Source organism: Eucalyptus grandis, chromosome 5, assembly GCF_016545825.1.
Source record: "Eucalyptus grandis isolate ANBG69807.140 chromosome 5, ASM1654582v1, whole genome shotgun sequence".
Lineage (NCBI taxonomy): Eukaryota > Viridiplantae > Streptophyta > Magnoliopsida > Myrtales > Myrtaceae > Eucalyptus > Eucalyptus grandis.
This window is the reverse complement of record NC_052616.1, coordinates 55,873,191-55,945,279: the sequence shown is the minus strand read 5'-3', so window position 1 is coordinate 55,945,279 and position 72,089 is coordinate 55,873,191. Positions and strand designations below refer to the sequence as shown.

Here is a 72,089-nt window from a genome sequence, read left to right as displayed (position 1 = left end):
ATAAGGAATTAAATGAAGACACAAAATCATTTAGGGTAGACTTCCTAGTGGACAACAAATTGCAATGAAGAGGCTATCTTAAATCTCAACATAGAAACCTTGTTCAACTACTCTAATCTTGCTTGGAGGGAAATGAAAACTACTTGCCTACGAGTTTGTGCCAAATATAAGCTTCGATTACTTCTTATTTGGTATGTTGCAGTTTAACCTTCTTATGTGCTTAATGTACAATTTGCTTGAAATAAAACGTTCAAAATTTCACTAGCTACAAAAAACCTTGAAATTTTTTGTTTTTGTTCTTTCAACTGATTATCGATTTTTCTTGAGCTACATTTGATGAATGAGAGTAAGGGTGTGTTTGGAAGTGCCATTTATAAGGCACTTTGGACACTCGAAGCTCTTTGGGCCAAGTATTGAGTGTTTAGGAACAAATTTGAAATCTCTATTAGGCCAAAGTTGGCCTTCTAAAGGTTGAAAGCCCAAGGTAAGTTTGATGGTGCCTTAGGCTTTCAGCTTTGTCGGCATACAAGTAGAGGTATTTTGTTTTTTTTTTTTTTTTTTTTTTTTTGGTAAAATCCAAGTAGGGGTATTGTTCATATTTTTATTTTCTTCCAAAATATCCTCACTCACTCTCTATTTTTCCATTTTTGCCCTAGTCATTGGATTGTTAATCTTCTTCTTCATTGAGGTCGGTTGACGTGTTGCGCGGGGCTGTGAGTGACAAGCGACGGCTAGAAAGAGGTCGGCATGGTCGTAGTGCAAGCAACCGTCGCCAAGGGGTGGTGTGACCACTGCACCATCTGGATTGCAGTGAGGTCTAGGTTGCTGACCTCACCGCGACCTAGATCTAGGTTGTGGGAGGTCCGGCGACCTCACCGCCCCAGATTTGGGTCGCACGACCTTCGAGGACCTAGTCGTGGCTAGGTTGCCAAAGGTTGCACAACCCCGCTGCCTTAGATCTAGGTCGCGGTGGGGTTGCTAAAGGTCACGCAACCTCGCTGCCCCAAATCTGGGTTGACCAACTTCCGGCGACTTCATCGGGGGTCGCCCGACCCCGAGTGGCCCAACCCAGTTATCTTTGAGGCAGCTTGAGTTAGATGTCGGCCACTAATGATAGATTTTGATCGTCGGCCAATTTTTTTATTTTTCGTTTGATGAATTTTTTTTTTAAATAAAAAGTCCGTTGTAAATATAATCTTTCCAAACACTATTTTGCTCAAAGGTATTTCACAATGGACTTTCAAATTATAATTTAATAAATACAATCTACATTCTGAAAAGCCCATTCAACTTAAAGTCCTTTGCATTTTTCCCAATGGCTTTTCTTAAAAGTCCAACCAAAAATATATTTTTGTGTGATGAGGTTCACCTTGAGTTTTTGAATAGGTGCCACATTCTAAAACATTAACGAATTTTGGTGAACGATGCAAATATATAAAAAGGGGGACAATTGGATTGGTCATTACATTATAAAATATTATATGGGATTGTTCCATAAATACTCTATCTACATGAAGATTCTCATCTCTAGATCATCCATCATAACCTAAAATATAGCAATATCTTGTTAGACAGTGAAAAGAACCTGAAGATTTCATATTTTGGTATGGCATAGAATTTTTGGAGTTGATTAAACTCAAACTAACACATATAAAATTGTAGTGACTGTATAAATTTGACTTTGTGGTTGGATGCTGGACTTGCTCATTTGATCTATTTAAGGATGCTACACGATCTGAATCTAAATCCTAATTTACATGTGACTAATGTTCGTTTTTGCAGTTTTTACATGTCTCCAAAATATGCAATGCATTGAGAGTTCTCAACGAAATCCGATGTGTATAGCTTCGGAATACTACTAGAGATCATCGACAAGAGGAGTAACTTCAACCACCAATTGGACGGGGATGAATATCTTGCTAGTTATGTGAGTTTTACAATGCTACTGTGACAAATATTGGCACCTCACTCTTTGTAATTTTGGTAAAGTGAAATTGAAGTTCTTATGTAAAAACTTAGTCATTTTAGCCTATAAAAATACTTATGGCTTTTGTTATGTTCCTTGTTCATATGTGATTTTCTACAAAATTCAGATGTCTTGCATGATTAGTCATTGAATCAGTGCGACAATCCTGTGACGATTTTCTGAACTTATTCTTGCAGGTGTGGAATCAATGGAGGGAGGGCACACCCTTGCAAGTGTTGGGCGTAGCTATCATAGTTCCATATTCAAGCGCTTCGATGCTTGCACATTTTCTTATTATGCATTCAAGGAGATCTTACTATTAAACCCACCATGGCCACAGTAATTCTCATGCTCAGCAGTAATTCCATTACCCCGCCATTGCCTCAACATCCAGCTTTCTTCATCCAAAGTAAGCTTGCCCCAATGAACAAGCTTGAATAGAAGGAATCCACAAGTAGCATGTCAATTATTGAATTGTACCCCTAGTGAATGGTGGTGTGACTCAAATCCTTCTTCAAGGATTGTCTCGTAGTGAAATTGCTTGGTGTTTCGTCGTGATTTTTCATTAACCATAAGCAAAAATCTATGTATTTGGATAATACGTTCTTAATTGCTCAAATGGGGTCGTGTGCACTTAAAAGAAGACTCTGCACATATTATCCATCATAATTATTACAATTCTTCTTAATTCTGTTACTAATTGAGGCTAAATCATACACCGATCCACTATAATTCGATGCATTTGTACATTATGGTGCTTCTATAAGGCTCACTACTACTTCTCTTGTCTATAATCAAATTGAATTGTTTGTTAACTAACCCACTAGATTGTACATTTCTTCACTTGTAAAACTAGTTGGGCTTCAATGTTGTTAAACTATACCTGTAGGTTGTAGGATCTAATGGGTTTTCTTTGGGGCTTTAAATCAACATAGGTGGGATTTGTCGACTATCAAGACGTACATTTTCCGTTCGAAGGGAAAATGACATGAGTTTAGGGTTATTACTTAAAAGGTGGGTCTACAACCCTTGATTAGGCAAGAGCTATCCCAACCCATATCTCACATAGTGTTGGGGTATTCAATTTTAGCTTAAATTGACACTATAAGAATGTTCTAATGATGAGTTGTCACTAGCCTATAAGGATTGGCTAGAAACCAAGTGAAATACAGGAATATACCTCACTTTCTACGCAACCAAAAAATCTAAGGTTGGTGCCTTAATTATACTAATTGATCAACTAGCGCTCTTTTAGTTCCTAATATCGTTTATTTCATAAAAATGTTTGTTAGGCAATCTTTTTTTTTTTTTGAACATATCCACTAACGTTTGAAATGATCATGTGGGTGCGTAATCATTAAAATAACAATTGGCAATGAAAATGGTATTAAATAAATTGCAAGGAAAAGAAATGATATAACGTTAAGAAATAAGAAAAATGTTATTTCTATCTATGCTTGGGAAACCACGATCAACATATTGAAAGCACGCAATCAATTGATAATTTAGATAGGAATGTGCAAATGACGACTTAGCATTTGTCTCTAAGAACACCTAAATCATATGGTAAAGCACTAAAAGCTTGTTTAATTTTGAGTACCATTGTTTTTATCAAAGATTTTCAAACATATTAAGAGAAAACTACTCAAAAACTAATTTTGTTAGCTTTTCCCTAGTTTTTAGAAAACAAATATTTTTTCCAATTTTTTAAATTTAATTAATTTTTAATATGAAAATAGTGACCCGGGCCGAGTCCTAATGCCAAGTTCAAATACGGGCCAAATTCAGGCTCCGCCAGAAGACTCGAGCCTAATTTTGTTGGCTCATGTATAACAATGTGGGTCAAATTTCCAGGTCCCGTCCACATGAAAATTGCCAAGTTCGGGCCACACAAAGGTCACACAACAAGTGGGCTTATCAATCAAGCCCACGTAGACTAAAACTCTCAAGCTCCTTTTTAAATATAACCCATAATTTAGTCCAAGCCCATCTTAGTCAAAACCCAACATATTAAAGATGGAATAAGCCCAAATCACTATGAACAACCTAGCCCACTAGACTAAACCGGGCCTAACCTAACTAAACCAATTAAACTCATTTAGCTATCTCTTTTAACCATTTATGGTGCGCATGATAATTATTTTTATCTTTGTTTCAAAACTATTTTATTATTTTAGAAACAAGCGTTCAACAAAAATCTGTTTGATAACGCAATATCATTTTTCTATTTTCGAAACAAATTTGTAGTTCAAAATAGGCTTGAAACAAAAATGAAAAGTAAAAATTTTCTACACAGAAATGAGAATAATTTTTTTCTACTTTTCTATGTCTAAAATAAAATTGAGAAATAAAAATTCTTCTTATCGCATTTCCTCTGTATAAGGCGGCTGCCTAACAACTATTGTCCATTGTTGTGGTCAACCACCATACCTTGTTACTAATCATAGCCGCCATTCGCCGATCACTGCCCACCGATCGTTGCTTGCTACCATCCGTTGCTGCTCGAAATGAAAAAATTTCGTGTTATTATCAAATGAATTTCTAATCCGAAAATAAAAAAATTTCATTGTTATCAAACACACATTTTTATTCAGAGACTCGTCTAGAAATAGAAATGAATTTATTTTTGTTCCAAAAATCAATCTCTCGCCATAATAGTTATCATTCATGTTCTTATGTCTCATAATATCATCTCCTCCAGGCCAGCCATCCACCTTTGGACATATTGGGACAGCCAAAGAACGGGAACGAACAGCTCTGTAACAGCTCATGTCCAACCATCTCCGGTCGTCGCACCAACGTCGCTGCCACCAAATTTGAACACCACCGTCCACCCAAGACTTATGCTCGCAGCCACACCACAAACGCCCCCTCGGCCAGATCTTTGCCGCCATCGCCAGCCACTACTTCGCAGATTCAAGGAAGAACAAGCGCAAAAGAAAAACAATGTGATAACAAACAGGACGCGGACATCACTGAACATCTAAACTCGTACGGTATTGAGTGATCACAAATAATTTACGTCAACAACTCTTCGGATTGGAACAAAATGGGCACTGCTCTCTCAGACTTGTCTGGGAGGCATTTTAACAAACATGTAGGGGTGCGTGATAACCATTCTATTCCATAAATAGTTTCTGGAACAGAAATATATTTTTCTATTGCTATTTTTATAAGAGTTTCCAACAAAAAATAACCGCTTGATAACGACACAAAATTTCTACTATAAAAATAGAAATTCATTTGATAACGATACAAAATTTCTTCCTTTTGGACAGTGGTGAACGGCGATCGGCGGCAGGATGGACGGCTGGTGGCTGGCGGAGGCGGCGGGCGATCGGCAACTAGTGGCGACGGCGGCGGGGCTGGTGGCCCGCAATCGGCGACCGGTGGTGGCGGGGCCAATGGCAAGCGGCGGTGGCGATCGACGGCAAGCAACAACGGCGAGCGATGGACGGACGGTGGTCAATGGCAACGAATGAAGGACTGATTGACGAATGATGAGAATGATTTTTATTTCTTATTTCTATTTCAGAAATAGAGAAGTAGAAAATTTTAGTTTTTGATTTCTCTTCCAAATCTATTTATGGAATATAAATCTATTCTAGAAATAGAAAAGCTGATAGGTTTATCAAACAGTTTCTCTCCGAAATATGTGGGAACAGAAATTTTGGTTATCATGCACTCCCTTAGTGAACGTCTATGGAAATAAGATATTCAACGCTTTGAGGATCGGGACTAAGGCCTAGACCCAAACAATAGTCAGGAAATGTTCGACACCAGCGACTTCAACTTAGTTGAACTCAAGAACACTCTGGATCCGGAGAAAATGAGATCGTGAACTCAAGAACTCAAAGAACACACCCCCGGCCTTGTCTCCTGTACCTTGTACCCTCGTCCTTTCTTTCCTTCTTCCTCGCGCGCGAGGAAGAAGGAAAGAAAGAGGGGAGGAAGGCTGGGCCGGAAAGAGGGAAAGAGGTGGGCTGGGCTGGCCCAAATGAAAAAGGAAAAGAGGAGAAGAAAGAGCCTGGGTTGCAAAGGAGAAGAAGGGGCCGGGTTTTTGAAAAACAAAAACTTAATTTGTTAATTTTTCTTTTTCCTTTTTCCTTTTAAAAAAATATTTTTCTAATGAATTCTACAAATGTTAATGCAAATGCTCTAACATCTATATTCTATGCAATTTAATGATGATTATTTTTGCTAGGGGTTAAAAATTAATCTTTAATTTTCTATACAATTAATGGATGATGAAATAGTTAGCCAAAATTTAAGTGTCAATACCGGCTGTTATTGCAGAATGCAAATCTTGTTTATCCCATCTCTAGGAAATCCAAGTTGTCCATTGTTATCGTGAGGCTAATCAATTAATAGACTAGGTCGTTAGGGCCAAAGAATTGAAGCCCTCCCTTTGTAATTGGTTGTCTAACCCACCTCAACCCTTTTGAGCCATCCTTCATTCAAAAGCACTTCTTTGTCGTTTGGAGATCATTAGTTGAAGAAATGAAATTGATTTATTCGACAAAAAAAAAGGTCTTTGTATTCTATGAGAGTATTTGTAACTCAAGATAGAGGTTATCTATTTGCTTTGTGAATGCACTTCCTCTTGTAAAAATTAGGAATAAATTTATTGCAGTTGTGTCGTCTTAGTTCTTTGATTGATTGATGTATCTTTTTAGTTAGTTGTCCTGGTATTTAATTAGATTACCTCCATCAATCTTTTGATCGTGAAGTTGACGGGATGAGCACGTAATTGATATCCTCTGGGAATAGGAAGTCAAACTGTCTTTGTCGATTTTGGTGATAGGGTTTGCAAAACCCTCACCAAGGACAGTCGATGATCTACGAGCTATCTATAATGAGATTTTAGGACCGATTTTGACATTTGGTACTGTATTTTCTAGTAGCTTTAGCTCGATTAGGGAACTAATCTTTAACTTCATTGAGCTTTTCTTGGGTAACTCTAATCATTATTGTAAAGAAGAATTTATACAGTAGACACCATCCTATATTTAACCAAGTGTGTGTGCGCATGAGAGAGAGAAGAAGAGCTATATGGCTTTGAACATAATACTTGAGATGGTAAAAGTTAGAGTAACATAATACATTTAAAAAAAAAAAAAAAAAAATCCACCAATCAATTATGATGAAGGTTTTTTTTTTTTCTTGTCTATTTTTATTTCTTTTTGGGAAGATAGAGATTTTTTTTTCCTTGTAAGGAATTATTGAACTTGCGTCATCCACCTCTTCATACACATGTCCACTCCATAACTGCTAAACCAAAATATACCCATTCAATTAGAAAACAAAACATTAAGCGGAGATCTTTTTAATGGAAGATAATAAAATGAAATTCATACTTTAATAATTGATTTGGTAAATCCTCCTAATTTACCCAAAAGTCTCCCCAGGACTTTGAAGCACGATTTTCATTTTTTATGTTACAAGTGCACAATCATTCTGGAATCTTTGACGAGCTTCCCTTGTCTAGTGGACTCCTCTCGTTCATGATATTATCTATACGGCTTTCGTATTTTCTTTTTTAAGTACGAAAAGATCCATTTTAATAATGTGAATCAATAGCCGCTGCAAGGAATCGAGTTTGCTCTATACATCTAATCCATAAGCACAACCTAGATATTAAATTGCAAAGCCAATGTCATGGGGGTTTGATTTACGAAAATAATAGATTTATTAAGACTATTTCATACAATTAATTTATTAAATCATTTGTCAGGCTAGTGATGATTTTTTTTATATGACCATTTCTTAAGTTAATTGCTCTTAATCTCACGCATCTCTCAATAAATCTAGCTCCATTGTTTTGGGTTTTAACTGTCAACATATGCTACTTTTCATTGTGTACTCATAAAAAATGACCAAAGATTATGTCAAAATGTGTAGCACACAACTTGTCAATCGCAAAAGTCATCACGCTTTTATAGTATGTGTAGTCATGTGGTAAAACCCTCTTAATAGTATGTGTTGAGAAAACATTCCCTAAGTGATTTTGATGATTGACAAATTTTAGAGACTTTGATTCTGATATAAATTATCTTCAATGGAAAGTCTGATGAGATATGATCAGATATCATTCAGGATTTGAGTCAAGGCTCATTTTTCCTTCCTTACATAATTTGTCCAATGGCTAGGAAAGAGTCAAATACTCGTGTAACAACTAGTGGGAATTGGTTAGATTCCCTATCATATTTATAATGAATTCCAAAAGAAAAGTCTTCCTAATACCCATTGAAGATTCAACTTTCCTGGAATATCTTTTAAGAGGTGAAACATTCTTTCCAATTCTAAACACTCAACTTTTGGAAACTTGAAATGCCATATAGGCAACAGAACATACGGGAAGCTTCACCCTCATTAATTATGAAGCAGTCAAATCTTCATGACTAGATTCAGTCCAAGGGGTAGATTGGCTAGTTAATCCTCTTGGAGATATGTCCAACGGACAACTTGGACTAAAATGAGTATAAGAAGATGTTTCGAAACTGACATGATTAAGAATTTGTATTTATTAGAATTGAAGCTTTTAATTCCAAAGTTTGAAGAGTGTTTTGAGATCTTATACTTTTGTTTCTATGAGTGAAATTGTATAACTTATTAGCGGTTGAGACTGTGTGAGAAGTGGGTCACATAAACTTGAGTGTTCTTGGCTTAGTTCTTGTAACCTCTGATAAGTTCTTATTAGTGGATTCTAGCCAATAGGTTGTAGTGTGAGAGAGTGGATATAGGCTTACAAAAGCCAAATCACTATAATATTCCGTGTACAATTCTCTATGCCTCATTTCTTTTATTTATTTTGATAGAATTGTACACTCGTAAAATCTAATCACTTCATCAGAAGTTGTCTTACTCCAATATTTGTTTAATTTTTCTTTTTGATTTCCACACAATCACCTATTCACCCCTCTAGGAGATATTCACATTCTTTCCTTCCATAGATAACTTTATTATATTCATTTATTAATTATGTTGCATAATCTTGTGTTTCGTGATGACGGATTTTTTTATATTCATCTCTTAATATTATTATCTGTCAAATAGCCAGTAAAAAGCATCGGAAAATTACTTGCAAGCGACGGGCTTCGGCGGGCCCGCGAGGTGGTGGCGCGTGTGGCGGATTCAAGCGTTCTTTTGCTGTGAAAGTTTAGGATCTGATACTTCTGAGGGCAATGAGTCCGGTGGTGGTGTTTGTTGCCCAAAACAAATAGCGAAAGATTCTCGATTGGCAACTAAATTTGTGAGCTTGGCGGAGAAACGGAGGCGACATGCCCTATGTAGCTGGTGTCGTGATAACGACAAGGAGCAACGCAATGTATGCGATTGGCGGGCTCCATCGTGTGACACCGCGGCGGAGAAACATGGCCTATCCACATTGTTAGAAATAGACTCGATGGTTACACTTCTCAGATTATGATGACTTTGATATCAAGTTGAAAAGCGTGTATAGTAGAAAAATGTAATGAACTGGTCCATAATAAATGAAAAGTACACGAGCCTATTAATAGACTTTATAAGACAACTATCTAACGTAGTTAAATATTAATTAGAATCAATTAAGGGAAATACACGAAACCTCCTACATATATCCTAAATATATTTATATCTCTAACATCATTAATAATTTTTCTAGTAATGTATACATTACCAATGCTATGTATTATATGTAGAACAATTAAGAACCTAAAAAATCTCTATTTTGCAGAGTTAATCAAACGTATGTTGTTAAGTTAGGAGAGGTGCTTCAGTATAATAAGTCGAATCACTTGAGGACCTCTTTGTCTGTATGAGGATTCATGTGCTAGGATCATTCACCATGATTTGAAGCGCGACAATATTCTTCTGGATGAGAACATGAATCCTAAGATATCTGTTGGGATTAACGGATCCTCAAAATCGGATTCGACACTAAATCGAACTCCTAAAACAAATGTGGAAGACAAGCTCGGGAAAATCATGTATCATCGATCCTAAAGCACACCACGGATTCGAGCGTACCTTGTTAGCCACATATTAGACATCGACGCCGATAAGAGGAAGATAATTTGTCCTTGTTCGATCCGATGACGCCAAATTGCCGGCTTGAAGGGAAGAAAAACGTTACTGTTTTTTCTACTTTTGTTGGAGAGAGAGAGAGCAAGGGAGAGGGACGTACGTACTTTGAAATGCCAAAATGTGCGTTCTCTCTCTCTCTCCTCCCTTTTATACGACCCTCCATCCACAGGCTCTATTCCTGTGGGCCGGGCTTTTAGGCCCAACATGGGCGGACGGGCCTTAAGCCCATCATTAATAAAACCATCATCTCCCACTCGCACATGGTGGGCTGAACAGAATTCTCTTTACCTCTCTTCAACATTCATATCGGTGAATAATCCGTGCGACCAGCATACTTTGAGAGCTCGTTGCTATGTATCTGTTAGGAATATATAGTAGCTCATAATGGGCATCTCACTCTGAGTAGATTTAGTATGCTACCCTAAATCGGTCGATCACATTTATATCTATCTTGATCTCTTTTAAACAATGATACATATATTGTATCACAATTATAATTATCACAAAGACAGTCATAATTGGTCGACTAGTGAATACAAAACTATAATGTGATTCTCCAAAATCGATCTTCCTCTTTCCTTTAAACTTTAAATTTCAGTTCAGTTTGCTTTTCTAGAATTGTCCCATTAGATCGAATCAACTCATGACTATTGGCAACATCCTAAGATAGCAAACACTAAATAGAAATCTCGAGAATAAGTAAAAGTCATGAGGGCACTAAAATTAAGGAACTCTTTTCCTCAAAAGTCTCACACGTCATAAAAGTTGAGATCAAACTTTTTGCCACTCTTATTGGTCGGCTCATGCATACGTAGTATGAAGTACGTATTACGGTATTAACTCATTTCCCATGGAGCGTATGTCTACACCTTTCAATACCGTACAGATGATAGTTCAGACATACACAATGTCTAACTTGAGTTCACGTATCTACTCATTTACAAAATTCCTCAGAACTCACATCTGGTATCTTAGACAGATAAAGTAAAATATGTGGGGTATTTTACTTTCGGACATAGTAAGTATTACGTCCTCATCTTAACACTCAATTAAGGCGACATACGTATTTTAAGCTTGAGCTCTCGATTATCACCTAGATAATAAGCTTAAAAACAGTCTCATCTCTATTTATCATACAGTAAATAGAGGCGATTACTCGTGTGAGTGGGCTAATCTTTTATCTGTCCGACATACTTTCTCAACTTAAAGTAATGCACTGAGCATTAAGATGCATAAAGATCAAACAAAGATTCATAGGCATTAACAATGAAAAAACAAAAGTTCATAAATGTGAACAACTCAGGGAAATTACAATCTAGTACATCAGACTCTACGCAATCCTAGAGATTTTATATGACCACAAAACACATCTCTAGGTATTGGCTTTGTCATAGGATCTGCTACCATTCTATGCGTAGATATGTACTGTAAGTTCACATCCTTTCGTGTAACCATATCTTTGACAAAGTTATACTTGGTATCTATATGTTTGGTCTTGCCATGATATTTTGGATATTTGGTGTATGCTATACCTGCTTGGCTATCACAGTTAACCAATAATGGATTTGCAGCTTTCTTAATAACACCTAAATGATCCAAAAATCTCTTAAGCCAAACTCCTTCTTGTACTGCTGCTGATAATGCCACGAACTCAGCTTCCATCATGGATAAGGATATACACGTTTGCTTCTTACTATTCCATGATATGGCGCCATTGTTCAGTAAGAAAGCAAATCCAGAGGTAGATTTTCTTTCATCTAAATCTCCTCCCCAATCAGCATCTGAATAGCCTTCAAGTCACAGATCCTTTCCTTGGTAATTCAACTTGTAATCAACAGTTCCCTTCAGATACCTTAGTATTCTCTTTACGGCTTTCCAATGTGCTGGACCTGGATTGGATTGGTATCTACTCACCATTCCAACTGTAAAACATATGTCGGGTTTTGTACACATCATAGCGTACATCAAGCTCCCAACAGCACTAGCATAAGGAAGATGTTTCATTTGTTCCTTCTCTTGTGGAGTCCTTGGACACAGTCTATGGCTCAATCCTTCACCTTTTGCAATAGGAGTGTCTATGGGTTTACAATCTTGCATACGAAATAGTTCAAGAACCTTGTTTATATATGTTTCTTGCGAAAGAGATAACGATATCTTCGAATGATCTCTTGAAATCTTAACTCCAAGAATGTATGCAGCCTCACCCATATCTTTCATCTTAAAATTGGAAGACAACTAACTTTTGACAGTACTAACAAACTACATATTGCTTCCAGCAATTAGTATATCATCAACATATAATGATATGATCACAAATTGATCATTGGATCTTTTGATATATATACAATGATCCTCATCAATCATTGTAAAATCATATGCCATTATGGCATTATGAAAACATATATACCATTGTCTCGATGACTGCTTAAGGCCATATATCGATCTCAAAAGTCGACATACATTTTCTTCTTGGCCTTTCACTATGAAACCAGCAGGTTGTTCCATATATATTTATTCCTCTAATTCTCCATTGAGAAAAGTAGTCTTTACATCCATATGATGTAACTCAAGATCCATACCAGCCACTATTGCCAGAATAATGCGAATCGAGGTAAATCTCACTATAAGAGAAAAAGTATATTCATAATCAATTCATTCCTGTTGATTATACCCCTTCGCCACAAGACGAGCCTTATGCCTTTCTATCAAGCCATCAGCCTTTCGCTTTATTTTGAGAACCCACTTGTTCCTAATAGCTCTGCGTCATTTTGAAAGATCAACCAGTTCCTAGACTTGGTTTGATTTCATTGACTCAATTTCTTCTTCCATTGCATGAATCTATTTTTCCTTACTAAGGTAATTCAGAGCCTCATTAATATTTCTTGGCTCATCCTCATCTTGCTGAGCAACCATAAAAGTTTCCCCTTCAATGTCAAAATGTCAACGGCGAATACTTTGGCGACTTGTTCGCCGTATAGGAGATTGTACACTTTGCACATCATTCCCCATCATGCTCCCACTTGGATTAGGTAATGATGATGTCGTCTCATCATGTGGTTGTAATTGAGAATGAGTTGAATTCAATTCATCACTTCTCATATTACTCCCACTTGGATGAACTCCACTAACATCATTATCCCGATCCAAGGTCTCAAATAAGGAGTAATCTTCCCCTATTTTGCCATTCTTAGGAAATTCATCCTCTAAGAACGTGACATCTCGTGATTCAAATGCAGTTATGCTTCCACTTTTCTGCTCACCTATGAACACATATCATTTCGAGTGTTCTGAATACCTTATGAAAATACTCTTCTTTCCTCTGGGACTCAATTTCACAAACTTGTGAGAGGACTCAAGTGTATAGGCAGCACAACCCCATGGCTTAAGAAAACTTAAGTCCGGTTTTCTACCTGTCCATAACTCATATGGAGTGGAAGTAACTGATTTGGAAGGCACCCGGTTAAGTATATAGGCAACAGTTAATAGCGCATCACTCCAAAAAGTGATAGGCAAGTTAGCATGCGCCATCATGGACCTAACTATTTCCAGTAGGGTTCTGTTTCTTCTCTCCGCAACACCATTTTGTTGAGGAGTATATGGAATAGACAACTGTCTTTCTATTCCTTTTTCATCACATAATTTTCTGAACTCATCAGATAAATATTCTCGACTTCGATCGGATCTCAATGTTTTTATTTTCTTGTCTAATTGATTCTCTACCAGGTTCATAAACCTTTTGAAACAATTTATTGCTTCAAATTTATGAGAAATCAAATAGACATATCTGAATCGAGTATAATCATCTATAAAAGTGATGAAATAAACAACCCCATGCCTTCCTCTCACATTCATTGGACCACAGACATTAGAATTGATTAAATGCAGAGGAAATTAAGCTCTTTTGCCTTTTCCAAATGGTTTCCTTGTCATTTTCCCTTCTAGACAATGCTTACATATGGGCAAATCGACTTTTTCAATGTTGCCCAACAAGCCCTCTTTGGCTAGTCTATTCATACGCTCTTGGCCAATGTGACCAAGTCTAGCATGCCACACATTCACATCATTATCATATGTATTAGGAGATGTGAGAAGGGAATAACAAACATTTGCATTAACATAATCAATATCTAATACAACGAAACCATCAAGAAAATAACCACAACCATAGTAATTTGTATTCAAAAACAAATTCACACCTCTATTATAGAAGTTCATATTAAAACCTAATTTAACCAACACTAAAATAGATACTAAATTCCGACGAATCTCCAGAGCATACAACACATCATGTAGGAACAAAGTGTGTCCACCACGCATATTCAGTTGGCATGTGCCAATTCCTTTCACTTCAGCTCGGAGTTGTTTCCCACATAGATCCACTTAGTCCCGGTTGGTACTCGTCGAATTCCACGAAGGATCCTCTATCCTTCGCTACATGGTCTGTTGCTCCTGAATCCACAGTCCACAAAGGATTAGACTCAATTAAGAACACATAACTCGACATAAAAGCAAAGTTCTGAAAAGTACAAGGGGTGCATACCTTCTTTGGCTCATGACAGTCACGAGCATAGTGACCATTTTTGTCACAGTTGTAGCATTTCACCCTTGCAAGTTTCTTCATGCGAGGACGCTTTCCTGTTTCATGTTGGTTAAAATTGGGTTTCTTCCCTGAAGGACTTGCTTCCTTGCATTTCCCTTTATCAAACCAATTAGGGCGTTTGCGCTTGGAGCTTGAAGCTCCATGTGAGCTAGAACTAGCATGATAGAGTTCAACATCTGGCTTAGCCGCCAAGAGGCGGTCCTCTTCCAGCTCAAGATGGCGCATTGCATCCTCAAAAGTTTTGATATTTTCATTATGGGTCAGGTGCACCTTCATATGCTCCTAACTCTGAGGCAATGAACGAATTACTGCTTGCACTTGCTGCTCATATGTGAGGACATGACCAGCATCTTTAAGCTCATTTATCATGTTTGACATCTTTCTAAGATGTTGCTTCATGGTCTGACCATGAGGCTTCTTATATGAGTCAAACCTAATAGTGAGCTGTCTCAGTCTAGTCACTGAAGTATGACCAAATCTAGCTGCCAATGCCTCCCACATTTCCTTGGCATTGTCAAAATGCCTAAACTCTCGCATGACATCATTTTCCATGCTGCTCAGCAACGTGATGCGAGCAAGAGAGTTCTTTCTTTTCCATGCAGGAAATGCTTCCTTATCTCTTTTGTGCTACGCAGTGTTTCCTTTTTTAGGTTCTACCATGGTTAGGTTAAGAGCTTCAAGTGCCTCTTGCTCTTCCAGCACATATTGGATTTTCATGTGCCATATCTCATAGTTGTCACCATTGAGCTTTTCACCTTTGTTCAGCTTGGCAACTATGCTCTTCGTGGCTGAAGCCATTGATCTGAACACATCAGACATATATGCACGAATTATTAATGCCTATCATTTATGCATCTCTTTTGCCTGAGACCCATCATATTAATGAACAATTTTAAGCAATGTTTCAGAATTAAAAGGTCACTACATTTCCAATCATCTTCCAAAAATCCTAACTTAAAACTATCATTAATATGATTGTCATATGCAAAATAAATTCTATGAAGTTACAAAAACTTCTATAACTACCCATAGCTAACTACCCACAGCAACCAGCAATAACAGAAAGCAACGGATAATTGACACCCAATAAAATAATAATGCTTTAATCTAATACAATCAAGATATTGGTTGCTACATCAACAATAATCAGGTAGTAAACATTACATAAGATGTCCACAAATCACACTTAACTAACATCAGCCAATACATCTAACACCAAGTCAGCACACGAACTGGGAAAGATAATCTTTTGTTCAATTTCTTGATCTTTTCCCTTGTAATAATCCAGTAATATTCATTTACAAAATCCATCACAATTTTCTTATAAGAATCAGCTCTGTTGACATCCCATATGCGATTCAACACTCATTGCCATTCAGGTGGAAGGGTGTTCATGAAAAATCGCACCATCTCTGATTGTGGCATAGGACGACCATTCCATATGACCTTTTGAACTTTCCCGTTGACTTCAAGGACGTGATCAATTAAGTCACCACTCTCTCATCGATGATCCGTTAGCTCAGCTATCAACTTAGAAAGCCTTTCATTTTGTTCATCGGTAATTGCGCGAATAGGTGTGCGCAACCTTAGGGAGGCATTTTCCCTGCAACAAATGCAGAACCGTCCCCGCAACAAATGAAGAACAAATAAGGGATCACAAATAATCCACATAGACTTAATTGAAAAAGAAACACATTCTTTTCCTTCTTCTTTTTTTGGGGTCAACGGTCAACGGGTCAACGGTCAGGTCGTCGGTCGTCGGACCGAACGGACCGGTCGGGTCGGACGAACCGACCGCACGTGCCACGCGCGTGCCAGGCGTCCGCGGGTCGGGTCGCCGGCCGGTGACCGCCCGGCCAACTGTTGTCGGCGCTGACGTCATCGATGATGTCATCCCAGCGGTTATTGACCATTGGGTGACGTCATGCTGACGTCAGCACGCGTCGGTTCGCTGACCGGCGCGTGCCGGTTCACCGCCAGCGTCGCACACGTGCCGGTTCACCGACTGGCGCATGGTGACCACGCGCAGCGGATTTTGGTCGCGCGTGTGGGCTCGTGCGGCGTCTCCCGGCGCACGACATGTTGCCGGACTCATCTCGACGAGCCCTTTCACCCTATCTTTTCAGAAATTGATTTCGAGTTACGAAACTCGAAAAAAACGGACGAACAGTGCTCGGGTATCGGGATTTTGCGCCCGATCCGTGTCGGCCGAAAATTTTCACAAAAATTCAATAAAAAAACATGAAAGGGGTCGGAAAACATGAACTAGGGCTCGATACCAATGTTGGGATTAATGGATCCCTAAAATCGGATTCGACACTAAATCGAACCCCTAAAACGAATGCGGAAGACAAGCCCGAGAAAATCACGTATCACCGATCCTAAAGCACACCATGGATTCGAGCGTACCTTGTTAGCCACAGATTAGACACCGGCGCCGATAAGAGGAAGAGAATTTGTCCCTGTTCGATCCTATGACACCAAATCGCCGGCTTGAAGGGAAGAAAAATGTTGCTGTTTTTCTACTTTTGTTGGAGAGAGAGAGCAAGGGAGAGGGACGTACGTACGTTGAAATGCCAAAAGGTGCGTTCTCTCTCTCTCTCCTCCCTTTTATACGACCCTCCATCCACGGGCTCTATTCTTGTGGGCCGGGCTTTTAGGCCCAACATGGGCGGACGGGCCTTAAGCCCATCATTAATAAAACCATCAATATCCAAGCAAGGCTATTTGATATGGACCAAAGCAGAGAAAATACTACACGGATCACAGGAACTTTGTGATAATTAATTTAAATATTAAATCAACATCCATCTAATGGCTTAAACTTTTAGAACAGTGAGCTGTAGTCCCATAAAATATCACATGGCATCTGAGCAGGAGGTCTTGAGTTTGAATCTTTTTGGACACCATTTGCCTCCCCAATCAATTATGTTCATGCTTAATACTACGCAAAAATACTATATTAAGCATGAGGAAGAGTGATAGAATATTTAAACATCAAACCACACTTTCATTTAATAGCTTAAATTTTTTAGAATAGTCGGTCGTAATATTATAAAGTCTCACACTTTGTTAGTTTCAAATAGACTTATGTAAATCTCCTTTATCTGTTTCAACCTTTCCAGGAAAGGGCACTTCTAAATCTCCTTTATCTATTTCAACCTTTCTAAGAAAGTATACAATGAAATCGTACACCAATTTCAATTTCCCAATTGATGATTCTTGGATCTATTTGTTTTATGTGTTGCAGTGGCTATATGGCTCCCAAATATGTGAAGCCTGGAGAGATTTCTACGAAGACTGATGTGCTTAGTTCCGGCATAGTGGTATTAGAGATAAGGAGTGGCAAGAAGAATTCATACTTCAGCACTTCGGGAATTTGCAGCACCCACTTGGCTATGTGAGTACACAGTTGCGAAGTTCATCCAACAAAATTTATTTTAATTGTTCATCCAACAATTTAGTAAAACAAAATCTCTAATACTACTCTGTGCGCATGTGATATTACAAAAAAATGTTCGCTTGCTCTTGTGAATGTGCGCTGCAGGCATAGAAAAAATTGGAGATAGGGAACACTTTTTCGCCTTATAGATGTGATGTTAAATGGCAGCTTGAGAAGCGAAATGTTTAAGATGTATTCACGTTGCATTGTTATGTGTTCAAGAGAACGTAGTGAGACGACCTACTGTGGCATCAATGGTCTTAATGCTCCGAAGCCATAGCATGACCCTCCCAATAATAACATGACCTGCATATTTAACAAATGCCAGTGGTAGGAAAATGTCACATGTATCTATTTATGGGGAAAAGAGTATCACAAGTACCATAACTTTTATATGCCGTTCACTTAAGTGGCATAGTTGTTTTTATTTTTTATTTTTAAATCACTTGAGTACTATAGCCTATGTACTCACTTGAGTGCCATAATTTTTTTTCCTAATCACTTGAGTTAGATTGATCATTTGAGTGACAAATTTTTTAAAATGTTCACCACATGTGCCATACCACCTTGAATTTTTGGCACTTAAATAAACGTTTTTAAAAAAATTATGGCATTCAAATTATTCATTGAAAGTTATCTTACTTAAGTGAACATTGTTTAGAAATAATGATACTCATGTGATTATATATATATTATGATACTTAAATGAGCGTTATATAAAGGTTATAATACTTGTAATGTCCCCATCTCTCTATTTCATGGGTCATCACTGACATCAATAAAGGAAGCTTCCACGGTGGATCCACACCCTAGGTGATAGTATTACCAAAGGATGGAAGTTGAATTCGGAAGCAAGACGATACGAAATTCTGTTCAGATAAGTTTTTTTCTTTTTAAAGGTCGAAACTCTCTGTAAGTTCATCAGACATCTAAGTGGGAATATGCCCACGTGGAAAATAAAATGAATGCACCATCTTTTTTTTTTTTTTTAATCATATGAACTCATGAATCCAGCTACTTAAAAGTTCATAGGATGCCTTACAAGCCATACAAAACCATTAAATTCAAGCTTTTGATCTATCCAGGCAGCTCTAAAAGACTCAAGTATTTGAAGAAAACATTTCAGGATTCGTGGGTATTACTTTATAATCTAACACAATGTACCAATCGGGCTATTCAAATAATTCATTAGCTTCTCTTTCCTCTAAATAAAGCACTTCAATATATATTGAATAAAATTTAGTACTTGATTGTACCTTATGAAAAACTTAAGACTTGATTGAGCATTTCCAATAGGGTCAAAATGTTATGACAGCCCTTGTTTTATTAGGATTAACTGTATAATTTCTTTTTATACCTTAGCAAATTGAAGGTGTCAAAAAGTTTTTTGCAAATATTTTTTTCTGGATTCTTCGCGTGTTGGATTTGTTGAAGATGATTAATCAACGTAAAAATATCTACGGTCAAAAAAAGCATACGCACTTCATATTAAGAAAACGAAGTCCTGATAGCAAATAGTTGAAATCACTTTCCCAAGCATGACAAGTCTCTTACGACTGACGTGCTGTAGCTTTTCACCTACTACGCCTCAATGTTTCTAGTCACACTTTCTAGCATATCACCAAATAACTGAAAATGATTTCCACAATAAGTATTTTCCTTTGTCATGAAGTTTTTCATGAAGTAAACACATCCTTAGAGATTGCTTCTTGTATTATCCTCCATTTGACAATCAAATTAAAATTAGCTTGTCTTCTTGAAATTAAAGGAGTGATTGACATAGAGAATCAACGAGGAGAAGAAAAGATCGATTTAGCCAAGGTTGGGAAAACAAAAATATTTGAAAGAAATTTTAAGTATAACAAATTCATTCCATCATATTCTTTGTGCAACTGTATTTTATATTTTATATGTAAAACCGGATCGGATATGTTAACGTCTCTTCATTTGTTATATCCATTATTAGTAGGTATATGTAACATTGGCCGATATGTGTAAACAACGGAACAAAATGCCACCTGGGACGAAGTGTTACACTATGGGGGCCTCTTCTTGAACTGTGAGGGCCACCTCAAGAATCATACTCGTGCGACCATCTAGATATATCGATGAGAGAAACTATATGATGTACATCATCTGATAGTATGTGTATGATATATTATTATTAACATTTATGGTTTCTAGAAGAAGCATTGGATATCTTGCGCAGTCAATGATGTATTTACTCAACGTTGTTGAAAATGATTCACCAACAGGATATGCGAGTTCATCTAGATTAGGGAGAACAGAAATTCGAAGTTCGGAATAGCTCAACGGAAACTAAGTGGAATTTGGGATGTTATATTTGTCACGTCCTTATCCTACAATAGAGGAAATAACATGACAATATGTGAAGAAAGCTGTCTCAAACAGAAACCAACTTAAACCTGCTATTAAAAAGTATATATCAATCTAAATATATGATAAAAAAAAAAGTTGGTTACAGTATAAGAGTTTCTACAATCCCCAAAAAGAATGTATACATCTCAGAAATCAGCTAAATCCAACAACTATTCAGCAACTATCAACACACACACACACACCCAAAAGTCATCGTCAATAACGCACTCATCCTAATGTAAGAAGAATAAAATAAGCAATCGCATATCAGTGAATGGTACATGTTGCTTATAAACAAATTGAGCATCTAATGTGCACATTTGCAAAAGATTACCATAACTCTTATCTCATATCTAGTATGTAATACACATACAAGATCAAAATGAGATATATCAATTTAACTTGATCATTTACATATAAGAAATATTTCTTTAATTAACAAATATCAGAACCATACGTCAATAGTCTAGTTCATTGATCAACCTCATGCTCATTATCCATCCACTATGGTGACATAACATTTGATGACAATGCAGCTAAGATTCCTCCTTTGGCAAAGTCCTCACCTATTATCCTTCTTGAAACCAATTTACATACCCATAAACACCAACGGTATGGGTATCAAACCACCAACCTCCAATAATCCACAAATTAAATCTAGAATCCATTTCATAACTCAAAATACATTTCACAAACTATTTCAAAATTTATTGTATAAAATAGAATACATTTCACAGCCTATTTCATAAACCAAGTTCACAAATAATAAATGTACATATTTACATATATATATATATATATATATATATATATATATATGTGTGTGTGTGTGTGTGTGTGTGCGCGCGCGCGCGCGAGCGCATAATATTTCACAACACTTTTTCCTAAAAACTTCTCAAACCATTCACAAATATCAAAATGCAATAAATATCCAATCCAGATTTTGTGTAACAAACATGCTTTCAATAATCATAATACATCAAGAATCAATCATTTTCAAGACATGATTTCATAATATAGAGAAAAGACATGCACCACTCACTTGGAAAAGTCTAAGCCAAACCTTAAAATTTATTTCAAGCCCATGAACTCGAAATCCTATCAATTTAGTGGAAAATAATATCAAAACCAAGTAAAACCTATCATAATTGTCAATCAACTAAGTCAAGCTTATTCACTAACAAAACAATGTCTACGCGCTAACAAAATGTCTGCTATGCAGAACTTAAGTGCAAAATTTCAAAAATTCATTCTGATCATATTGCATTACGGAATTGATTATTTTAACCATTGTAATTCCCCACAACCTTAAACTATTATTTCTATATAATTTCATAGTTTAACAACTCCTAAATCAGGCTTTGCTGTTCAAAATTCACATAACTTCTAATATATCACTTTAACTCCGAAAGTTACTTTAATTATATGAACTGAGGGCTTGAATCCCTTGAACGAATTTTTCTCTGTCATTCGTTTTTTATATTGCTTTCCTTTAGACGTTATGAGCCCTCCCTTTCGTTTAGCCTCGGTCATGCGCTGCGCTTTCTTGTTTATAAGGCGGTGACTTTTTGTTTTTCTGTCCACCTTTTTGACTGGTCAACACCGCTTCTATTACAATATTAAAACTGTCGGTGCACTTATACCAAGATATCATATACTTTTTAATCTGCAGGGTTATTTTATGTTGAATTATTGCTTGAGAGACTTTATAATCGGCCTTGGTTTGCCATATTATATTATCCCATGCCAGCAAGCCCTGCCCGCTAGTCTTCTTTGCGCTTGGTCAATCTCTCTTAATTCAGAAATATTTACCACCTTTTTTTTTTTTTTATCTCAGCAATAATGATTAATAATTCCAATGTAGTCTATCCAGAAGAATAAATTTACTAGATGATAAGAAAGATATTATCCATCCTAAAGATCATACTCGGACGGAGTTTTTTATTAATTAAAAAGCATTTTTCACTGTCCCAAAAATTTGATATATTTTTTAAATTTGAGAAATAAAAAAAAATTATATAAAACGCAGCACACAGTTCGGGCTAGTCACGCAAAGGCACTTTGACCGATTTTCCTTGCCTACTTCATTACCCTATCATCCTCTATAAGCTTATGCTATATGATATACTCCGAACCTATGCACCAATTTATTGTGTCTAAAACTACTTTGGGGACGGCTTATCCTGCCCATATACTTTCTTAATTACATGGGCATGATATCATGAAGAGTTAGATGTATAATAAATTATTTCAAGCGGTTGTGATAGAATAAGCCTATTTAAATAATTTGATGTTAATATTAAATGTTGATGTTAACTCAAATCTATACTTCGCTTCTGGAAAACCGCTTTGATTTGTTCAAACACAAGTTTTTCAACCTAATGATAAAATCTATAAAGATAAGGGTAATGATAAAATCTCTAAAGATGCTTTCAAATTGTTGTTAGTTGACTAGTTGGAAGGTTCTCTAAACTCATTACACTTTTAAAGTTAATCTTGGACAAGGAATAGCGTTATTATATACTAATATATATTAGTAAAGCTGGCTTTTGTACATTGAATACATTCTAAGCAACGACCATCGTTGAGAAAATTATTTTGTTCTCCACATAGAAAATAATTTAGAGAGAGCTACTCTTAAAACATGTCATTCCACTACATCTGCGTGATTTATCATTGCTATCGATCTTTTACTTATAATTATACCACGCGGTCGGAGAGGACGACTCATACGTCTCATCTTCAACAATGAAGCTGAAGCATTCTGCCACCACCGTGTCTGCACAACCTCCTTCTATCCCTCCACTTCTTTGTCGTCTACCTTCTGTACTTTTCTGTCTTCACATCCTAACGTTCGACCTCTCCGAAGCTTATTACTGCAACAACACGGGCAACTTCACGACAGCCAGCGACTATGCCAAGAATCGTGAGCTCGTCCTCTCTTCTCTGCCCAGCAACATGGCTTCGAACGGTGGGTTCTACTCTGGGAACGTCGGGACAGGCTCAGAGATCATTTACGTGCTCAGTTTCTGCAGAGGTGACTCTTCGAACGACACTTGCTTCAAGTGCATAATCTCTGCTGCTGAAGAATTGATGGTCAACTGTCCGAACCAGAAAGCTGCGTACTCATGGGGGACAGGAGATCCTCCGTGCTTCATTCGTTACTCTGATGCTCCGATGTATGGCGTGAAGCAGACAATTCCGACTTTAAAGCTTTATCGCGATGGCAACATCCAGATGGATCTGGATCAGTTCGATCGCATATGGAGGAACTTGACAGAAGCGCTGGCGGTGAGGGCTTCGATGGGGACGTGGGAACTCAAGTTCGCAGCAGGGAGCACAACGTTGCCAAATCTGCAGACTGTGTTCGCATTATTGCAGTGCAGCCCTGATTTGTCTCAGTTTGATTGCGATAGTTGCTTGGGGAATGCATTAATGATTTTCAAGAATGTTGTGACGGAAGACTAGGTGGGACTATTGAGAAGCCGAGCTGCATTTTCCGATGGGACTTGTAATCATTTCTCGAGTCCAATACCAGCAATTTGCCGCCACCGATTGCAGCCGCCACGATCGATCCTCCTTTTCTTCCTCCTCCAAATGCCCAAGTCATAAATGGTTGGCTCAATTTTACACGAACTGGTGATTTAGAATTCATGAATTACAATTTTCATACAGGGTCAATGCCTACCTCATCTGATATACATGAATTTGCCAGTTTGCATGTATCAATTGGGATTAGCCGAGCCAAATTTCTGATGTCCGTGCTATAAGAAGAATCGTTTGAATCTGAAATGTTAGCAATGATTGGTTTCCATTTCAAATTAGATGAAATGCGTTGTTTGGTTTTGGCAGGTAATATGTCGAAGTACCTGCGCATTGTCATTGCTGCAGTAGGTTCGACAGTTCTCTTCGTGGTGGTTATCGTCTGTGTGTTTTGCTTTATTAGAAGGAGAAGAAGTAATCCATGGGAGGTCTCATCTGGTTAGTGAATTTATCAGTTGTTCTATGTTCTGTAATTGAGTTGTCATTGAATGACTTCTTATCCAGCTTAGCACAAGGATTAAATAGTGTGGGAGGGACAATGGCGCGATTTTGGTCTATATTCCCTTTGTGAGAGACGGTTGGGAATCTAAAACCAATCCTAAATGTTTGTTAAAGTGGAGAAAGTCCAAATGACATGTTAAGAACAAGAAAATATTCACTTTTTTCTGATCGGATCCTGGAGATCTCATGGTGATTGCTGCACATTTTCTTCAGCAAAAGACGAGGTTGAAACTGCTGAAAGCTTACAGTTCAGAATAAGCGAGATCAGGGCTGCCACAAATTTCTTTTCAGAAGCCAATAAGCTTGGAGAAGGGGGATTTGGAAAAGTTTATCAGGTAGCAAGAAAATTTATTTCACGTTTATCTGAGAATTACATCTCTACATAGCAATAAACATTATTTCTTGCGTATGAAAATTTGACTGTAGGGCAAGCTTGAAAATGGACAATACAATACATTGCTGTGAAAAGGCTTGAAAGATGTACTAATCAAGGTCAACAACAGTTTAAGAATGAGGTCACTCTAATGGCCAGGCTTCAGCACAAAAATCTGATTAAGCTCCATGGGTATTGCTTGGAAGAAGGGGAAAGACTTCTGATTCTTGAGTTTGCACCCAATGCAAGCCTCGAAGGATTCATTTCTGGTAAGAACTTGCACATTAAAATTTGTCGCTTCCATTTCACTGATCAGTTGTTTGCTACTAATGTATCCGTTGGAGAGCTTTGTGCCTCAAACTATTTGGCAGTACTTTGTATTATATGATCTCTATATTGCAGATTCAGTCAAACGTACATCGTTAAGTCGGGAGAGGCGTTTGAGTATAATCAGAGGAATCGCTCGAGGACTTCTTTATCTGCACGAGGATTCACCCCTTAGGATCATACACCGTGATGTGAAGCCTGGCAATGTTCTGCTGGATGAGAACATGAATCCTAAGATATCCGATTTTGGCACGGCCAGGCTATTCGTTTTGGACCAGAGTAGGGAAAATACTGCACGAATCGCAGGAACTTTGTAAGTTTTCAATAAACTTTTCTGAAGCTTTGTTTTCTGTTTCAACTTTCCTAGGAAAGTACGCAACGAAAACATTCACCAGTTTCCTTCTGCCAGTTGATGAGTCTGGAATCTGTGTTTTATGTGGTGTAGTGGCTATATGGCTCCTGAATATGTAAAGCATGGAGAGATCTCTGTGAAAACTGATGTGTATAGTTTCGGCGTAGTGGTATTAGAGATCATCAGTGGCAAGAAGAATTCATACTTCAGCGTTTCAGGGAATTCGGAGCACCTACTGAGCTACGTGAGTATGAAATTGCAGAGTTCATCCAACAATTTTAGTTGTAATCTAGAATACTTCTCCATGTGCCTGTGAAATTACAAAACGTGTTTACTTGCTATCATGACCGCACTGCAGGCATGGAAAAATTGGAGAAAGGGAACACCTTTCCGCCTTATAGATCCCATGTTAAATGGCAGTTCGAGAAACGAAATGTCAAGATGTATCCAAATCGCGTTGTTATGTGTTCAAGAGAACATAACAAGACGGCCTACCATGGCTTCGGTGGTTTTGATGCTCGAGAGCCAGAGCACAAACATCCCAACACCAACACGGCCTGCATATCTGACAGATGCAAGTGGTAGAGAAATTTTGACTTCATCTATTAATGGATCAGCACGAACATCAATAAACGAAGCTTCGATGAGTGATCCACAACCTAGATGAAAACTCTATCTCTTTGGGCGTGGACCCGGCTACCTATAAATTCATGGGGCAATCTGTAAGCCCCTTGAAACGGCCGAAGTCAAACCTTTGATCTATGCAGGTTGCAGTCTACTTCATTATCTAACATGATGTACGAATCAAGCTATTCTAGTACCCTATTGCTTCTGTCTCCTCTTACCTGGTACTCGTGATACAATATAATCTCCGGAAGACGTATTTTTATGTTGATCCACACTAGATAACAATTTGATGTGCTCATATCTTCTCCCAATAGAGTGCGGGGATATATCAAAATTGATAAAACAAACAAACTTGTTTTTTTTTTTTTAATATATATCAAAGGGGTGGCACCCCACCACCAGCCTTTGCCGGACGGGCATCGGTAATGACCAATGAGATGGCTCCGCTCTCCAAGGATCGCTATTATCCACTCTCTTAGTTTTGGGCTATTCCATTAAGGAAACCTTTTAATTGGCAATGTGTGAACTTAACATGAACAGCAAGCTTGGACAAGCAAAACAAAGTACACTGAATCACCAACTTTTAGCCCAAACTCGAAAAACCATAAAGACACCCCTGTGATCTCCCTCACTGTCTCTCCCCTAATAGCTCCCCGCCCAGGTGACGTGCATCTTTTGTCGTCAACATTGCCATAGCTGCCATGTGGCCATCGCCATGTAGATGAAAATCTCTCTCTCTCTCTCTCTCTCTCTCTCTCTGAGACAAGGGTCGGATTGGCGAAATGGAAGATCGATGGCAATGACACATGCTGTGCAATTATGTTGGGGTAGCCTTGATGGTATGGAAGAGTGGCTGCAGCAGGAGGAGCAGATGTTAAGAAATCACAAGACGATTCTAGAAAAATAACACTCGCAAATAATTCACCAGGCAGAATATAATAATAAAAGAATAGAATTAGAAAAACACGCCAGGAAATTTGTTGACAAAATTCACCCAAACTTGGGCTACGTCTCCGCGTAGAGGCACTTTGCGAATCCACTAGACTTCTAAAAAAATTTGGAATACAACAATAATCTTCTCTCTGAAAGTGCTAGTACAAACACCTAGAGGGGGATGAATAGGTATTTAAAATAAACCTTGGCAAATATATACAGAATAAAATAAATTTCGAGCAAAGTTTGAATAAGGATCTGAGTCTGATAAACGAGTCACCAGACTTCTGGTAGATGTTCAAAATCTATTATGTGATGGAACAAACTTCTGAAATAACCTGTAAGTATGCAACAGACTTAAATATGAAGAGTTAAGAGAAGAGAATGTCGCACACGAAATTAATAGTGGTTCAGCTTAGATCAAGCCTACGTCTACTCTCCCACACTAACAGCCTTCTGGTTAGATTCCACTATACGATCAACAGGAGATTACAACTTTGAGTACAAACACTCAGTGGTAGATCACACTATCTCACTAAGTCACTCTTTTGGTATTTCTCTTACGATCACAAATGTTTAAGCTCACAAGAGACAAGTGTATGATCGAAGTTCGCTTGAACTTTGAAATTATAAATTCTACACGATGTCTCTAACTTGCTCATCGGTCCTTAATCTCCTTCAATATCCATTCACTTTCAAACTAGCCATTACACAGTATCTAAAGGATCGTCTTCCAATCTACTAATTGGACAGATCTGTATCTAGAAGATTTAGTAGCCATTGAGTGACAGAAGTAGAATCCCAAATTGATTCCGATCATCCATACAAACAGAATCTTGGTTTCCATAAGTAGAACTTTTTCATTTAGAAATTTCTCGTTTTCAATATCCAATTGTCAATCAATTAAATTGAGTCAATCAAATCTCTCTTGATGTAGAATCCAAACCAGATTACTAGCCGTTATATGTTTGGGGCTTGTGTTACGTTCTGTCAAGTTGTCTCGTTCTGAACCTTGTCATGTTTTAAACTTGTGTCTCGTTTTGGATGTAAAGTCTGAGAGTGTTCTGTCAAAAGTAGAGTCTGAGCATCTTCCATCTGAAGTAATGTCGAGTGTCTTCTATTTGAAATAGACTTTACAATCTGGACGTAAGTCTAAACATATTATGCTTTTGAACATATTCAGCCTTAAGGTCTAGACATAGTCTGAATAAGTTCAGTTTTAGCATAGAGTCTATCTTCTGGTTTTTCCAAGTATAGATTTCAACAATATCATTTACATGTTCTATCATCTGCATAGTCTATCACTCAACCATTACACACGTTAGCAGCATTTGATTTATTTTATCATCTTCAAAATATCATAAGAGATTTCCCTAACAATCTCCCCATTTTTGATAATGACAAAACAATCTCTGAATATGCAGATGTATAAATATGCTTTTAAAGATAATAATAAATCAGGGCAATCTTAAGCACATGAATCGTCTTTAAATATGAGTATTCAAAGAATGTAATTCAAATAAAAATATAGCAGGAGATAGCAAATAGATTGAGCATAACAATATATAGAAAAATAATCGCAGCTCAATATTATGTAATAAATAATATTGACCAATCAACACATATACATATTTATATCCTCTCCCCATTTTTGTCATAATCAAAAAGTGATAACAATGGAAATAGTATCACGTAGAGAATATAAAACAACAATAAATACATCTCGTATGAAACACAATTTCCCAAAAAAAAAAAAAAGCTTTTACAAAGTAAATCGAATATTAAAGATATGCAATATAGCTCACTTCGATCATATATATTAGTAAATATCCAATAAAAATCACGGATGCATTATAAAATTCCTTAATTTTTTTTTTTTTTTTGTAAATAAGAGATATGTAATGACAAAAGGTAATAAAAGATGCACTAACCGGATTTTATAGATCTTAACAAGTTCTGACACATTTACCTTTTCCTTTCTTCCATAATAATCAAGATCACGATCGATTCAAAAAGATTTTTCCATAATTGATTAATGCTCCCCCTCAATTTGTTGCCTTTTGAGGTGATCACGATTCTTTTCCTTTCTTTTGGATTCACATTCTCCCCTTTTTGATTGCACCATGATTTGCATAAATTCGCAATCATGATTTGCATAAATTCGCAATCATTCTTCCCTTATAGAATTTCCTGCGATGAACTCATTTCCTTTTTTTTTTTTTGGTAAAAAATTTATTTTATTTTATTTTTTGGTAAAATCTCATTTCCTTTTTGGTATCCATCAATTTGGATCCTTCTATTTCGTTAGAGCAAAATATAAAATCTTCATAGAGAATTAAATATTATTTAAGGAAAGAACATTATGCACAATAATATATTGAAAAAGAAATTCTCACTTAGTCACAGCATAATAAAATTAGAGAGAATAAAATCCTTGATTATCTAAGAAGGAATATCTTGCATAATAAATTAATATCATATAAAATAGATTTTCACTTTGTAAAATATAACAAAATCCGAGAGCATAAAATCAAACCAAATAAACTCAATTGTCTCTAAGCAAGATATAAAAAATAATCACACATATTAAATCAAATCTCAACTTTATGAATCATGAAAACAAATCACACGATTCTTCCTTCAATAAAACAAATCATAGAATATGATCATTATAAAATCTAAATCAATCAAGGCACGAAAATAACATAATGAGAATTTTTAAATTATGTACTCAAACCAAATTGAGAAAAAGAAAAACATACATTCCTTACCAAATTCTCTTTCTTCTTTTCCTTTATTTCTTGCAAAAACAACTCATCTTTTCTTTAGTACCCATATTTTATTGGGTACATAAGAGTTAGTAGAGTATGTTGTTTTTACTCAATCTCTCTTAATAGGTCTCCAGACTTTAGGACATTCTTTCTCAAAGTGTTCTGAATTTCCACAATTTGAACACTTGAGGGCATTTCGACCAACAGATTTTGTAAATATCCTTTAAAAATTCTTTTTGTACGCAAGTCTAAGAGGTCTTTGTCTAAGTCTCTCCTTGACTTTAGGAAAATCTATTGGAGAGTCACTTTCTTTATTAAAACCAAGTCCCAACTTGTTATAGTAAGGTACTCGTATGTAAATAATATGCTCTAATGTTTTTGAACCCTTTGAAAATTTTGTCGAAATATTTGAAAATTCTTTCTTTAAAAATCATTTTCGTTGACAAGTAAATCTCGGCTTTCTTTTGTTTGTAGAAAATATTTTTGCAAAATTTCAAACTTTTCTTTTCGAGAAAGATCCTGTTGCTTAAGCCATGAATTTTCCTTTTTAGTTTGGAGATCCTTTTAAGAGAAGATTTGAGATTTAAGCAAAGCTCATTTATATACTTAAATACCTTAGTAGGAATTTCTAAATGACTTACCTCGATTTCCTTGTCGAATTCTGAGTCTGTGTCCGAATCAGACTTTGATTTTGATTCCGAATTTGAGTCTAAGCCTGAACGTGCCATCAAGCATATATTTTCTTATTCGTCATCTTCTTTCATGGTTCTTTTCTGCCTATTCTGCTTGTATTGTTTTCTTCCACTGAATTTCCTTCATTTTCTATTTGGCTTTTTGAATTTCTTGATCATAAAAGCAAGTTTTTCATCGTCCGTGTCATTTTATGAGTCTCGTATCATTAGAATCAACATTAGATTTTAAAGCAATAGACTTCTTACCTTCGTGATCTTCATCAATGATTTGTTCCACTTCGTAGGATTGAAGAGTGCTAATTAATTCATCAACGGAGAGTGGCATAATCTTATGAGTCTCTCGGATTGAGGTCTTAACATAGTTCCAATCTTCTTAAAGATCTCGCAAAAGTTTGTTGACCTTCATTGGGGAAGAAATTGGATTACCTTGATACGCCAAACCATTTACAATTTATGTAAAACAATTGAACATATCTCTAATTGACTCTCCTGGCTTCATCTTGAAAGATTCATATTGGCCAAGCAAGAAGTTTACTTTTGTCTCTTTTACACGATCAGTCCATTCATAAGTAATGTGAAATCTATCTCAAACTTCCTTAGCTGTTTCACATGAAGAAATTCTATTATATTCAGTAGGAGACAAGGCGCAATATAAAGAATAAATTGCTTTTGTATCAAGAGCTTCTCTTTTGGATATCTTCGTCCGAGGCATAGGAGCAAGGGATTTGGTTTCTTTATTTTGCTATTCTTATTTGATGTAGACGCAACAATGAGATTGATTCATTTTTCCACAATATCCCATTGCAAGGGATCTCTTGATCTTAAGAATGCTTTCATTTTGTTTTTCAAAACGTTGTATTTATTTCCATCGAAATAGGGTGACCTAGTGTTGCTTTGCCATTCCATAAGTTCTGGTGCCAAGATACTAGTTATAGAAGATCTTTAACTCAAAGGTAAAAACACTTTAATAAAACGAGCACTTGGCTTTGATACCAATTGAAAGTGCTAGTACGAACACCTAGAGGGGAGTGAATAGTTGTTTAAAATAAACCTTAGCAAATATACGCAATAAAATAAATTTCGAGCAAAGTCTAAATAAGGATCAAAGCTTGATAAACGATTAGATGTTCAGAATTTGTTATGTGATCGAATAGACTTCTGAAATAACCTGTAAGTATGCAACAAATTTAAATATGAAGAGTTAAGAGAAGAGAATGTTGCACACAAAATTTATAGTGGTTCGGCTTAAATTAAGCCTACATCCACTCTCTCACGCTAACAGCCTTTTGGCTGATTCCATTATACGATTAATAAGAGATTAAAACTTTGAGTGCAAACACTCAGTGGTAGATCATACTATTTCACTAAGTTACTCTTTTGGTATTTCTCTCACGATCACAAATGTTTAAACTCACAAGAGACAAGTGTATGATCGAAGTTCACTCGGACTTTGGAATTATAAATTTTACGCTCTGTCTCTTACTTGTTCATCATTCCTTGATCTCCTTAAATACTCATTCACTTCTAAACTAGTCATTGGACAGTATCTAAAAGATCGTCTTCCAATCTATCTATTGGATAGATCTGTATCTAGAAGATTTAGTAGCTGTTGAGTAACAAAAGTAGAATCCCACTTTGATTATAATCATCCATAGAAACAAAATCTCGGTTTCCATAAGTAGAGCTTCTTTGTTTAGAAAGTTCTTTTCTTCAAGATCCAATTGTCAATAAATTAGATTTAGTCAATCAAATCTCTCTTGATGTAGGATCCAAACTAGATTACTAGCCGTTATATGTTTGGGGCTTGTGTTACGTTCTATCAAGTTGTCTCGTTCTGAACATGCTTTGTTCTAAACCTTGTCATGTTCTAGACTTATTTCTCATTCTTGATGTAAAATCTGAGAGTGTTCTATTGAAAGTAAAGTTTGAGTGTCTTCCGTCTAAAGTAGAGTTGAGTGTCTTCTATCTAAAATAGACTTTACAATCTAGACATAAATTTAAACATATTCTGCTTTTGAACATATTTAGCCTTAAGGTTTGGATACAGTCTCAATAAGTTTAGCTCTAGTATAGAGTATGTCTTCCGGTTCTTCCAAGTATAGACTTCGGCAATATTTTTTATATGTTCTATCATCTGCATGGTCTATTACTCAACCATTAAACATGTTAGTAACATTTAATTTATTTTGTCATCTTCAAAATATCATAAGGGATTTCCCTAACATTCTCAAGATTATGGCACAAAGAGATTGATAACCTTCATAAAGAAAAAACTCACTTTTTTCTTCTATCTTTTTTTTTTCTTTTGGTAAAAGTAAGCAATATAATAGGGAAATGCCAAACTGTACAAATGAACACGGCTTCAAAAACTTGCACTCAAGATGAAAAGAATCATTATGAGTGGAAGGAAGCCGGGAGGAAAGGCCAAGCAGCCAAAACAAGAAAAACAAGAAAAACAAGAAGAGCAAGAAAGCACAAGAACGACATGAACAACCGCCAACCAAATGCAAACCAACATAACACCCAGGGCAAGAGTGGTGAGAATTAACCGCCTCCCACCGCAAGCAGCATCAACCTTAGTCTAAGGTGCATGATCAGCAAAGCCCTCAACCACCCGGCAAATTAAATGGATGGCTGAAGATCTCCAGCAGCGAAAATGATTAGGTCAATGTCCCAACTACACTGTAGCCTCCTATTCCTAGTAGAGTCCTCCACATTTTTGAAGGTGAGAGCCTTATCTTTAACAATTTTTAGAAGATGCTTCTTGATGGCCGAGACGGTGAGCGGCTCCTCTCTGAAGAGTATATTGTTCATTTTCTTCCAAATAATATGGCAAAGCACACCAAAAGAAAAGTGGGCAATGCATTTATAAAAATCCTTTCTCGAAAGCAAGGTTATGGCCCAATGAAGATTCTCACTCCAAGACCTATTTTGCCATGGCAGGTTGCATTTAGCTACCCAAAAGAAAGTAATAGCAGTCGTAATGCGACACCCAAAAATAGATGATCAATAGAGTCAAGCAATTCATTGCAAAATGGGGCAGGAGCCAGTATCTATCCTACCATAAGATAGGAGGAGAGCTTGGGTGGGAAGCCTTCACTTGGTAATGAACCAAAGGTGAAATTGGTACCAAGGTATGATGGTATTGCTCTAGATGAAAGGATGTCAAAAGACCCGGGGTTTCTTCCACCTAAAGGCCTCCCAAGCCGATGCAACCGTAAATTGGCCCGCTAAATTCTCCCTCCAATAAAAACAATCCTGGTTCAAAGATAGGGAGAGTTGGGGTACTCCCACGACTCCAACACTGACTTGATAGCCTGGCCATCGTTCGAAAAGAGGTCTACCATTGAAATCTACCTAGAAAGACCAGAACTATAGATGATCAACTCCGAGAAGAATAAGTTCAACGGGGCCCTAGGGTGCCAATTGTCAAACCAAAGTGACACTGAGAGGCCATCCCCTATTCTCCAACAGAAGCTATGTCAGATTTTCGTCCTAAATTGAAACATCTTCTTCCAAGCCCAAGAACAACGAGTTGGCTTTTTCACGACCCAAGTTTCTCCTATTTAAGAAGGTCAAGTGGATTCACTTGCACCACAACGACTCCCTATTTAAGTTTCTTTTCTCTTTTTCTTGCCTCTCTATTTTCTTTTTTAATGTCTTGACGGCTAGCATCTTTCCATCGCTGATATAAAGATATCACTTTTAACCTAAAAGCAAATCTAATTGAAAAGACAAAAAAGCCCCTAAAAATATTTGGCTTCATCTACAACAATATCCCACTTGAAGACAAGTATACCCGAAATCCAAGCAACTTTGCATCTATTTTCTTCATAAAACTAGTACTTGAAAAACTTGTGCCTTTGCGATATTCCTCATTAATCAACATGGATTAATACCAATAGTAGTAATACAAGAAATATGCTTCTCTTTGTCTACTACCTTGGTCAACATGTCAGCTTGATTCTTTGAGCCATCAATCTCTTGTAGCTTTAACTCATTATCTTTCAATGCTGATATGATAAAGTGATAACACTTCTTGATATGTCTAGTTCTTGAATGATAAGCTGCATTCTTTGCTAAGTGTACTGTACTTTGACTATCACTCCATAGTGTACTGACTAGCTGTTTTCAATGTAGATTCTCTATGTAATATTGTAACCATATGATTTCCTTGGAGGCTTCTGTGATTGCCACGTATTCTACCTTTGTTGTCGATAAAGCCACTAATTTTTGTAGTTGAGATACCCAACTCACTGTTGTACCTGCAACTATAAAAACATATCCAATGATACTCTTACCACTATCTTGATCACCTGAATGATCTGCATCTATATAACCCCGCAACTCTAGAGATGTACCACCATAACAAAGTGAGTAACTGGAAGTATCTGCTAGATATCTCAATATCCATTTCACTGCATTCCAATGCCCTCTACCCGGGTTCTGTATATATTGACTCACCACTCTCACTGCCTGTGCAATGTCTAGTCTCGTGCTCACCATGGCATACATCAAACTCCCCAATACTAATATATATGGAACTACCGCCATCTCATCTTTCAAAGCCTGAGTACTCCGACACATATCCTTGGAAATTTGAAGTGACTCACGAGAGGAGTTACAACTGATTTTGCCTTATCCATGTTAAATCTCTTTAACACCTTGTTCACATAATCTTCATGCGGCAGCCATAATTTCTTATTCTTTCTATCCCTGATAAATATTCTTGGCCTCTCCCAAGTCTTTCATAGCAAACTGTGACGATAACATCTTCTTCACTTCTATGATTTTCTTCATATTAGAACTAGCCACCAGCATGTCATCCACATATAAAAAGACATACACAATGTCACTATCATCATACTTGCGAAAATAAACATAGTGATCAAACTCATAGTGTGCAAATTATTTTTCTTTCATGAAACCATCAAATAGCAAGAACACTATTGCAAAAACTTTTGGGAGCTGATTTTTTTATAATTTGAGGTTGCATCTGTCAAGTGAAATGATGGCCGTGTCATCCCCCATTTTCACTATCCTTCAAGTTGAAGGATGATAATTGCAAATATATCTTCAATCCAAGTTTTCCAAGTAAAATTGTTTGAGACATTTAACTAAATCATTGTGCCGCTAGTTTCCTCCATCAATGCTAGCTTTGATACCACTTTTTTAGAGAAAGACGACAACCATTCAATAGAAATGAAACCTCTTCAGAATCAATATCTTCCTCAAGACTCAACCAACTTATATCAAATCAACCTTAGATACTACGCACTCTCTACTCTTCCTTTCTTTTTCTGCAAGAAAATGCTGCTACTCTCTATTCTCCATCGCTGATAACATTTGGTCTTCTTTTTCTTTTCTTTCTTTAGATTTTTCTTCTTCTTTTTTTCAAAAGAAGAAGAAGAAGAAGAAGAAAGGATAAGAGCATTAGAAATCTTAAAATTTGTAACAAGAGTAAAAATACAATTAAGTCTTAAAACTTGTCTTAAAAATGTAATCGTGTTCTAAAACTTTCAAAAGTGCAATCGTTTCCTAAAACTTGTCAAATTGGTCCATTTAAGTCATTCTATTAATTGAATATTTTGGAAATTTTAGAAATTGATTGTATTTTCCTTATAAGTTTTAAGATTTTGAGTGCACTAATCTCTTTTTTTTTTTTTTTTTTTTTCCAAAGATGTAATGGGCCTATGAGGCAGACCTAGCCCATCACCCAGCACACGTTAAATGAGATTTAATGTGTCCTTGACTTCAATTTTCCTGGCAAGTCTTCTCTTGTGCACAAAAGAAGGAAAAATTCCAAGTCAGTTGACTTGATTGACTTATGGTATGAGCAACCTAAATGGCTTGTATAATCAAAGTCTTCCAAAGTCAACCACTAGGGGGTTGCAATAGGGGCCCAATAGGGGACCATCACCCTGCACATGTTAAATGACATATCCTTGGCCCCAATTTGCTCTCCAACTCGTCTCTTGCAAGCAAAACAAGGAAAAACTCCAAGTTGGTTTACTTGACTAACGTATGTTGCAAGCAACCTAAGTGACTTGTATAATCAAAGTCTTGTAGAGGAAACCACTAGGGGGTTGCAATAGGGGCCCAACAAGGGAAAAAGAAGGACTGCCCAAAAAGAGTAAATTTCCTTTGTTCCTCCAATATGCCTCATGTATATTTAGTTGAATTGTATGTAGACTTGTAGTTTATAAAAATAGCCAAAGTTTTAATTAGACACACCCCTATATAAATATTTTATGAATGTCTCTTCTTAGCCAACCAATCATCAAAACATGAATTCTTGCTTCACCACCTTCTCTCTCATCGTCTTCTTTTCTTCTTCAATTTTCTCGGCATTTGCACTCAAATTGCCGAAGCTGCACCAACTTATTTATGGCATTCCTACCCAAACACCACCTGCTTTGTTCCCAACTCCACATACCAAACAAATCTCAACACCATCCTCTCTTATAATTCACCATGTATATGTTGAATCGTTAAGTTTTATCAAACATTAACAACAACTAATGCCGGCCCCCACTATATAACCAGAAAATTTCTCGCAACCATTTCTAGAATACTTTAATTTGACTAGGCACCTTCAACATCATATAAACACCATTCACGTTGGAAAATCAACTTTAGTTGTTGTTGCTTGTACGGTGGGTCCATCTTTTGATCTAGTCTTCCCCATGCGCGCACTTGCAAAAGGCAAGTGTGGACCATCATCCTCCTAGCAAATTGGGTTCTCATTTTAGTTAATATTTGTCATTATCTTATAAAACTTTAGGTAGATTTCATTTGATAATTAGAGATGTCTTTTATCTAGCTATCAATGTAAGTTTCCACATTTATCCCATATTTTCCTTTCATTCTAAGTACAGATATTAAATCCAATAATGTTAGGATTTTTCAATGCAAAAATTGTTGATCTCCTTATAAATAACTAAATATTTATGGATTTATCAAAAAAATAACTGAGGTCATGAGATAAAAATGGGGCTTATCGATCTATTTATCTATGTAATGAAAAAAAGGGTTTCAGACTTTTGACTGGACAAAATATTTAACTATCTACACATTGCACTTGATTATGCCAATGTTAATTAAATATATTATCAATTGAAAAATTTTATATGATGGAGAAGGGTGAAAATACTAAATTACTAACAAAATTGGTAGTCAAACACCCAACAACTCAGCAAAATATTTTAAGTGGATCGAAGTCCAATTTGTCCTCATTCGTAAATCAATTCTAAATAATTTAAAGGGTAAGTGTATTTGAAGTCTTAAAACTTGTCATGAAAGTGCAATTGAATTCTAAAAATTTTAAAAAGTGCAATTAAGTTCTAAAACTTATCATGAAATTGCAATTGAGTCATAAACTTTCAAAAGTGTAATCAAGTCTTAAAACTTGTCAAATTGGTCCAATAAAATCCTTTTGTTGATTCCACTTTTTTGAAAGTTATACATTCACAATAAATTTTAGGATTTGATTGCATTTTTGAAATTTTTAGGACTCAATTGCATTTTCATGACAAGCTTCAAGACCTCCAATGCACTTGTCCCATAATTTAATATAGTAATTTCTGATGACATGGAACTCAATGTAGAGAATTCATTTTCTTCGAGCATCCTTATTTACGTTGATCAAAACTTTTGTAAATAGACTATGATGTTTGTAAGTATCATGAATGTCTTCACTCTCTCTCTCTCTCTCTCTCTCTCTCTCTCTGTGGCACCCCTGAACAGCTAAGGTCGCCACAGTTACCTATCGCTCCTCCTAATAAATACCGGTTACATCTCTTAGTGGAAGCACCATAGTTCATAGACATTTTTTTTAATAAGAGTTTAACACAGCTCATACCAAATTTAAAGATGAGTCTCACCATCCCTCTACTCTCTTAATGATGGTACAATGCACACTTACTACACATCGAAGGAAAACATAAGCCGAACCACTTTTATTTACATCTTTAGGATGGACAACTTGGGTCGGTACAACAAAAAAGTCAAGACTTTTAGCTAAACTTGGCAGCAGCTCAAAAAGAGATCTCGACCCCTATATCGATCATGTATAACCCTCCATCTACAAGTGTCGGCTATCCCAAAAAGTCAGCTCCCTCTCCTCACGCGGGCCATCACACCCATCCAGGTGCATCGGGCGGTGGTGGCGGCAACATCCCCCGCATCACTCCGTCACGGCAGACGTGAATAGAAAAGAACTCCTGGACGATCGGGCCCCCAACCAGGCCCACATCATATATAACCAGCACCCGAACCCGTACGAACGTCAAACCAGGGATGGTGACACTATCAAGCTCCATACAATCGACCTCCACGTCAGATGGAAGGCCGTAAAAGGTACCCCGCATGACTGGAGCGAGAGGCATTTGTCTAATCTGAAATGTTGGTCCCCAAAGGAGTGAGTACAACCACTCAGCAGGTAAATGATCTATTAAACTACTCAATGCATCAAACAAAACAATCATAACATCATCGTAGAGTACATATCATTCATGCATATACCGTCATGCCATAGGTGCATATACAACCATGTACTCATCATCAAGCATTCATGCATATCCATGCCTTATGTGCACATATCACCATGCACTCATCATATTATATCATACGGCCATGCATACATATCAACATACCATGCATGATTTAATTTCTTCTTTTTATCTTTCAATTGGGTCACCACATTTTTCTTTCCTGGGACAAGTAATTTGCATCCCACATTTTATCGCTCGCACCCAACCTGGCGTCACGAGGAACCTCTAGCACACACCTCTGGGCATCCGACACACAACTCCGGGCATCCCGAAACTCCCGAGGACATCCGGCACACATAGTCCGGGCATCCGGCACCCACCTCCGGGCATCCCGACACTCCCTGGGCATCGTTAGCTCACACCTCCAACGGTATCCTCATTTATCATAATTCATAACCACATTTGTGTCCCAATATCAACATGGCACATGATGTAATGGCAATAAGGTCAATTTCAGCTTTTGAAATTCGCAAAATCCAGCTTGCACAGTTTTAGAAAACATTTTCATTTAATACCCAAATGACATTAAAAAATTATGAAATTCAAACATGTGATAGTCAAGACATAAGGGCAGATACTTCATGAAGAACACTACACCAAATTATTCCCATATAGCTCAATACAAAACACACATCACAGCACTACTAATTCTGTCCGTTCCAATTGCACAGTTTTTTAAATTTTTTGATTAAATAGGCAAATGAATTTCAAAACTTATGAAATTCAACTATGTGATAGCCAAGACCATAAGGTACATACTTCATGAATACACCGAAGTCAGATTCGTCATAGGTAATAAAATACAGGCGGTTGAAACTTCTGTTCCCAGTACCGAAATTTCCAGATCTAACCATCTCCAAAAGACCACAATTTCACCTACCTATTCTTGTTTTTTTTTTTCTCTAAATTTTTGATATGTTAAACCTCAGGATTTCATTTACATTGTTTGTTAAGAAATCGAAATGAAATTTCAACAAAAAGATAGCCTTACAGTCCATGCATTCATCAAAGGTAGTTACCAAAATCTCCAGACCCAGTCTCTCCAAAGAATAAATATTTCACCCACTTATACTTGTTTTTTTTATCCCAAATTTGAGTATGTTATACTACAAGAAGTAATTAACAACTTTCATTCAGAATTCAAAGCCAAAATCCAACTCTAACATCACATTCAAGCCACTAGAACATCCAAGGTCGAGCTGTTTTCTCAAGAACAGTTTACTATTCTAGAACACCACTCTTAAAACTTCAAATTTTCACATCCTAAACATCCGATATTTGTCACCATTAAATCACATACACTAGGCACAACATGCAAGACTAGATCAAGGATCCCACTTGCCTCTAAACTGAGCAAGCAGCGCACAATGGCGATGGGACACGGCAGCGACGGACGGCAAATGCACGGCCCTTCCTCCTTCCTCCTTCCTTCTTCTCTTCTTCCTTTCTTCGTTTCTCTCCTCTCTTTCTCTCTCGGACGAACCCTTCTCTCTCCCTCTCTTTCTCGCTTAAGCTGGCCATCATTTCCCCTAATTTTCTTCCCCTCCATCATTAGCCATCATTTGATCATGCATGGAGGACACTTGGCAATTTCCTTGGGACAAATGGGGAAGGCATGCAACCGGATCCCCCCTTCCTTTGCATGTCGACAGCCCCTCATGGGCTTGGGCTAGCCATGGGCCAGGCGACTTCTCCCTCTCCTTAGGCTTCGTGGGCCGGCCAAAAGAATGGGGGTGAGGCTATGGGTTGGTTTGGCCTTTAAATGTCCAGCCCACCCTCATCCTAATAATTCACATAATCCTTAATTATATAAACACCTAATTGGAATTTATAATTCACAAAACTTTGTGACCTAATTTAATAAATTCCAATCCATAATTCACATGGCCAAAAATATAATTTTCCTATCAAATAATTGCCCACCAATAGCTTGGCCAAAAATCTCAATGCAAGACATGAATTAGAGCACCTCTGAAAATTGACAAGAAATTCTAGGATCCACCACTAACTTGGCCAAAAATCTCAATGCAAGACATGAATTAGAGCACCTCTGATTGACAAGACATTCTAGGATGTCCCTCTCTCTCTCTCTCTCTCTCTCTCTCTCTCTCTTTCATCCTTATCTTTCCAAGTCTCTACTTGACATTGAGGACGAAACAGTCCAAAGTCACTTAAACAGTCCAAAGTCACTTAACACCATTTAGCTTTCAGGAACCCTCTCTCTCTCCCTCTCATCCTTGACTTATCTTTCCAAGTCTCCACTTGACATTGAGGACGAAACAGTCCAAAGTCACTCAACACCATTCAGCTTTCGGGAACCCACGGCAACGTTACTAGAATTGCGTCAAATTCAATCTATGACCATCAATGTCGACACTTGTGAACAAAATTATTCAGTAAACTTAACGTGTCTATACATACATACACACACATATATATATGTATATGAATTCGGACATTAGATTTGATAACTCCCTTGTGAGCGCACCCTTTACGTAATGAAATATATGTATATTATATTTACATGTTAATTTCTTTGCTAGACTTCTAGAATGGCAAATGAAGGTAAGAATAAATGGAGGAGGTAAACAGTGTTTATGGATAATATATGTAAGAGGTGCCTTTTGAATAAATGAAACAATTTAGCGTTGGAAACTACGATTTTTTTTTTTTTTTTTGGTTAGAAGGAAAATACAAGATTAAACATGCCCAATTAAAAATGCAATCAAGTTTGGTGTCCTCATAGAGACAAAATCATGAGGTTAGTATATGATAGATTAATTAGGGTAATATCTCGAGTAAATTAGGTGAGAGTATTACCCAGTCAATTCCATTTTCTCTCCTAAATAAATAGGCATAACTCAAGTGAAACGTTTCGGAGGGGTTGGATTTTCCATTCACAGTCGCGTCAAATTAAATCAATGTTCAAATTTAAAAATTATTACTATTATTACCGAAATTTTGAAGAAAAATTCAAAACTATAAGCACTACCAAAATCCCTTTCGTCCCATCTCTCTCTCTCTCCCCCCCCCCAACGACATCACTGGCGTACATGTTTTGACTTTTCCTCTTCGTGTCTCCACGTGGAGCCAAATCGGAACGCTAATCACGCAATTGACTTTGGTCAACGACCTCGTACGACGGCAAATGCTGTCTTCCATCCTTACCGTCCATTCATTCCACTGCCCATCTAACTAACCCCACCTCCTGTCGCTTTAACATCTTGACTTCCGTCAACGACCTCACACCGGTTTGTCTTGAATTGTCAAAAACCCCATTTGACCGAGCCAAAGATTATATAATTTAACAGCCTTTCACGATTTTAGATATCAATTTATATGTTCTAGAACTCCTAAATATGTCGTGAGAAATAATATTTCAAATTTATAATGCTCAAAACTCCTGAGCTCATTTCAATATAGATGATGGCCCTCTATATTAATTTAAGAACATGATATTGAGGTATAATTCATAGTTTCCATCAATAAAAAGACATAGGGTCCTGCTCTATGGCGAGTGGGCAAGGGTTTGGGGGCCATTTCAACAGAGGTAGTAGGGAGCTAACGCTAGAGGATTTTTAAAGTTTGGGACCCATATTTTATTGATTGTTTGAGTTTAGACTTATAAATAGTTATTGAATATATATAATCTCCTTCTATTATAATCGAGAGTTATAGTGGAAGATATAGCCTCAATTTAAAGGTAAATCAGGATAAATTTTATGTCTTGATTTCTCTCTTGCATATACTCTCTATTTCATTGCGCTTAATCCTAACACATGAAAATGAAAGTTTTCCGGACTTGGTACCGTTCATGCTGCAGTTACTTATCCTAAGAATTGATGTTCATCAAAATTGATTCTCCTCCTTCCTACGATCTTCTGCCCGTTCTCCTGCCGCAAGCCCAATCAATTCACCAACTCTAGCAAATCATGAATTCTTGCTACATCATCTCCCTCTCCCTCTCTTCCTCCTTCTTCTTCCTCGTCTTCGTCCAGAATTTCGGTACTGCAGCTGCCGTCACTTATCTCAATCTTTCTTGCCCACACAGTAGTCTCTTCACTCCCAACTCCACCTACGATTCCAACCTCAACACCCTCCTCTCTACCCTCTCCTCTGCCGCCACCAACAGCACCAACGGCTTTGCCAACGCCACCACCGGCCAGAACCCTCCCGACCGAGCCTATGGGCTCTTTCTCTGCCGCGGCGACGTCAGCACCTCCACGTGCAACGACTGCGTGGCCACTGCAAAACGTGGTATCCGCCGAAGATGCCCGAACCAGCGATTCGCCGTGATCTGGTATGACGAGTGCATGTTGCGGTACGACAACAGGTCCATCTTCTCGGCCATGGATCTGAGGCCTACTCTCATGATGCAAAACGTTGCGAACATCACCGATCCGACCGGGTTCGCGCAAGTCCTGGCAAAGACCGTGGATAAAATCGCCACAAGGGCTTCCAACGGCGGGTCGGGTAAGAAATTCGCAGTCGAGGAGGTGAATTTGACGAACTTGCGGAAGCTGTTCACCCTCGCGCAGTGCACGCCGGACTTGACGGCGTTGGACTGCAACAGGTGCCTTCGGGCGATGATCTCGAACCTCCCCAAGGGGAGGCAAGGTGGGAGGAGCTACACTTTGAGCTGCAACGTCAGGTTCGAGGTGTACCCATTTTATGACGTGGCGGCCCCGGCGCCATCCCCGTCCCATCTTCCGCCTTCTCCCGCTGCCGCTCCCGATCCCGAGATCAGACCTAAAGGTAAGTGTTTGATTTTATTATTTGTCTTCCTCCATACAAGAAATATCTGGTCTATTTAATTTTTTGGTAATATGGTTATTCTACTTAATGGCTTAAATTCTCAGATTCAACTTTTTTTTTTAAACAAAAATAATATGTGAAGTGCTGTCAATGGTTGATACGTATCTGTGATATATCAAGTTTTGGGATGTATTCTAGGGGCTTTCCTGAGTTTCAGTCTCCTTCACTGTCCTCTTAATTTGATCGGTGATGTAAATTTTGAATAAATTCTGCTTTTGACATATTTACCTATTGTATATTTGTGGCTCGCACATTTTCTGGTCTTAGTGTAGTCTGGTCCTTTTTTTTTTTTTTTTTTTTTTAATTTGAGTTATGCATAGAGATGTCAAAATGAATCAATGGCCTGTTTTTTAACTGATTTTTGATGAAGTGGGTCACTGTGGGTTTGAGCTATAAATCATTGTGATGTATTCAAGGTCTGGGGAAGTATCAAGGTTGAAGACGAATTGATTTGTTAGCTTGGTTGTTGCCAGTGTTCTCTTCAATCATATGCAGTGTTTTAAGGAATAGCTATTAATTTTGGTTGGGTTCGATGATGGTGTTATTGTACTTTCAATGTCAGGACTATTGATATGCTTGTTACCGAGATTTGTTCTCCATGAATTGCTTTTGGTTTCCTTATTCTACCCGAGGTTGTGTCATTAGGGATGGCCTACACTATAAATTCATATTCTTACTTTGAGTAGGTTTCATATGGTGAATCCAATTCTTTTCATGTATAACAAGTGGGTCTTCTTTTTAAAGAGTATCCAAGATGAAGGCTTCTTTGTGAATTACACTCTATAGCATTCCAAGAGGAGTTATTAGTGTTGAAGCAAATATATGTAATTTCCCTTCTAACTTGTATGCCCTAGAATCCTACTATATATTGGGGCAATTTTTCCATTATTGTAAATTGATACTTGATACTGATACTGATATTGGGGTGATTACATTTTATAATACCCTAGTTTTCCCCTTTCTAATTTTGAAATGATGTTCCACGTAAAAAGTTTTCTCTAATATCTTCTCTTTTATATTTCGCATTCCTAAAAACGCTTTGATGTAAAAATCTTTTAGTTTATTTTGTCAATTATCTCATACTCATGATGGCACGTGTGCAGGAAAAAGCAATAAATCTATTGTGTTAACAATCACCGTTACTATATCTCTTGGAGGTGTCATGGTACTTCTTTCTCTCATTTGTTGCGTTCTTCAAAGAAAAGGAAAGAAGATGTTTGAAGTCATCAAAGGAAAAACTGGTAAATTGATTATTTGCCTGTATTTTCTCATAAACTATCTATATTATATAAATTGAGCATATTATAAAACTTCTTTATTTTTTTATAAGGAATATGATTATTAATCATACAAATCAAAAATACGTTTAATATAAATGTAGCATATGTAACGGAAAGATCAACGACAATATTTGATAATAGAAAGATCCAGTTCTTCGTAATCTTTCAACCTTCAAAACTATACTTAACTCCATAAGCATGTATAATGCCATCAAGAGAAGGAGCAATATGGAAATGTAACAGCTCATTTCTGGCCTTCTAGATGAAATAGATGCAGTGATTCCACAAAAGTTTCATCAATGACCTATGAAAATCTCTCCCTTTCATAGCCTGGTGTGTCAGGACAATTCAAACTCCCAACCACCAATATCTCTAGGAGGAAAACAAAGCTGAAGAGCACTCTTCCAGCCTTTTGCACCCAAAGAACATATGGGATCTAATCTTAATGCTTTCAAGACAAAAGAAGAAGAAGAAGAAGAGTTTGGCCTTAAGGAGAATATTATTTGTCAATTCCTTAATATATAGGCAGCTTATCTTGTATAGCCAACTAAAGTACGAATCCACCTAAGGTCAAAGCCAGATATTGTGCCTTAATCCCTGGCAATCTCCCAAGCTGAAGTAGAGGAAAGAATGTCATTCAAAGTAGCAAAAAGAAGACTAGAGTTATGCCAGAGTGATATAGCTTTACCATTACGAACCACATAATAAGGCATTAAAATACTCCTAATCTTTAATGATTCCCTCCAAGCACTGCAATTAACAAACCCAAAACTGCCCTCAGCATAAAGAAGAAATCACGATACAAGATTCATCTCATTACTTTGTTTCCTATCGTATTGATGATTTTTTTTTTTTTGCTTCACGACCAATCAAGAGAGTAAAGATTGCTTTAGGGTAGGGGAACACAACCATGCCAATCTAATTTGGTGCCTTCATTGGGATAATGTTTCCAAGCACTAGTAGCCTAATAAACACCACTAAGAGCCACTGTTGATGTAGTGTGATAATTAAATTGAGTTGCTGAGTAATATAGGTGCAAAGGAACTTACCACTGTGGAGTCGTTGCAATTTGACTTGGCTACAATACAAGCTGCGACAAATTATTTCTCTCAAGAAAATAAGTTGGGGGAAGGTGGATTTGGTGAAGTTTTCCAGGTATTTATGACATATCTATTAGAAATAATCAAGAATGTTTTACATGTGAATTGAATGTAATGATGTCAAAGAAAAAGAAACACTTAAAGCTTTTTTATGTTGGTTTTTAAGTTGTTATGAGGAATTAACAATACATGCAAAACACTTCAGGGTAGACTTTGTAATGGACAACAAGTTGCGGTGAAGAGGCTATCTCAAAGGTCAAAACAAGGTGATGGAGAGTTTAAGAATGAAATTCTATTAGTTGCAAAGCTCCAACACGTAAACCTTGTACGATTGCTTGGATTTTGCTTGGAGGGAGCGGAAAAGCTACTAGTCTACGAGTTTGTGCCAAATAAAAGCCTTGATTACTTCTTATTTGGTATGTTGCAGTTTAACCTTCTTTTTTGCACCATGTACAACTTGAAATTAAGAGGTTTTGTTCTTTCAACTAACTATACTTTTTCTTGTAAGCTACATTAGATGCATGAGAATAAATATATTTTTGTATCATGTGACCAACTTCACCCTAAGTTTTTGAAGAGATTCTTCATGCGAGCACATTAATGAATTTGGGGTACAACAATGCAGATCCCGAAAAAAGAAGACAATTGGATTGGCCATTACGTTATAAAATAGTATTCGGGATTGCTCGAGGAATGCTTTATCTACATGAAGATTCTCGTCTCCGAATTATCCATCGTGACCTAAAATGTGGCAATATCTTGTTAGACAGTGAAATGAACCCAAAAATTGCAGATTTTGGCATGGCAAGGATTTTCGAGGTCGATCAAACTCAGGCTAGCACAAATAAAATCGTGGGGACTTTGTAAGTTATTTTTGAATAGATGACTTTATAATTGGATGCCAGACTTGCTCATTTTATCTATTTATGGATGCTCACTAATCTGCATCTAGATATGCTATATACATATGGCTAATGTTCGAATTTGCAGTGGTTACATGTCTCCAGAATATGCAATGCATGGAGAGTTCTCGGTGAAATCGGATGTTTATAGTTTCGGCATACTACTTCTAGAGATCATTTGTGGCAAGAAGAATAACTTATACCAGGATGAATATCTTGCTGGTTATGTAAGTTTCACCATGCTACCAAGACAATTTTTCACATTGTATATTAGTAATTTTCCCCAAATGAAATTGAAATTCCTGTAAAACTTAGTCTTTTGGCCTATATAAACACTTGTCAATTATCCTATTCCTTGGTCATATATGGTTTTTTTTTTTTTTGGAAGATTTTAGATGTCTTGCATGATGAGTCATTGAATTAATGCTGCAATTTTGTGAAGATTTTCTGAAATTATTCTTGTAGGCATGGAATCAATGGAGAGACGGCACACCTTTGAAAGTGTTGGACCCAGCTATTGTGGATTCAAATTCAAGAGATCAAGTGCTTCGATGCCTACATATTTGCTTGCTATGCATTCAAGAAGATCCAGCTGTTAGACCCACCATGACAACCATAGTTCTCTTGCTCAGCAGCAATTCCATTACACCACCATCGCCCCAACATCCAGCCTTTTTTGTCCAAATGAAAGGGCCTGAATCAGACCAATCCACCAAGAGGATTATGCCTTTGTCGATCAATGACATGTCGCTTACTCAATTATACCCCCGGTGAATGGCGGCATAAGCGACATCTTTCTTCATGGATGGGCTTGTGGTAAATTAAATATCATTTCTTTACACCACTAATGTACACATTAAAATCTATTCACCAAATTCCATCGCCACAAACTCCTAGCGATCCAGTCATGAAAATTAGTCCAAAATACTATTATCGAGTATGGAAATTTCTAGATGTCACATAGCCACCGGCAAGATAGGTGAAGACCTTACCAAATGAAGAGTTTGGTCCCCTTGCCACGAGATGTTATCTTGACCATGGTCAATATCTAAGCACAAGATTGGCCAACGAAATGGACCATTGGCTTGTGATTTTGATGACATTGATCAATGGATAAGACTATTGATATTTGTTTTGATATTATTGTGAAATGGATATTTCTGCTATAAATATAGCTATGTTGAAGCGTATATAACTCATTTTCTTCTTATAAGTATGTTATATCATGAAATTCAATATAACAAGTTATGTTTTGTGTCTTAAACATGCATAGCAAATGTTCAATCTGCTTAGAAGAGATACACACTACTCACTGAACTATGATTACTCACGCCTTTCCTTCCTAAAATTTTTGGTTTCCTTGGTTAGCGGCCAGTAGAGTAAAAGCGCTAAATGAAGACTTATGGGAGTTGATTTTTGTATGGTTTGAGACTACATCTTTTGGGTGGAATGATGGCTGTGTCATTCCCCATATTTTTCGTCCTTCGGGTTGAAGGACAATAATTGCAAATATATCTTCAATCCGAGGCTTCCAAGTACAATTGTTTGAGACATTTAACTAAAATATGGTACCACTAGTTTCCTCCATCAATGCTTGCCCCGATACTACTTTTTTGGGGAGAGACGACAACAATTCAATAGAGACTAAGCCTATTCAAAATCAATATCTTCCTCAAAACTCAACTTATTTATATCAAATCAACCTTAGATACGGCACACTCTCTACCTCTTTCTTTCTTTTTCTGCAAGAAAATGCCGCTACTCTCCCTTCTCCACTGTTGAGAACATTTGGCCCTCTTTTTATTTCCTTTATTTCGAATTTTCCTCTTTCTTTAAAAAATGGAAAAGAGCATTAGAAGTCCTAAAACTTGTGACGAAAGTGTGATTGAGTTCTAAAATTTTTAAAAAGTGCAATCAAGTCCTAAAATTTTTCATGAGAGTGCAATTAAGCTTTAAAACTTGTAAAAATGCCATCATGTCTTAAAACTTGTCAAATTAGTCCATCTAAGTCATTGTATTGATTGCACTTTTTGAAAATTTTGACTCGATTGTATTTTTGTTATAAATTTTAGGATGTTGAGTGCACTAATTTCTTTTTTTCAAAGATGTGATGGGACTATGAGGCATACTTAGCCCATCACAGTGCAAACGTTAAATGAGATCCAACCTGTCCTTGACTTCAATTTGCTCTTTACAAGTCTTCTCTTGTGAACAAAACAAGGAAAAACTCCAATTCAGTTGACTTGACTGACTTATGGTACAAGCAACATTTCTTGTATAATCAAATGTCTTGTAGAGTCAACTACTAGGAGGTCGCAATAGGGGCCCAATAGGGGATCATCACCTTGCACTTGCTCAATGGGATCCAATGTGTCCTTGATGTCAATTTGCTCTACAAGTCTTCTCTTGCTATCAAAACAAGGAAAAACTCACAAGTTAGTTGGGTTGACTGACTTATGGTACGAGCAACCTAAGTGGCTTGTATAATCAAAGTTTTGTAGAATTACCACCAGGGGTTGCAATAGGGGCCCAATAGGGGAAAAAGAAGGATCCGCAAAAAGAAAGTCTTGTAAATTTCCTTTGTTCCTCCAATAATAACTACATCATGTATATTTAGCTGAATTGCGTGTAGACTTGTGGTTTATAAAAATAGCCAAAGTTCTAACTAGACACACCCCCATATAAATATCTTTTGAATATCTCTTCTTAGCCATCCAATCATCAATACCTCCTCTTATAATTCACTATGTATAGACACACCCCCATACAAATATCTTATGAATATCTCTTCTTAGCCATCCAATATCAATACGTAAATTTTTCCTTCTTCTTAAGTTTTACCAAACAATAACTACAACTCATGCTGGCCCAAACAATAACTGCAACTCATGCTAGTCCCCAGTATATAACTAGAAAATTTCTTACAACCTTTTTCTAGAAAACCTTTATTTGACCAAGCACCTTCTACATCATATAAACACCATTTTACCAAACAATAACTACAACTCATGCTGGCCCCAGTATAAAACTAGAAAATTTCTTACAACCTTTTTCTAGAAAACCTTTATTTGACCAAGCCCTTCTACATCATATAAACACCATTCACATTGGAAGATCAACTTTAGTTATTGTCGCTTGTATGGTTGGTCCATCTTTTGATCTAGTCTTCCCCTTACACACACTTGCAAACGGCGAGTGCAAACCATCATCCTCCTAGCAAATTAGGTTTTCAATTTAATTTTTTAGTGAACATTTGTCATTGTCTTATAAAACTTTAGGTAGATTTCATTTTATAGTTGGTGTTTTAGAGATGTCTTTTATCTAGCCATCTATGTGAGTCTCCAAATTTAGCGCATGATTGCCTTTCAATTTATGTGCAAAGATTAAATCCAATGATGTTAGGATTTTTCAATGCAAAAATCGCTGATCTCCTTAGAAATGACTAAATATTTATGAATTTATCAAAAAAATAATTGAGGTCATGAGATAAAAATAGGGCTTATCGATCTATTTATCTATTGTAGTGAAAAAAAAGGGGGCTTTAGACTTTTGACTAGACAAAATATTAAACCATCTACACATTGCACTTTGATTATGCCAATGTTACTTAGATATAGTGTCAAAGGAGAAACGTGTATATGATGGAGAAGGGCAAAAATACTAAATAACTAACAAAATTGGTAGTCAAATACCCAACAACTCAGCAAAATATTTCGAGTGGATTAAAGTCCAATTTGTTCTTGTTTGCAAATCAATTCTAAATATTTTAAGTAGTAAGTATATTAGAAGTCCTAAAGCTTGTTATGAAAATATAATTAAGTCCTAAAACTTGTCATACAAGTGTAATTGAGTCCCAAAATCATCAAAAAAATATAATCAAATCCTAAGACTTGTCAAATTTGTCCAATAAAATCCTTATGTTGATTTCATTTTTTTTGAAAGTTTTAGAGCTTGATTGTACTTTTTTGAAAGTTGTAGGAGACATTTGCACTTTCGCGACAAGTTTTATAACTTGATTGTACTTTTTGAAAATTTTAAGACTTTTCAAAATTTTAAGACTTAGTTGTACTTTCATAATTAATTTTATGACTCAATTGCACTTTCATAATAAGTTTTAGGACTTCCAATGTACTTGTCTTATAATTTAATGTAGCAGTTTCTGATGACATGGAACTCAATGTAGAGAATTCATTTTCTTCGAGCATCCTTATTACGTTGATGAAAACTTATGTAAATTTGACTATGTTATTTGTAAGTAGCATAAATGTCTTCCATGTCTCTCTCTCTTTCTCACTCTCTCTCCCTCCCTCCCTCCCTTGCTAATCTCCAATTTCGTCTACATCATTATCCTTGACTTATCTTTCCAAGTCTCCACTTGAGATTGAGGATGAAACAGTCCAAACTCACTCAACATCATTCAACTTTTGTGAACCCACGGCAACGTTACTAGAATTGCGTCTAATTCAATCTATGACGCGAGTCACGCTCATTTGAACAAAATTATTTAGTGAACTTAGCACGCGTGTGTAAATATATATATATATATATATATAAGTATGTATGTATGTATGTATGTATGTATGTATGTATGTATGTATACAAAATTCGAACGTCAGATCGAATAGCTCTCTTGTGAGTTCACTCTTGCAGAATGAACTATATGTATATTATGTTTATGTGATAATTTCATCGCTAGACTTGTAGAATGACAATTGAGGTAGGAATAAATGGACTTGCCCACCCAGGAGGTGATAGTGTTTATGGATAATATCTGTAAGAGGTGCTTTTGAAGAAATGATACTATTTAGTGTTGGAATGTAAGGTATTGTTTTTTGTCAGAAGGAAACTACAATGTTAAACGTACCTAAATTTTGATGGAAAAATCAAAACTATAAGCACCACCAAAATCCCCTCTCTCTCTCTCTCTCTCCATCGACATCATTGGTACACATGTTTTGACTTTTCCTCTTCCTGTCTCCACGTAGAGCCAAATAAGAACGCTTCAACGCAATTGACTTTGGTCAACGACCTCGTGCGAGGCAAATGCTGTCTTCCATCCTCACCATCCTCACCTAACTAACCCCACCTCCTGTCGCTGTAACGTCTTGACTTGGTCAACGACCGCAGACCGGGTAGTATTGAATTGTCGAAAACCCCATTTGACAGAGCAAAAAATTATATAATACAACAGCCTTTCACGATTTTAGATATCAATTTATATGTTACAGAACTCCTAAATATGTCGCAAGGAATAGTATTTCAAACTTATAATGCTCAAAACTATGTGCTCAAATTTTGATTTGTAATGGTGCCCCTTGTTTTAATTTAAGAGCATGGTATGGTGTGGTTGATACTTCCCATCGATAAGAAAGTACAGGTGTCCTGCTTTATCTTGTGCAAACAGAGATCCAGGGGGCCACCTCGGTAGGGGTAGTAGGGTGCCGACGCCGAAGGATTTTCAGAATTTGTGGCTCATATTTTATTGATTGCTTGGGTTTAAATCTATAAATAAGTACTAAGTATATATAATATTTCTCTTATAATTGAGAGTTGTAACAGAGATGTGCGGATATTAATTATAGTGAAATCTTTTACTAGATATAACCCTACTTTGAAAATGAATTAGAATAAATCTTGTGTCTTGATTTTCTTTCTCGCTTTTACTCTTTATTTCGTTGCCTTTACTCTCTATTTTGTTGCCCTGAATTCTAACGCATGAAAATAACGGTTTTCTGGACCTGGTACTGTTCATGCTGCAATTACTTATCCTAAGATATTGTTGTTCATCAAAATTGATTCTCCACATGCTCTTCTTCTTCCTACAATCTTCTGCCCGTACTCGTGCGCAAGCCCAATCAATTCATCAGCCTGGCAAATCATGAGTTCTTGCTTCACCATCTTCCTCTCCCTCTCCTTCTCCTCTTTCTTCTTCTTCGTCTTCGTCCAGAATTTCAGTGCTGAAGCTGCCCCCACCTATATAAAGCATTTTTGCGCACGCATTAGTTTCTTCACTCCCAACTCCACCTACGAGTCCAACCTCAACACCGTCCTCTCTTCCCTCTCCTCCAACGCCACGACCAGCACCAACGGCTTTGCCACCGCCACCGCTGGCCAGGACCGTCCCGACCAAGCCCATGGGCTCTTTCTCTGCCGCGGCGATGTCAGCATCTCCACGTGCAGCGACTGTGTGGCCACTGGAAAGCGTGATGTCCTCCGAAGATGCGGCCTCCAGCGAGTCGCCACGATCTGGTACGACGAGTGCATGTTGAGGTACGACAACAGGTCTTTCTTCTCGTCCTTCGAAACGAAGCCTTCTTACACGACGCCCAACACTACGAACGTCACTGATCCGACCCGGTTCGTACAAGTCCTGGGACAGACCATGGATAAAATCAGCACAAGGGCTCGCGACGGCGGGTCGGGGAAGAAATTCGCGGTCGAGGAGGCGAATTTGACGAGCCTGCAGAAGCTGTACACCCTCGCGCAGTGCACGCCGGACTTGACGCCGTTGGACTGCTACCGGTGCCTTCGGGATATGATCTCGAACCTCCCCCTGGATAAGCAAGGTGGGAGGAGTTTCACTCTGGTCTGCGGCGTCAGGTTCGAGCTGTTCCCGTTTTATAATGTCTCGGCCATGGCGGCCCCGGTGCCTCCGCCATCCCAGCTTCTGCGTCCTCCAGCTCCCGAGACCAGACCAAAAAGTAAGTGTTTGATTTTATTATTTTTCTTCCTCTATACAATAAATATCTGATCTATTTAATTTTTTGATAAACTGGTTATCCTACTCAATAGTTTAAATTCTCAGATTCAACTTTTTTTAACAAAAATAAAATGTGAAGTGCTGTCAATGGTTCAACATATCAAGTTTTGGGATGGATTCTAGGGGCTTTCCTGAGTCTCGTTCTCTCTCTCTGTCCTCTCGATTTGATTGGTGATGTAAATTTTTCGTGTCCTTTTTTCCTTTTTTCTGAATTTTACGGAAGTTCATTTTACCTTTTTGAGCAGTTCTACATCCACTCACGAGATTAGACTTTAAATAACAATTGGTTAAATGTCGCTTTTAATCAATTAATGGTTAATCTCCTACAAACAAATGGTGCACTCAAATGGGAAGGATAATTACCGAATTAATACTAGATGTCAAATCAGATCTAAATATGTCAATTTTACCAATATAATATTTCCGATCAATTACTAACATGATGATCAGTCATGTTGAGCCATTTTATATGGCACACTAATGTGAATAATTTTACTCTAAACTATGTATTACACAAACTACCGTATTAGTGATTTCTGGCAATAATTGATTAGAAAAATTATATTGAAATTTTATGTAAAGATTTATGATTACATTATCTGATATCATGAAAAGGTTATGTTCAAAACAAGAACTTAGCAAATGCAACTATTTAGTCCCCTTGCTGTACTTAGGCCTTACCTTATTGAGATCAACTTTTAGTATCCAGCTAAATTCTTATTTTGAATATAAGGCCTTCTTACCTCAGTTTTTATGCAAAGGATTATGAAGGCGAGTGCATTGTTAGGATTGAATTTATCCCCACAAGGAAATAAGGAAAATAATGGAATTTTGAGAGATGGACAGTTATGGATTACAGCTTAATTTCTTCTAAATATTTGCTCTTTACGCGTACTCATTATGTTTGTCTTTTGACCCGTATTTTAAGGCACCTTTTTGCTTGGTAAATTGCCAATCTTCATGCGCTAGTCTTAGGTCTAATTCCAACCTAGTGAAATGAAGTGTTAGAATGTATAAATATTAAACATGTTTTCATCTAAAATGTTTTAAAATTAATTTGGCGATGGTCTCATATATGTAATGGTATGTGTGTGCAGGAAAAAGCAACAAATCTACCGTGATTACCATCACCACTACCATGTCTGTTGGAGGTTTTGTGATAATTCTCTTTCTCACTTGTTGGATGCTTCGGAGAAAGGGAAAGAGGATGCATGAAGTTTTCAAAGTAAAGGACGGTAAATCAACTATTTGCCTTTATTTTTTCTGCAAACTATCTATGTCATATAAATGAGAAAATTATTAAATTTCTTTATTTTTCTTAAGGAATCAGATATACTAATCATACAAATTAAGAGTATGTTTGATATATATGTAGCATATATAATAGAAAAGATCAAGGACAAAAATCTGATTCTTCATGCTCTTTCAACCTTCAAAACTATACTTGACTTAAAAAGCAATCATAATGCCACCAATAAGATGAATACTTTGGGCATGTAACAGCTCATTTCTGCCTTCTAGATGAAATACATGCAGCAATTCCACAAAAATTTCACCAAATACCAATGAAAATCTCTCCCTTTCATAGCCCGCTGCATTAGGAAAACAAAGTTGAAGGGCAGTCTACCAGACTTGCTTAGAGAAGCTGCATCCAAAGAACAAATGGGATCTTATCTCAGTGCTTTCATGGCACAAAAAACAGAGAGATTGGCCTTGATTAGAAGACTATATGTCAATTCCTTGAAATATAGGTAGCTTATCTTGTATTGCCAACCAAAATATGAATCTTAACCTCAACAAATTAGATGAAAATCAAATTAGCTGATACCATTCAACTCTTGTGCCTCTTTTCCTCGCAATCTCCCAAGCTGAAGAAGAGGTAAGAATGTCACAAGAAGCAGCAATGTAGGTACCTTGGTCTTGTAAAGAAGACTTTGGACAAATTACACAAACAGCTGCCTAGATTGATATTAAGTCTTCAGACCTCGAAGTGGGCCTTCTCCATTCGGAGCACAAATAATATAAGCTGCTTTTGCAATTCAAAGAAGAGCAAAATCATAAACTACTCTCCTTGGAAATACATCTAGTAGGATTAAGCTTTTGTCAAACAATAACTTAATTTGTCGCTTATGGAACTATATTTGTCTTGCTAACTCATTATATTTGTCTCTATTGCATATTTGTTGCGCTAGGGTCTCGTCCGGCATGCCCCTCATAATCTGGCAGATACAATGAAGATCAATAATGGTAGCCAACGCTCTCTCAAGAGAATCTATAATCGTTTCTATGTACTTGTGCTTCTCCATCTGCCTTCGAGTTTTCTTTGTTGTTTCACTAGACAAACCGAGTTAAGTTTGTAATATTGGAATGCCTCTAGCCTTTCAAAATGTTGAGGGTCTTCCCCTAATAATTATAGCTCGTCCCTAGCTTGATTTTTGATTACCATGCATGAATCTTACTACATTATAATCTTCCGATTGAAACTTATTCTTGTAGGGTGCATTTATTTCCCAAAAATTATTTTTCAGGAATATATTTTTCACATTTTTCACATTTTTTGGTGTTTGCTTCACTTAGAAAAACAAGTCAACAAAAAAAGGTTCTCCTACAAAAGTTTAAGTTTAGAAAAATGATTTCCCCTTTGAATGAGCTGGAAAAAATTATCCCAAATATTTTCCTAGTCTTTGGGTCCTTGGTTAATAAAACATTTGTTTAAAAAATATTTTTTAGAAATATATTTTAGAAATATATATATATATATATTTTTGAATTTTTTAAATAAAAATTATTAATTTTCTTTTCTTTTTCTTTTCTTTCTTTTCCTTTCTCCTTCATCATTCATCAATCTTGTGCCTCGGTGATAGCCAACAACCTAGCGACCGGCCATGACCTAAGTCTACAAGCTCGAGGCTCAATTGATCTAGGCAAGCTTGAGTTGGTCGAGGCTTGTTGACACCTAATTTTCAACTGCATATAAAAGAAAGTTAAATTTTATTTTTAATTAAAATAAAAAAATAAACAAAAAACAACAAAAAAGCAAAAAAAAAAAATGCTTAAGAGGGATTGGGTTGGGCCTGATATGGCCTTGGCCCGGCCCGCGCCCCAACTCTTCCTCTGTGGCACCCCTCGACGGCCCCCGATCTGTTAGGGTCGCCACAGTTCGATTACCATTCACTTACCTTAATAACATGTCAATCTGATACCATTTCAATTGCAACGGGTCCATACAACCTGGGGGTTTATATCTTTTAGATCGGTCCCTTACGCAATTCATATAACGGAAGCATATCCAACAACTCCCTTCCCTATATTTAGAAAACGATGCACACCAACTAAACATTTATAGGTAAAAGCCACACACTTTTATTTACTTAAACCAGATGGAAATCATTCATCGGCACATCAAAATGACATAGCCTTCTATACTCGGTTATACTTCAAAAGATGATCGACATCTCTTCCAACAGTCGTATACTGAAAGTCCATCGATCAGTGTCGGCGTCCAAAGGTTCCTTCCTTTGCTATCCTCCTCTTCGCGGTCATATCCAACCACCCGATCCATCTACTAGTGGCAGTGGCAGCAAATGTATCTTATCTAGTATGAAATGTTATTCCCCAAAAGGGATGAGTACAGCCACTCAATAGGTAAAGGACCCAATAAACCACTCAATGCATCACACAATACAATCATAACAATCATAGCATAACACATGTCATTCATGCACCCATACATAACTTAATTTGAAGCCATGCATATGTCATCACACCACATGTACATACATCCTCATATAACCTTCACCATCATGTCATACATTTACCATGATGCCATAGGTGCACATACATCCATGCACTCACCATCATCATGTCATACATTTACCATCATGCCATAGGTGCACATACATCTATGCACTCACCATCATCATGTCATATATTTACCATCATGGCATAGGTGCACATACATCCATGCACTCACCATCATCATGTCATATATTTACCATCATGGCATAGGTGCACATACATCCATGCACTCACCATCATCATGTCACACATGTATCATCACGCCATAGGTGTACATACATCCATGCACTCACCATCATCATGTCATACATTTACCATCATGCCATAGGTGCACATACATCCATGCACTCACCATCATCATGTCACACATGCATACATGTTGCCATACCATGCATAATTCAATTTCAATTTCCCAATTTTTATTCTTTCATTTTGGACCACCACATTTCTCTTTCCCGGGACCAATATTCGCATCCCACATTTATCGCTCGGGCCCAAACTGGCATTGCGAGGAACCTTTGGGCATGTATCCAAGATACACCAGGCATCCGGCACCCCCACATTCCCGGCATCTCGTATCCCAACTGGCATCACGAGGAACCTTCGGGCATGTATCCAAGATACAACCGGGCATCCGGCATTTACACTCCCTGGCCGGGCATCTCGCATATCAACTAGCATCACAAAGCATCCCCCCGGGCACCAACCTCCAGAGTTTCCAGAATTACGTACCGACATACCACCAGAATCCCCCCCTCCTCCGGAATTATGTACCGTATACCACCGGGCATCTCGAAACTCCTGAGGACCCTCCGGAATTACACCATTTAAGGCCACCGGGCATCCGGCACTCTCTAGCCAGGCATCCCGACACTCCCGGGGCATCGTCGACTCACACCTCCGACGGCCTTCTCATTTATCAGTTTATATTAGCAATTGTGGTTCAATTTCAACATGGCATATAATGTGATGGCAAACAAGATCATTTTCATCATATGGTTTATATATGCATTTCCAATCATCAACATACATGCGGCAGGATCCAATCACTTATGTCAATACAATCCATGGGGTCCATGCAACATAGAATAATCCATACATCACGACCTTTTTGAGATTTACCAAATTCCAGCTTGCACAATTTCGGAAAACATGTAAATTAAATATCCATATGATCTTTGAAAATCATGAAATCAAAACTTGTGATAGACAAGACATAAAGGTAGCAATTCCATGCAGAACACATGCCTAAAAGAACTTCACACAAGAAGATATAGCTCACACAATACATGTCACGCCCCGAACCTCGAGGGCGCCAACATCCCACCATGGTCATGCAAATGCGACATTCCCAGGTAGTGTCGCCGACCCCATTCATTTCTTATTGTGCAAGCGGAACGTATTATAAAACCCCTGACAATGAAATACATGATAGAAAAGCAGGAATCAAAACCACAACATAACACTTTCATAATTCAACGGAATTACAAACAGAGGTTTACGGCCAAAAGTCTACAAAAGACGGGCTCTTAAAAAGAAACTGTCCTATGACCTACAAGTCTGACACGTTCTCTAATCATTATGATTTCACCTCCGCAACTCCTCAAGGTCAACCAAAGCTATCTAGCCGCTCCGTCCACCAGGGACCTGAAATTTTAATCCCCAAATTAGGATGAGACAATGTCTTAGCAAGTTCAACCCCCTAAACCCCTATTAGAAAGAAAATACACCCAAGGGTGGCCTAATCACATCACACAGAGAACTTACCTCGCCTCAACTCCTTCCTGCAAGTTAGCACAATTCATATCACTCAATCATATGTAGTAATAAGAACTTAAACAACCGGAACGCATTCACTTTCATATAACTAAAAACCGCGGGGGTCCTAATTATAAAACTAAATCATTATGACACGTCCCATTCCATGCCACATAATTCCGTCCCATAATCCGACACATCAACAACACTCAACATGCATTTCAATTGTTATTCACTGCCACACAAGGGCATAGCCTACTCGTAGTTCGGCTATCTACTGGCATATAGCCAGGCATCGCCTCCCCCCATGGAGCGCGGCTTCGTCAGTAAATCGACGACATTCCCGAAGGAGCATGGGCCTAGAATCTACTGCGACCCGCAACCACCGCGTGGGCATCCCATATAGGGGCAAGTCCAGCTCAACAGCCCAGGACGATTCCTCTTAATTATCACACAGCCAAATCATACTCGGCCCCAGGACACTTTGCATTTCACTTAACGCTTCTACTTAAGATAGTGATCCCGGCCATTTTTCTTCATATTAAAAATATTCCAAAAATTACCCATGTGTGTGGGGCACGCTAATTTCGAACCAGAAAGCCAATATCTCACTTTTTCAAACCTCACTATTTAATATAATATTGAAAATCCAATTTTTGCATTAAAACCCAACACTTGGGTTTTTATGAATAAAATCCCTATTTATCACAATCAACACTCAATTTACCACATCCATTCATCAAATTCAAATTCTAAAAACACAGCAGCGATCATCACGAAATTCTGAGAAAATAAGGTTCCAAAATAATTTTTCAGAATTTATTAAATAATTAAATTTATTCCGAAAATCAATTAAATAATAAATTTATTCCGATATTAAATAATAATATCCATATCTTTCACGATCCACACTCAATTTATAATATCTAATCTTCAATTTCAAAATCTGACTTCACAAAGGAAATCGGCACAAAATTACGAGAATTTAGGGTCGGCACGAAATTATGAGAATTTAGGGTCTTAACAAAATTTTCGAAATTTAATAAATAATTAAATTTATTCCAAAATAATTAAATAATAATATTTTAATAATTTCGAATAATAATATATTATTAAATTATTTAATAATTCCGAGATATTTAAATAAATCAAAAGTAAATTCCTTTATGTCACGTCAAAACTTTAAGTTAATCGAGCACATTAATATAATCTATTCTTAACTAAATTAAACTAACCACCTAATAACACTTAACATAAACTAAACACACCTAAAGCATCATTAACCCTCTAATCAAGGTTTAGTGGGTTAAACTCACTCAAATGACGAGCCGAGTGGACCAAAACGACGGGGACGCCGAGGGGAACAACTTTCTTCAAAGCGGGCCAAGCATCCGGGGTCGGGAAGCCAGCCAAAATGGGCCAAAACTGGGCTGCCATATCCATTTTTCCAGCTGCTATCCACTGCAGTTTGAGGCCGAGAAAGGGTAGATTCGGAGCTTGGATGAGATGGAGAAGGACCGGGGAAGGTTGAGGGGTCGAACCGGACCTAGGCGGGGCCCGAACGGTGGTTGGAGGTGGCCGAACGGCTCTGGCACGAGCTGATGCAACAGCTGTGACAAGAGGCCAGGCGAGCGGAGAGGCGAGTGGACCGGCGAGCGGTGCGCGGGTGGCGCGGGGCGGACACGCGGCGGTGGCGGCGACGACGGCGTGCGAGCGGGAGCGGACGGCCATGGCTGCACCAGCTTCTCCTCTGCATTTTTCTCATCTTCGCACAACAAGGATGGAGGAGAAACCAACGGAAGGTAGAGAGGAAGAAGAGAGAAGAAGGAGAGAGAGAGAGAGATGGGACCATTCCCTTTTTTTTTCTTTTTCTTTAACCCAACAAAAATGACCCACCATGACCTCATGGATGATGTCACACTCCACTATCTCCCACAACCTTTCTCCAATGGGTCCATTTTATTTTTCCACCGGGGCACGTAAACTTTGTACATTAATTTCTTTAATTCCATTCAATTCTCTCCCAATTGAGTCCAATTGAAGTCCATAAAATTAATCCAATGTCACCACACTTCAGTTCACGTCTTCATTTGTCCATAGAACCAACTTAAGTCCTAAAAGCAAGACCAAAGGCGGGCCTACTAATTTCTCGAGCCAAAATAGCCATTCTCTGATTTAATTTCTGAAAAATTCTGATTACATGAAAAATTTTCCAAAGATGAGTCAATGATCCTAAAATGATTTGTGACACACCTTGACTTCCAATTTCTGAATTCGATCTCAATTCCACGGTTAATTTCACTTTAGCACGATACTAGCGCGCTCCAACCTACCGGGTAGCCTTTAGAATTTTTCATGCATTTGACCTGTGATTGATCATCTCAAGCCACAATGTACATCTTTGAAACATTGGCAACTTTCGGTTGTCGGGGTAATCTTAAGGTTTCAAATACGGAGACAGGGTACCCAATCGACAGAAAAGTCGGTCTAGTGCCGATCGACAAGAATTGTGCTATCTGGTGGAATCACCCACACCTGATCACATGCCTCTGTCGAGTCGACCTATCTCCAACCTCTAATCGATTTTTAATTGTGCTGTAATGACCATTGCAGATTAGCTTGGTCGAAAGATCGCTTCTTAGTCAAATTCTCGAGTCTGATGCATTAGAATTTTTAACGGCTTCACCTGATAGACTAGTTTTCACATGAGTGGCCGACTCAAGGAAAAGAGTTATATGTGTGCCAACGAAATGCCCGTCTCAATTTATTGAAAATAGAATTGGAAAATCGGGATGTCACAATACAGCATGCAAAATTCGGATAAAATCAGATTGCGCAGTTCTTGAAATATTTCGATTAAAATACACGAATGACATCCAAAAATTATGAAATTTTACCAGGTGATAGTAAATATCCTAAGGTAGATTTTTTATGTAGAAATCTAGGCCATATTCGCTCTAGATAATTTACTATAGACGGTCGAAGCTCCTGTTCCAAGTACCGAACAGTGCAGTTTAGCTGTCTCCAAAAAATCAAGGTTTCACCTACTTATCTTCCATTATTTCCTCTGAAATTTTGATATGTTATGCCTCAACAGGTCCCCTACAACTTTCATTAAGGGATCTAGGTGATATTCTCAAATTATAGTTACCATTTAGTCCATGAAGTCTCGGGAGTCCAGTACCATACTTCCAGATCTACCGTCTTCAAAAGAAAATCATTTCACTAGGCTACACTTACTAGTTTTACCTCATATTTGAGTATGTTAATCATCAGGACGTTCTCTACAACTTTTGGGAAGAAGTCGAAGCGAAATTCTTAGTAAAAAGTGACATACAACACACAAAACCACCCAGAGGTCGACGAAACAGTTTCAGATCTAGCCTTTTCGTAGAGGGAGGGTTTCACCCCTCAAAACTCAGCCATTTTGTCCTAAATTTTAGTATGTTATACTTTGAGATGTTTTCTACAACTTTAGTGAAAAAGTCGAAGCCAAAATCTGATTCGAAACCCACATGCAAGCCTCTACAACATTCTGGGTCAGGCAGTATAGACGAGAACAGAATGCATTTTCAAGAACAACACACTCTAGCTTCGGTTTCTCACACCCTAAACATCCGAGATTTACCACCATTTCAAACACACATGCAAGAGCAGAATATGGATCCCAACTTGCCTTTGTACCGAGCTACAACAGGTACGACGGTGGACGACGAACACATGGCGACGAGCGACGGACGAGCGGACGGGCAGCTCTTCCTCGCGCGATCTCTTCTTCCTTTCTCTCAGTTCCTCACTCTCTCGGCAACTCCCTCTCTCTCTCAAAACCAGCCACTCTCTCTCGCTCTCTCTTTCTTTATGGTTATTTATATACTTGCATGCATCCTCATTTTGCATGGGGGACACCTGTCCCCAAGAAGGAGACAAGTGTCTCCTTTGCCGAAGACACTTGGAGGAGGCCATGCGGCTCCTCCTCCCCCCTCCATGCGTCTAAAGTCCAAACTTAAATAGCCCAAGTTTTTTTAATAATACATCTTAATCCTCATTTAAATAAATACATAGTTGCATAATAAAATGACCAAAAGACTTTGCAACATAGTTTAATAAAATCCAACTTATAAAATTCATGGCAAAAAACAAAATTTCCTCATCAAATAAAATCCTTGGTCTCACATGGACAGAGGATGCGTTCCCAACAACAATAATGATCTATTTATATAAATACCAGATCATTCTTATTCACTTGGTCATAAATCTTGAAATCATAATTCAATAAACTCCTACTTATAAAACACATGGCCGTGAGTTATTTTTGGGATGCCACATCCTCTTGGGCCCATCTTCGCATGTGAAGCCCTAGAGAAAGGAGAGAGGAGAGAGAGCAGAAAAACCAGAAAAGAGGAGGGGAGAACGAGGAGGAGAAAGACAGCATGGTAAAAACGAGAAAAGCAGAAGAGAGAAACCAAAGAGGGAGAGCGAGGACTGGAGAGGAAAATGAGAGTCTCCAGCACCGTTGTCGCCACTGGCAACCCCTGACCTTAGAGGTTAAGGGTTACCCCTTCTTGCCCAGTCGAGGTGGTGTTGTCGCGGCCCTAACCAGAAGGGTCACCTGTGCTACCACCGACCGCACCTCTCCAACAACCGCCATCCTCGACGATTGTCGCCATGTTGGGGTCCTTGCCGTGCCGAGTCATCCCCGTCGTAGCACCAGCCCTGACCCACCACGAGATCCACCGCGCAGGGCTGTTGTTGCCTCATCGAGGCACGCCGTCGACCACCGCCATGTTTTTTCCCCGCCGTCGCCTGCTGTTGCTGTTTCGCTACTACACGCTGCTTCACCGTCACTCGCCACCGCCATTCCGCCACCAAGCCGCTCGAGTCGGCTGCTGAGCCTCCCTACCATGCTGTCACTTGTCATCAAGGCCGTCATCGCTGCCGCCGCTGCCAAGCCCATAGTCACTATACATCCATCTAGCGACGCCTTAGCCGCAAGCAAAGAGAAGCCCATAGTCACTGTACATCCGTCCAGCAACGCCTTAGCCACAAGCAAAGAGAAAGATGTCCATTGGGTTGTGGCGGGGTAGGGTTTTGGCCAAAAACTAGGTCGGGCGTAGGTCGCGAATCGGGTAGGGTTTTGATTTTCGAGTAGGTCGCATTTGGGCCAAAGCAAGGTCTTTGGACCATTTTAATATTAGTTTCTTCTCTTGTGTTGGGCCAGGCTTATTTTACTTAGGTTTCTTTTTTAGGTGGGCTCATTTTTTAGTTGGACTGGGCCTGACGTTCAAGCCCAGTCCTATTAGGGCTTGCTAGATTTGGCCCTTCCCTGACCAGGCTAAACCTAGGTCAAGTCAAACCGGACCCGACCCAGTTTGCCCATTTTTTAAATTAAATTTTCTTTTAAAAAATTAGAAATAATTATTTTAAAAAATTAAAAAATTAAAAACTTTGAAAATTAAAAAATGTAAGGTTTGGTTAGGAATTGTCATGTCTTGCCTTTTTAGCGTAATTAGAACTTTATTTTATTACATCTCGATTATATTGCATGTTTAATTTGCATACTTAATTATGTTTGATTGCATGTACTAAAGTTTACTGCAATTATGATTTTGGTTGCAAGTTGTTACTTTAATGATTGCACACTCACATGATCACCTCACATGTTAGTGGATAGGTGTAAAATCAACCCAAACTGCCTAACAAAAAATTTTCTCTTAAAATGAATAAGATTAGGTACCGAAAGGGCACTAATTAGTCAATTAGTGTAATTAAGTTCCTGACCCTAGATTTTTTGGTTGTGTAGGAAGTGAGGTACCCTCACATACCTCACTAAGTTTCTAGCCGACCCCAATAGGTTAGTAGCGACTCATTTTTGCAAAATTTTTAAGAATACCATAATGTCATGTGAGGTATGGGCTTGGGAGAGCTCACACCTAATCATACGCCTTAGGTCCGTCATTTAGACAATACCCCTAAACTTACTTGGTTTTAAACCTTAGAGGACTTATGTCAAAATTAATTTTGTTCAAAAATATTTTTATTTGGTAGCTGGGATTCCAGATACGCCCCTAACACTAAAGGTTTTTTTTTTTTTTTTTTTTTTTTTGCAAAATGGGAGGTATAAGGGGAAGTCTTCGCTTACCTTTGTCTTGTAGGGAGGTGTAGGAATGTTTGGTTTATTTTTTTTATGTACGGAGTGTTGTTTGCTTATAAATTGTTGTGCATGTATCCTTTGCATTCCACTACACTCTAGCAAACACGACTTGCCACCGGACCTGGGCCCCATAGGATCACTTAGGATGGTGTTGAGGTGGATACCACTTCGACTACAATCATGTAGTACGAGTCGCACATGTCAACCTTGAAATTTCTTTCTTAATGTCAGAGGTCCCTATCCTGGTTTGCGATCATGCGACATGGGTTAGTTCTTTGACGATGCCAGAGTCATGGGTAACACGACATAGCCATAAGATTGATGGTTTGGTCCGGTGATCCTATGGCTCCATTTTGAGCCGTATAGAGTAGAAATCGAACCATATCCCATGTGCATGTCTATATAATTGAAAAAAAAGAGAGACAAAGCTCGGTGCCCATTGTAAGTATCATTTTCATTTCTATTTGCTTATTTTGTATTGAACTTTCATTTTGAAATTCGCGAATATCAATCGATTGCTCTCAGTGTTGTAGGCTTGTAATTGAAAAAAAATTGGCAATCACTTTTGACAAGTGAACATTGAATGCAAGTTTCAAACACTTTGATTGGGCCCTGTTGAACACATCGTTTAGTTTAAATTTCTAGTTATGGGCTCGAAATCACATTAAAAAAAAAAAAACTCGCAAGTTGTGATTATATATTGGGCACAAAAATTGAGATTACATTTCTAATCAAATTCTTTCCTTTTCACATTTTGGGACAAAAATGCAAATCACATTTTGTGTAAAGATTTCTCAAAATAGAAGTCACTTCATTTTTTGCAAGAGTAAAATCATAAAATCAATTTCTTCAAAAAAAAATAAATAAATAATGCCACTTTTGCATACGAAACTTTTGGAATAAGAGTGAATGTTCGATTGATAGCCATCGATCAATATTTTAATGATGCCCCTTTTCTTATGATAAAATCTTGGTGAAATACTAAAATCCCGTAATAAGGACTATGAAGCATGTATCGTCACCTTGATTTTGCTGTAAGAAGTGACCTCATTAAGAGATCATTTCCTCTCATTCATGTACTGACATCGTTGTCATTTTGTAGATTAGGCGTGATACTCCTGGACAAGAGTTGATTCGTGTTTGACAACATAAAGAAGTGAATCTAGAGTTAGGACAAGAGTTGATTTTTACTCTTATATGTACAAGAGTTTCTTGTATTTTATTATTGTTCTCATTCTTGTTAAGAATCATGTTTTCCATTTTGAGTTTTGATCGTGAATCCAATTGTTGTTTTTGTAAATCATGCGACTCACATTTTTTAATAATGGAATTCAGTTTCAGGAAAATCATCATAAAAAAAAAAAACACACACACACACACACACAAATTCAGAAGTGTTTCAAGCGAACCTTTACGTCTACCTTCCAAAACGAATTTCAAGAAAACGTTGCTTAAGGCCCTCTGTTCATGTGGTCGCTTTCTCGGGCAGGACAAGGAGTTTATCTGAGATCGGCATCGGCCCCTTCTAAAAGATAAAACTGTAGGCTCACGGAACTTGAGGAGCAAGCATGCGTCCAAGTTTCGTCAACGCCAATCTTCCATAAAGGTGAAACGAAGTTGAATTCCATTCTAGGAAGTTTCTTTATTAGCAAATGCCTTAGGAGTCAGAATAGCCCGTCGATCTCGTTCACTTTGCATGATGAGACAAATGAAGGGAGTTGCCAAGCATGGCGAATTTGAAGGAAGAGTAAACTGTATCAATTATAATTATTCATTTCTGATACCGTTTCTAACATGACTTTCTTTTTATTATCAGGGAGACATCAAGAGTACTAAGTTTTATAATGTTCCAACAAATGTGATGGAGTATTATTAAGTCCTATTCATCTTAAACAAAGAAAGATTCAAATGAAACAGAGGGGCAATATTATCCATTCCTCCATAAGAGATACCTTGGGATGTTGATCACCCAACTTTGGAAAATGATGTATTTCGTTCCTAAACTTGATTTTCTTTAGCATAAATGAATGACATATCATTTTCTTTGGTACAAGACAGACTAGAACAAAACAAAGATTTGTCAAATAAAGAGTGGGAGAGCAACGTTTGATTTAGAGAAAAATCTCTCCTTCACCCACCGATGAAGTGTGCTGGAACAATATTGTCAAATTCATCAAGAAGGATGTATCGTTTCTCAGTTGAGCCTAACAAAGGATAGAGATAACTCATTTCATCTCTCCTTCTTACAGGGTGACAAATGGAAAAAGGTTGCACCTTGACCGTAGAAGCAGTGCCTTCCACCAAGAAATCAGGAAAGCATCAAACATTTAAAGGCGAATGTAGGAGAAAGGTATTATCGAGTTACCAAATATCCAGGAAGGTGAATCTAAGAGATGTTAGCACTTAAAGAATGAAAGCGAATGAATGGTAATAATGTATTGTTTTCAACATTTCAATCCCTAAAGATTTTTGCACTAACATATTCTTTTACATTCTTTACAGGGCTACCAGGTCACCATGCCACAGGTAAGTACTCTTCTTCTCAAAAAAAAAAAAGGGAGAATTTTCATTCGCAAAAAGAACCTTTGGTACTATTCTAGAGACAAGCACAAAAGTGAATAATTGAGAGAGAAAAAAAACTTTCTACAAACTTTTTGAGCATCCTTTTTATCTAAAATTGTTTTCTCATTTTGTGGGTTATTCATTATGAATCAAATTTCCCTATGGAGATTGATCTACTCAGATGATCTCGACAGAGTGAAATGGAGATGTTAATCATGCCAAACAAGAAGTGTTTAGGATGAAGAAAGGTAAGCCATTTCCTAACACATCCCTCAAACACTTTTGAGAGTTGAGTGAAAAGCAACCTTCTCTTAGGACAAAAGATCCGTTCGCATTAAGCGCAAAGATCGAAATGATAAAGGAGTTTCATTCATCAATCCCAAGCACCGTACTAATCTCTTGCTACTCCTTTGAGCCGAATAAAGATCTTTCAATTTACCCTTGTCAAGAACGACCCTACGTTGGGACAACATAGGAAGTTACGATCGTGTTGTAGAGCGAAAGATTGAGAAAGATTTTACTACTTTCACTTGCATCAATCTTTTGGTGATAGCTTTAGGTGAAGAAGAGCATTTCCTTCTCTACCCAAACACTGATACCCATTGCTTTAACCAATTTGGGCTTGAATTTTTATTTCTGAATCCTTAGTGGTGATCATCTCCCTTCACAGGCACAATGCATAAAGATTGACCACATACAATTGACATTGACAAGAAAACATGAAAAGAGCAAAGGACAAAGGAAATAGAGAAAAGAGCAAAACTCCCATGCAGAAGTGATTAGTCAAGGGATTTATGAGATGTGCAGTGTTTCAAAAGCCAAATGCTTTCAAAAGGTCAAGTGACCTGGTCACAATGCCATGATGATCACCGACTCTTAAAAACCCTCTTGAAAATTTTAAGCCTTACAAGCCTCTCCCGAGTCAGCATTACAACCCTCTTCTAAAGTCTCTTCTTATTGGGATGGTTTGAGTGAAAATGAGAATACCACTAAGAAGCTACTCCTTGAAGGAGTGGAAGTAATTCTATCTTATCTTATCTTTCAAGTTCTCGACTTGTAAATCCGATGAAGATAGCGACAAATGTTCCTTTATTGACCTCAAAGCAATAATCCCTTTGTGTAAGCCCTAACCGAGCCTATATTGCGGTCCTTTCAAAAGACCTTTTTGATCGATCAGATTATGCCCATTGCAAATGTTTCTAAAAGCCTTTGACATGGGTTATGTGAGATACCATCGGTAACCAGTTATCTCTCACATGAATGGATGGGATCAAGCAGCCATTTTATCGAGAGTGTGTGAGAAATCCTTTCTAACAAGGAAGCTCTAGTTTGGCATGCTTAATGAGCCTTTTTCACAAATCATAGTTGTTCTAATAAGAACGTGATTTTTAGAGAATTTGATGATTAATGATACATCCCTGAACAAAATGACAGTTTTGAGCCACATGATGTTGATTAACATCAAATGTTTCTTTAAACCAGTCGGATTTAGCTTGATTAGCTTGTTCCATTAATGCTACAATATTGCCAATACATCTCTTGATGACGTCCCTAATGACATTTGCTCAAGTGGAGTTTGACAGGATTCCTCAGTGAACCCATGTAGTTTTCAAGGGGTTAGTGGGCACTTCCCTAAAAACCAAAGGTTCATAGTCAACTTCAAACCATGTCATCTACAAAGGTTCATGATCAGCCTTAAACCATGTCATCTCCAAAGGTTCATGGTCAATCTTAAACCATGTCATTTTTTGGCTCGGTCAAAACTAGTTGTTACACGGTGAGACTTCATCTTTTTCTTCTTATGACACGGCATACTTTTGTAATCAAGGTCTCTCTTTCTTCTTATGACATAGCGTGTTTCTGTAGTCCGGGGTCTTTCCCTTTTCTTATGACACGACATGCTTTTGTAGCCCAAGGTCTCTCTTTCTTCTTAAGACATGGCGTGTTTCTATAGCCCGGGGTCTTTCCTTCTTCTTATGACACGGCGTGCTTTTGTAGCCCAAGGTCTCTCTTTCTTTTTATGACACCGCGTGCTTCTGTAGCCCGGGGTCTTCCCTTCTTCTTATGACACGGCGTGCTTTTATAGCTCGGGGTCTCTCTTTCTTCTTATGACACAGCGTGCTTCTGTAGCTTGGGGTCTTTCCTTCTTCTCATGACACAGCGTGATTTTGTAGCCCGGGGTCTCTCTTTCTTCTTATGACACAGTGTGCTTCTGTAGCCCGGGATCTTCTTTCTTCTTATGACACGGCATGCTTTTGTAGCCCGAGGTCTCTCTTTCTCCTTATGACATGACATGCTTTTATAGCCTAGGGTCTTTTCTTCTTCTTATGACATGGCATGCTTTTTTAGCCCAGAGTCTCTATTTCTTCTTATGACACGGCGTGCTTTTGTAACCCGGGGTCTTCTTTCTTCTTATAACACAGCGTGCTTTTATAGCCCAGGGTTTTCCTTCTTCTTATGACACAGCGTGCTTTTGTAGTCCGGAGTCTCTATATCTTCTTATGATATGGCGTGGTTTTGGAGCCCGGGATCTTTTTTCCTCTTATTGACAAAACATGCTTCCACAACTTTGAGTCCTTTTCGTCAACCTGATACATGCCTATGCACCTAGGGTCTCCCTATCGCCAAAATAATTTAGGTGTCTTTTATCTTTGAATGCAACCTCTTCGATGTTACATTTAAAGAGGGGCAGCTGTCGACACCTAATTTTCAAGTGCATTAAAAAACAAGTTTTAAAAATATTTTTAATTAAATTAAAAAAAACAACAAAAAAGCAACAAAAAAAATGCTTAAGAGGGATCGAGACAGGCCTGATCTGGCCTTGGCTTGGCTTGCACCCTAGCTCTTCCTCCTAGGCCCATCGTCGCGTGTGAAACCCTAGAGAAAGGAGAGAGGAGAGAGAGCAGAAAAACTAGAAAAGCAGAAGGGAGAACGAGGAGGAGAAAGACAGCATAGTAGAAACGAAAAAAAGTAGAAGAGAGAAACCAAAGAGGGAGAGTGAGGACTGGAGAGGAGAAGGGGAGTCTCTGGCACCGTCACCGCCACCGACCTCGACCGACATCCTCGCTTCAACCACCGGCAAGCCCCGACCTTAGAGGTTGAGGGTTACCCCTGCTCACCCAGTCGAGGTGGCGTTGTCACGACCCTAGTCGAAAGGGCCACCCGTGCCGCCACCGACCACACCTCTCTAACAATCGCCATGCCCGACAATTGCCACCGTGCTTGGTCCCTGCCATGTCAAGTCAGCCCCGTTGCAACATTAGCCTCGACCCACCATGAGATCCACCGCATAGGGCCATTGTTGCCTCGCCAAGGCACGTCATTGACCACCACTGTGTTGCTTCCCCCGCCATCGCCTGCTGCTGCTGTTTCGCCACTAGACGTTGCTTCGCTGTCGCCCGCTGCCATTATTCCACCACCAGGCCGCCTGAGTTGGCCGCTAAGCCCCCACCATTGTGCTGTCACTTGCCATTAAGGCCGTCGTCGCTGCCGCCACCACCAAGCCCATAGTCGTTGTTCGTCTGCCTAGCAACGCCTCATCCGCGAGCAAAGAGAAAGACATCCATTGGGTCGCGGCCGGGTAGGGTTTCAGACAAAAATCAGGTCGAGCGTGGGTTGTGAACTGAATAGGGTTTTGATTTTCAGGTAGCTCGCGTCTGGGCCGAAGCAAGGCCTTTGGGTCGAGTTAATATTAGTTTCTTCTCTTGTGTTGGGTCGGGCTTAGTTTACTTAGGTTTCTTTTTTAGGTGGGCTCATTTTTTAGTTAAACTGGGCCTGTCGTTTAGGCCCAGTCCTATTGGGGCCTGCCGAATTTGGCCCTTCCCCGACCGGGCTGGTC

General features: G+C 37.9%; 4 protein-coding genes across 5 annotated transcripts; all 4 read left to right on the top strand.

The window, feature by feature from the left end:
* The first annotated feature begins 23,202 nt into the window (after window positions 1–23,202).
* LOC120294055 (cysteine-rich receptor-like protein kinase 14) lies at window positions 23,203–23,922 on the top strand. The gene has a single exon (XM_039313931.1). It carries the CDS (start codon window positions 23,203–23,205, stop codon window positions 23,920–23,922), a length of 720 nt encoding a protein of 239 aa, XP_039169865.1.
* Window positions 23,884–26,408, top strand: LOC104447658 (cysteine-rich receptor-like protein kinase 10). The gene is made up of 7 exons (XM_018875036.2): window positions 23,884–24,069; window positions 24,307–24,435; window positions 24,712–24,833; window positions 24,925–25,140; window positions 25,274–25,511; window positions 25,644–25,794; window positions 25,909–26,408. The coding sequence occupies exons 4-7, from the start codon at window positions 25,023–25,025 to the stop codon at window positions 26,215–26,217; spliced, it is 816 nt and encodes a 271-aa protein (XP_018730581.1). The 5' UTR covers window positions 23,884–24,069; window positions 24,307–24,435; window positions 24,712–24,833; window positions 24,925–25,022; the 3' UTR covers window positions 26,218–26,408.
* Window positions 26,409–42,823: 16,415 nt separating this feature from the next.
* Window positions 42,824–48,412, top strand: LOC104445755 (cysteine-rich receptor-like protein kinase 10). 2 transcript variants are annotated; one of them, XM_039312206.1, is made up of 7 exons: window positions 42,824–43,880; window positions 45,044–45,181; window positions 46,254–46,375; window positions 46,526–46,586; window positions 46,946–47,183; window positions 47,311–47,449; window positions 47,688–48,412. In XM_039312206.1, exons 1-7 carry the CDS (start codon window positions 43,058–43,060, stop codon window positions 47,994–47,996), a joined length of 1,830 nt encoding a protein of 609 aa, XP_039168140.1. In that variant the 5' UTR covers window positions 42,824–43,057; the 3' UTR covers window positions 47,997–48,412. The 2 variants fall into 2 exon arrangements, with proteins under 2 accessions (XP_039168140.1, XP_039168139.1); XM_039312205.1 differs by having other exon boundaries at window positions 42,828–43,880; window positions 46,526–46,736.
* A 4,391-nt stretch (window positions 48,413–52,803) lies between these two features.
* LOC104432107 (putative cysteine-rich receptor-like protein kinase 9) lies at window positions 52,804–56,424 on the top strand. The gene is made up of 3 exons (XM_039312305.1): window positions 52,804–53,923; window positions 55,080–55,217; window positions 56,175–56,424. Exons 1-3 carry the CDS (start codon window positions 53,101–53,103, stop codon window positions 56,198–56,200), a joined length of 987 nt encoding a protein of 328 aa, XP_039168239.1. The 5' UTR covers window positions 52,804–53,100; the 3' UTR covers window positions 56,201–56,424.
* Window positions 56,425–72,089: the final 15,665 nt, after the last annotated feature.

Excerpts from the sequence above, each read along its gene's own strand:
- LOC104447658 (XM_018875036.2), top strand. The coding sequence starts at position 25,023 with ATGGCCAGGCTTCAGCACAAAAATCTGATTAAGCTCCATGGGTATTGC. Across the intron at positions 25,512-25,643 it reads GCACGAATCGCAGGAACTTT|TGGCTATATGGCTCCTGAAT; the intron begins GTAAGTTTTCAA and ends TATGTGGTGTAG. Across the intron at positions 25,795-25,908 it reads CGGAGCACCTACTGAGCTAC|GCATGGAAAAATTGGAGAAA; the intron begins GTGAGTATGAAA and ends ACCGCACTGCAG.
- LOC120294055 (XM_039313931.1), top strand. The coding sequence starts at position 23,203 with ATGAAGCTGAAGCATTCTGCCACCACCGTGTCTGCACAACCTCCTTCT.
- LOC104445755 (XM_039312205.1), top strand. The coding sequence starts at position 43,058 with ATGAATTCTTGCTACATCATCTCCCTCTCCCTCTCTTCCTCCTTCTTC. Across the intron at positions 43,881-45,043 it reads TCCCGAGATCAGACCTAAAG|GAAAAAGCAATAAATCTATT; the intron begins GTAAGTGTTTGA and ends GCACGTGTGCAG. Across the intron at positions 46,737-46,945 it reads CCTTGATTACTTCTTATTTG|ATCCCGAAAAAAGAAGACAA; the intron begins GTATGTTGCAGT and ends ACAACAATGCAG.
- LOC104432107 (XM_039312305.1), top strand. The coding sequence starts at position 53,101 with ATGAGTTCTTGCTTCACCATCTTCCTCTCCCTCTCCTTCTCCTCTTTC. Across the intron at positions 53,924-55,079 it reads TCCCGAGACCAGACCAAAAA|GAAAAAGCAACAAATCTACC; the intron begins GTAAGTGTTTGA and ends ATGTGTGTGCAG. Across the intron at positions 55,218-56,174 it reads AGTTTTCAAAGTAAAGGACG|GGTCTCGTCCGGCATGCCCC; the intron begins GTAAATCAACTA and ends TTGTTGCGCTAG.